Source organism: Dicentrarchus labrax, unplaced genomic scaffold (assembly GCF_905237075.1).
Source record: "Dicentrarchus labrax unplaced genomic scaffold, dlabrax2021, whole genome shotgun sequence".
NCBI classification, from domain to species: domain Eukaryota; kingdom Metazoa; phylum Chordata; class Actinopteri; family Moronidae; genus Dicentrarchus; species Dicentrarchus labrax.
The window spans coordinates 29,483,109-29,544,056 of record NW_026136714.1 but is presented as its reverse complement, the minus strand read 5'-3'; the positions used below and the strand labels follow the sequence as shown (position 1 = coordinate 29,544,056).

Below are 60,948 nucleotides of genomic sequence, written 5' to 3'. Positions count from 1 at the left end.
GAAAAAAACACACTGATGTTGAATTTTCTAAATGTCATTTTTCAATGGACTAATTAAATTACAGAATTAATTCTCATCCCAATAACTAACTTATTACAAGCTTGAAATGAATCTTGAAAATGTAAAAAAAAATGTATATGCGCTTTTATATGAGCATCTGTATTTTAGTTACAGATGTTGTTTCTATGTGTCCGTATTTTAATTCACTCAGTCTGACAAGCGCAGAAAAGTGGAGTGTAGGTCCCTGAGATTTGAGCTCCTGATGGCTGGGGGTTCATGTACACATGCAAGCAATCCAGATAATGTAGGTATGGTAGAGTAGCTGCCGTGTTTATTGTTCTTGATGTTTCTGCTTGCTGTCAACTGTTAGTAAATGGGCTTAAGTGTAGGCATTAACACTGAGAAAATGTCATATCCATCTATTCTATACCAACACACAGAAAAATCCAACAATAGCAGAGAGGTCAGAGTTCCGAAGATTAACAGAGTGGACTTTTAAAGGACCAGTGTGTAGGATTTAGTGGCATCTAGTACTGTTGTTGCAGACTGCAAATGTGAAAAAACTTGAAAAGCTGGTTTGTCTTCTGGGCTACTGTAGAAACATGGTGGTTCAACATGGAAAAATCTATGGAAGGCGACCCACCGCCTCTGTAGATAAAAACATCTAATTTTAATGTAACAAAAACACAATTCCTATTTATATTAACGAAAACATACATATGAATATTCTAGATATGTCTGCCTATAGATCCTGCTAAATGTTACACACTGGAACTTTAAATTGAAACACAAAATGCCTCCTAAAACTACAAACTTGAATTCCTACATGTCTATTTGTGTAAAAAGCAAACGAATGATATACAACATGTTAATTACTGAGCTATCAGGGTGTCAGAAGGTATATTTATGGAACTTAAGACACAGCCAAGCAAGTAGTTCGCCTTGCTGCCAGTCTTTATGTTAAGCTAAGCACACCCAGACTTATGCTTACACTTCCATCTGAACATCTCACTCTGATAGAAAGCAAATGAGCATATTTGCCTACATTTTGCATTATTCCTTTAAGTGTATTTCTCTTACAAGATGAAATCTCAAGTTTGCAATTTATTTAAGTCAATAAACTGACCATAAACAACAACTGTACATTTGATTTTGGAAGCAGAGTGGCAGAGTGGCATGGACCAGTTTAAATTATTTACTGAGTATCTACTACATTTACAACTTAATTTAACTTAACAGAAGTTAAATTATTATTGCTTGGACTAAATTACAAAGGAAAATCTTATGTTGGTATGACATGAAAGCTGCCCTGTAACAAACTTCATCAAAGTACTGATTAACAGCTGTTAGAACCAATGAAAACATTTGAATTACTGACCTGCCTTCCAGTTACCATTTGTGTGATTGAAAGGCAAAGCAGGGCTTTTCAAAGCCAGCACAGATACAATAAAAATGGACAGAAACAGCCCTGTTGTGGTGTGTGAGGAGGTCAGACACCTACACAGTCAACAGCCTGATCATCAGTCCACAAGTCTTTTACAGAGATGCTTCCTACTTCCAACGATGTATTCACTAGCACGGATGTTGTGTGAAACATCTAGCTGAGAGCAGTGAGTCCAAGCTGTTCTTCCATTTATCCTGGCTCTGTTCAATGCTAATTAGGCACATAGTTCAGCTCAATCGGGCCAGAATAGGCTGCAGTCACATTTACATGTATGTGCATTGTGCAAGCAAACAAACTGGTATAAATGAAGGTTGTCTAAATATTTCCAACAATGAAAAAACTGGAAAAAAGAATTACAGGCAATTATCTTTCTGCCGAGAAAAGAGACCAAACCAGGGATAAAACATCAGGGAGTATTGGACCAAAACAGGGCTAAAACATCATGGAATACTGGACTAGCCCATGGCTAAAAACATCAGGGGATATTAGACTATACAGAGCTAAATCAAAAGAGAATGTTTGCCAAATATTGAAGTAAAAAGAAATGACACACAATATTGCCCTTTGCAATTAAAAAAACCCAAGGGCAAAATAAACATGCCTGGATACAGTTTTTAACATTGTGGAAAATATTCAGGCCATGAAAGTGCTCATATATACCAATTTGTGTGCTTCTGTGTAAAACTCAACATGACATGTACATGTAGTCCTGACTAAAAAGGCCACAGAAAAGAGGCCAAAAAAGGTCCAGTGAGATGTGGCTCAATCTAGTGAAATGATATCTGATATGCTGCTGTCAGTCCCTCCTCCAGTGCCCCCTCCTCCTCCTGCGATGACCCGGGTCTCATGGATGGAGCTGCCAGCGTGGGTGCTGGTGTCATAGTGGCTGCTTGAGGAGGAGACCAAGGCTGAGCTGGTGCTGGCAGCAGCTGCACTTTGCATGGTGTTCGTCAGGTTGTCCAGGAACATCTGTGGCCGGTAATGCTAAGCAGGAAAAAACAAGTTGATCAGCATAATCAATGTTGATTGTTTGGTGTGGTTCTTTATTTATTTGTGTATATTTATTTGTCTCCCACTATAATCAGTAGTTCACTGTGAATTTGTTGTCTTGCAGGAATATGTTTTACATTTCCTTTTTAATCATGACATCTGGCATCCCTCAGTTGTTTGTTCTTTACTGTTAAAAACAGCAAAACTGCCTACTGAACCTAATGTAACACTAGATGGAAATATATGGTCCATTCTTGTTCTGTTTTGATAATTTTTTTTAAATACTTTTTTTACATTATTTTATTTTTTGTTCTCTCTCCTTTTTGGTTTGGCTCTTTTTATTTGGTTATCTATTCATTGTCATTTACCATATTTTTATATATATTTAATGTTGCTATTATTATTGCCCATTTATTTATTTTAATTGATTTATTATTATCTATTTTTAGGATATGGACCATCTCAATAGGCTACTCTGCTGTATCATCCCTGTGTTGATTAAACTTAAACTGACTGGAGTTACTTTTTGCACAGTATTTACTTGAAAGTTGACATAAGGTTAACACAGAAATATTAGGAAGGTTCCTTTTATATTGTGTTTACAGATACTATATTTGTGTCTTCCTTTTTTGTTTTGTTCTCTAATCTCCCTTATGGAGTCGTGCCATGTGTTGTATGTGTTTTAGCAGTGGCCAGCCATTATGGGGACCCATGTTCATGTTGGAGAGTGGTCATCTTTGATGAGAATTTTTTGTGTTGTAATGGAAACTATAACATCTTGCCAGGTTTTCTCTCTCTGATACAGGATAATGGTGTAACTCATGGTAGTGGACGGGGAGGCCTAACTTGAACCAACTGGAATGTGAAGGGATTGATCCATCCAGTAAAAAGGGGTAAAGTAACAGCCCACCTGAAATCCTTGTCCTCAGGTATCGTGTTCCTTCAAGAAACCCATTTAAAGAGCAACTCCCAGGCTAGGCTATGGAGTAGATGGGTTGGGCAAGCTTATCATTCATCTTCTTCTGTATCTATTCTAATTCGTAAGGGTGTCCAATCAATGAAAACTGATACGGAAGGACATTATCTTATTGTTACTGGGAAAAATCCACTGTGTTTGTCTGGTAGAATCTGAACTACTTCCTCATATTCACAACCCTAGATACCATGACATCTTAATCCCCGATCAAAGCCCTCTTACATTTGTACTCAATTTAAGCGGTCTGCACTTTTCTCGCACAATGTGGAAAATGGACTCTTAACTTATTAATGACCCCAAATTATCTGAATATCTTCACACCCCAGGCTTACTGTGGAAGACTCTAAAAGCATACCTGAGGGGCTCTATAATATTTGGGGCACAGAAATAAGTTAAACAAAGCTAAGCTTCTAGAGCTACAAGAACAAATCCATCAGTTAGATGAGAAGAATGCACGCCATTCCTCGCTAGACAAATATATATTTTTTTAGCTTGAATATAATCAGATTATTTCAGCAAAAATGTCAAAATAAACAGAAGTACTTCGAGTTTGGGGAGAAACCGCAGAGATTGCTTGCCAGATAATTGCACAAACAAGTAGAATATAGTAAAATATCAAGTCTAAACACAGTTTGTCTTACCTCAGTGAAAGATATCAAGAACCGCTTTAAAGAGTTCTATGAAACTCCTCCAAAACAAATTTAGGTCCCCACCTTCTCTCCTTTACACAGGTGGACTACGCCTTCCTAAACAAAGACCTAAATGAAACAAATTCTGAAAAAAACAACTTTGAAAGTAAGACCCCAGGCCTGCACAGGCTCCCTTGCGAACTGTACAAAGTATTTGCTGACACACTTGCACCTTATATGTTCAATATGTCCTCTCAAGCTCTTGAAAACGGGTCTCTGCCAGTAACTCTTACAGAGCCTGTCATAACCCTTATTCCAAAAAGGGGCAGGAACCTGGAAGAGGTCAGAGGATACAGGCCCATTTCTCTCCTTAATGTGGACCAGAAAATACTGGCTATTAGCAAATAGACTCAACCAATTTATGGGCAAACTGGTTTATCTGGATCAAACCAGTTTCATCCCTGGTAGAAACTCCTCCAACCTTAGACGCCTTTGATATAATTTATCATTCTAAATCCTGCCTGCGAGCTGATACCCATTGGGTTAAAAAGGACCTGTCCCTGATACAACATTTACCACTTAAAATTATTTTTCAGACCTTCACCTACCTTGGGATTCAGGTCACTGAAGAATTTTCCTCCCTTTTCAAACTTTACCCCCTCTTGTGGCCAAATTGTGAGCTAACATCCAGTTTTGGAGATCACTTCCTATCTCACTGAAGGATCGGGAACTGAAAATCAACACAGTTAAAATAATACTCCTTCCCCAGCTACTTTACCTCTTCCAGTGCCTCCCTGTGCTCCTGCCCTAACTACTCCCTTTTATGTGGGGCTATAAAAACCATAGAATTAAAAAAGATCACCTCTGCAAAACAAAACAAGCTGGTGGGCTTGCTCTTCCTGACTTTTGTCTTTACAACTGGGCTTCTAATATCAAAACAATCTTAGTGTGGTTGGACAACTTGGCCAAGCCCTCTCTGTGGCTGGGGCTGGAGCGAGCAATGCCGTCTTAACAGTTTGGGTGCAGTGATCCTGTCCCCAGTGGCCTTAGATCTGCTTATAGTGGAAGCGTCATTATAGAGTATGGTAAGAATCTGGACGCAATTTAGAAGCACTTTTGGATTGGTTCACTCTCTTTCCTGCTCCATCTAGGAACCATTCATTCCTACCATCCCAGCTTGATAATGGATTCTTATAGTTGAGAGACCAGGGTATTCACATAATCAATGACCTTTACGTGAGTGGAACCTTTGCCTCGTTTGCTCAGTTGCAAGAAAAAGTATAAACTCCCTAAGAGTAATGTTTTCAGGTTTCTGCAAATCACAAACTATGTGCGCACCCATGTACTTTATTTTCAAAGTGCTTCATGTCAAAAGCTGTAAATTAAGTAAACAAAAGGCAAACATGAATAATCTATAATGATTCTGAGGTCACTGAAACTGGGTTTTCTGACCATTGTAAGGCTAAGGTGCAGAACCCCAAGTTGAATGAATGTAAAATCAATGAGGAGGATCTAAACTAGCTAAATTATTTTTTCCAGATCTAATTGTAGTTGGTCCTAAGTAGACTACTTTTCCAGCTTTTGTACACAGATATGGTATTATTAATGGTCAAAAACTATTTAAAATGGCATATTTGGTGTGTTTGAGTTCTTGAGGGGATGACCCCCAAAACCCCCACCACATATATGCACCTTAGTCTTACACAAACTCGTACCATGGCTAAAGAAATTCTAGAGGAAACCCTGACTCAATACGATCATATTCTATTACAGAGACTTGAGCATCTAATTAGCATTAAAGGAACCCTCATGCTTCCTTTAGGGAACATTATTAGGAATCACTCCATTAACTTTCACTGTTATACAGATGATACCCAGTTATATCTAATCGATCAAGCCTGATCTTAGAAATTAGTCAGTTAGCTAAAATACAAGCATGCCTTAAGGACATAAAAACCTGGATGGAATTTTCTGATGTTAAACTCAGACATTACAAGATACAAATAACATTGAATTTAATTGATCCCTTTTTGTAGATGTTTTTTTAAAGAATAAACTTTTATTTTAAAGGTTAATTCAATGAAAAAAAAGTTTTCTAAGTTAGTGTCTCTATGGACAAATCACTTAAATCGCTGCTGTTTGTGAAATTAAGCAAATACTTTGACAGGGTTTTTGCAGGTTTCAGAATTTAAGACCACCATGAATTCAATTAAAGAAAATTTCACATCCATACTGGCAAAAAAAGTACTGAATAAAGTTGTAGTTATTACTGCATGATTTTTTTTTACTAAAAACACATTTACGAGAGATTGAAAAGTTAATCAACATGTTAATTTCATTAATTATCAAGACCTGTCAAAAATAATATTCAGATATTTTAAGGCCTGAAATTCAGATTATAGGATTTTAGACTTCTTAACACATTAAAGACACCCTGGTTGAGCCATTCAAGTAGCAAATGGAGGCCTCTCTCTGTTACTTCTATGATTCCTGGTTTAGACTCATGAGATAATCTAGAAACCATGCGTAGTGCAGCTTATAACAGTAGAAAACTGAAGAAACATACCTGAGGATCGGCTTGAATTAAAGAAAACAAATCCAGACCTATAGGTAAGAGAAAAACAGATTATTGACAGTACCACACAGTGGCAGTGATAGTGCTCACGCTCATTCTATCTAGCTGACTCACTCTGCATGTCTGTAGGGATGGTGGCCAGGGTTGATGGGTGGAAGGGGACTGCATAGTCAGCTAGCGTAGAGGTCAAATACGATGGGTCCAGAGCCTGGATGTTTGACACGCGCACAGTGGGCTGGTAGGTCAACACCCTGAGAAAAACAAACATACATTGAATACAAATCTAGTGCTCAGTGTCAAAACAGTGGATGGCAACAAATTTAAATCTAAAAAGATATGGATGCACAATAATTATCTGGATAATTATAAGATATCATATAATCAGATAAACTATTGGCTGATGATGGGAAATGTATATTATTATTATTATGAATTACTGAGATAAATAAATTAGACAATAAATTACATCGGCCCATAATAATAATTTATACTGAATTCTTTTGCAAAAACAATTATGAAAATAACGGTTATCGGTTGTTTTGTTGTTTTGAGAGCTGCTCAGTAATAGACATTCAGCAGTGCAGTATACACACTGAGCCAAACAATGAATGAGAAGAAAAACAGCTATAGAGCCAGTGTATTTTCACATCTAAATGTGGTGATTTCAACCAGTTTACGACAACTTATCCAGTACTGATTTTACAACCAGGTTGACATAGGAAATGTACAGCACTCATTATTTGTTTAACTCATCATCATTGCAATACTGAACAGTGTCATTGCACAACCATATCACACAGGCCTAGTTTTAAGATTGCTTAACAAGGTCTTAGTTCAGTATTAGATTGAATTAAGATTGAATTCAGAAGGTGTACGGTTGTATTTTTCTGCCTGATTCCTTTGTTAAAATTTGGTGAGTTTATTTTGTTTATTGAATCTATTACAACTTGTTGCACATAGTGAACTTGCTGCTCACCTCACACGCACACACTCACGAATATATCAGCAACTGCCAATTGTTGGACTGATGGTGGCCGTTGGGAATTTTAACATATCGCCCAACCCTAATAGGCTCTATATTCTATAAAATGGCCAAAGTATGTTTGTGAAGTTTTTTCAAGTTTCTATTCTGATGAGCCTTTGCCATCAGTTCATTCCCTAAAATTAAATATAGATATTGTTAATTACACACAATAATATTGTGCAAGTAGTCCAGTGCCTCTTAAAACATTTCCGTTTCTTTCATTCCCCCTTTGTGGTTCACCCTCCAACATAGTAGGTACTTCCCAGACCTTAATACTGGTGTCCTGTGTTCATTTTTATATTACGATAATGTTGCTATTGTGAATTATTTTGACCACAATAATCGTGTAGGGAAAATCTGAAATGGCAACAGAATTAATTGTTGATATTGTAAACCAAATTATTGTCGCCTAATACAATACAATACAATACAATACAATACAAGATAAAATTACAAACTAATGGTGTTTTGAAATTATTATTTGGTACACGTAGGTCTGTCTATGATTCAGGAAAACCACACAGAGGGGCTTGCTCACCCCTTTGCATGCATTTCCTCATTCTTGGAAATGTAAACACAGCGTTTCTTCAGTGGAGGGTCTGTGTCCTCTTCATCAGAAGAGGAGGAGGAGGAGGAGCTTTCCAGAGTCAGATCAATTACATCCGCCTTCTTGGTGGAGCTGGGCTCAGTAGAATGGAGGACCACTGAAGACTGCCGCAATGGAGCGGAGGCTGGAAGAAAAGGTTATAGTATAGGGCTGGTGTTATTCTAGATTTGTCTTATTGTAAACAAATACCATGAAAACCCCAAAGCACTTTCTGACTTTGTTATTCTGTCTGTGGTTCTCAGCCCCAAGTCCATTAGTTCGTACAGAAAACAAATCTTTTAAAACAACTCAGGTAAAGGGGATGACATGTAAGGGGCCACCGGTCGGATTCGAACCCTGAGCCGCAGCAACAAGGACTCAGCCTTGGTACATGGCCCCTTGAACTGCTATTTGTCAACATGTCACCCAGTTCAACAGCGTGGCTCATTGATGTGTTTTTTAGGCACAGAGGAAAAAGGTAAATGAGGCTTTGATAGACACCAGTTAGTGAGCTAGTTAATATGATCAATTCAAACCTTGTCCAGGCTTTGAGATGATGTACTTACTCTCAATTTTTGGAACTGACTGAGAAGGGACCTTGACGGCATCTTTCTTTGGTCTCATGGGACACCATGTTCCGTCCTCCTGGAACTTGATTTCATCCACATCTGAACAGTCATTGAGGATCTCCAAGAATAAACTGAACAAAGAATAAAAACACTTAAATCACTAATATACAATAATTGGACACTAACTGGTCAAACAAGCAGACTGATTTTGTTGGTGGGTTTCTCAGCTTCTACCTATTTTAGTTTCATGACCATGAGCCTTTTAAGACTTAAAAAATGAGGGTTGTCTTGATCAAATTTTGTTTAGATCCAGATCCTGATGCTTTAATATTGGGTAACTCTGACAGAGTCCTATCTGATACTTATATTTACCTAAATATTGATTAAATATGTCACATATTGAAATAACATAAGCAGCTTCCTAAATCTGACACCTTCATTTTCACATTCTGCTTGATCAAAATACTGAAGATCATGGTTCAAAACTATAAAGCTGTTAAACTTACTGTTTAGATATGAATGGAAATCTAACTGTAAGGATGCAAGAAAGATATCTCCCGAGCTGTTGTAACTTGAAAAAATACCTAATTTTACCAGGTGTCAGAAGAGTCAATCATCGGTGCGACCAATTAAGTTTTCACATTCATACACTAATTTTGGCACTGATATGTAGAGATACTGTATGCTCGCAGAGCATATTTAAGAGGTACTCCACACTCAAGTGTGTTTTTTTGTGACGAAACACATCAGTGCTGGTATCAAAATTGACATTCTCATCAATTTTTTAAAAAATCTTAAAGAATTTGGTGGGTTGAAAATGGCTCAACACACCATCTATTGTTTCACCCGGAAACTTGCAAGACCAAAGCTGACATACAGGTGCATCTCAGTAAATTCAAATATCATGGAAAAGCTGTAAGCCATAATCATCAAAATTAAAAGAAATGAAGGCTTGAAATATTTCACTCGGTGTGTAATGAATCTATATAAATATATGAATTTCACTTTTTGAACCGAACAACTGAAATAATTTAACTTTTCCACAATATTCAAATTTATTGAGATGCACCTGTAGAATCTACTGTTTGGGTTTACTCTATGTCATGATATTTATATATTAAGAGTGCTGACTCTCTCTAATCAAAGGAGGACAGCCCACTTCCCCCAGCTTCTGGTAAATGTACAACATAGGAGAGCAGCACTGGGACACTAGCAGACTGTGGACAAGACATGGTAGAGTTCAGTAAAGAAATCATCAAATTTTGATCAGTGTCATTTTTGCAGATGTCCATGCATTAAAATATACCTATATTGACCCTGATACCAATACTGAGGATCATTTTGTGACATCTAGCTAATATACAAAATGTGTGGAGTTCCAATTGCTACATTGAGAAACTGTAAATGTTACTGTAACTACATGTTAGTGGACAACTAACTGGGCAATCTACCAAAATCTGAATGTGCAGCTACTTCAGCAACAGCAAAAACAGGCTATTTTTTGTGTAAAGTGGATGAATTAGTTTAGCTAACCCATCAATGATGAGACTCTCGTATGCAGCCTTCTTGTCACACACAGGACAGATCCAGGTGGGTTTTTTCTCATTCATCTGCAGGTACAGGGCAGCATCAAAACACTGCAGGTGAGAGCAGGTCACCGCCCGGCATGGCACTGTAAGCCGCATCTTACCCAGCTGTTGGACAAAACACACTGAGGTCAGTTATTAATGAACATAGAAAATGGTTGGTTCCTTGCACAAGTGCTAAGCTGCTCCCCAACATTTCATACAAATTCAAGGTAACAATTACTACAATGTTCTTGGACTCCCGAAAGTCTTACAGACAGTAGTACTCACAATTTGTTGAATAGTCTGTCACCAGTAGATAAGCCACTTACCGGGCACATGAGTGAAACTCGAAGGCTTGTTGTAGCAATCTCACTGTCTGGATCTGCTGTCAGCTTCTCTTTAACTGGAACACAGAGAGCAGGGGAAAAGTACAGAGGAAAAGAAAAGACTAATTTAAAAAAGGTATAAAATACACCAAAACCAAATATACATATATGCTGTGATTCTAGTTTAATTCTGTTTAAAAAAGCAGTGACATCAATTGTACAACTTCCATGAACAATGTGTGTATGTATCACCATTGAGTTTAATTTGGATTGCTTTAAGAGAACTTGAGTTATGGCCAATTTCCTGACGGTGGCCATCCTTGTACAGCTATACAACGTGTATTCCATTCATAATATGTTGATGTATCACAGTCCTGCAAAGTTGTATACCAAAATTGGTGTTGATAGTATTGAAAACCAAAAATGTTAAAATTTTCAGCCTTGTCCAAGGGGATTTTTTTGTAGGGAAAATGGATTGGTGTGTATCAAATTTTAAGTGAACTGGACTTACAGTGTGGGGTGAAGACAAATAATAATGACAGATATCCAAAGGCAGCAATCTATGGGTTCACACCTTTCTGAGCTCAACAGATAGAAGCAGCTCAATCAGCCAAAATTAAAGCTGTGAGTAGTAGTATTGATAACATTTTATTGATACCAATGAAATTCTAAAATTCAGACACATATCAAGGGGTGGGGTGGGTGCACCGACAGGTGCTTTTCAGGTAAGGATATTTTTGGGGGGATTTGTGAAGCCCTATACCTTCTTGTGGGCAACATTGAAGAGTTTGTATACTGTGTAGTTACTTAGTGCCCTGGAGTGGTCTGGGTTTCTGATGCCCTTCATCCTCAGTCTCTGCAGGAGCAGTGGTGATGTCAGCTGCCTCACCAAGTACACAGACATAGAATAGGTCTGAAAGACAATATGATCATCAACCTTAAGAAAGAAGTTACTGTTACTTTACCCAAACATTATGTCCAACTCAGAAGAAACATAATGACTTTTTACGTTCTCACTTTTCCAATTTCAGGGGCCCATGTCACTGAAATCTGATTGGGTACCGCAGAGGAGAGTCGGACAAGGGAGGTTATATTTAGAGGTCTTCCTGGTCTCTTCTGTTCCACACCGTTTTTTGGTGGTGGTGCATAACCCTACAGAAACAAAATGCTTTATTAGTGTCTTTACAGTAGAAAACTTAAGTCGGATTGGCTTTTTATTGGAACTGTTTTGGAAAAAACAAGTACTTACTGGCAAAGGAAAAAGTTTCCCATTGACCTTTATACAAAGACTGTTTGGATAATTATCCTCTTGAGGGCAACTTGTCTCTGACAAGCAAAATCTGTACAACAAAAAGAAACACTTAAGAGCCTGAACATTTATTTAGAAAATACTTTTCACAAATATAAAATAAATATTAAAGTAATTGTTAATTACTCTTTAAGTAAAATTATTAAAAATTATCTTCAGCAAAACAGTAACTAAATGCTTGATGCTGTGTCTTTACCAGATCTGTGAGTGTGTGTGAATGTGTGTGAGTGTGCGGTGTAGGTCTTTTAAACAGAGTTCTCACTGTGTTTCTCAGTTGATTATTTTTTTCTTTCAGATTCAAAGTTAGGATTCTCTATCATTTACATGTCAGAAAAGATTCTAACCTCAGCTGAATTTGAACCATATAGTCCCTTCTGCCACCTGGAAGAAAGTCCCTGTAAACAAACAAGATTAAACATACTGTATTTATCATTTACATCACAGACACAGGCATATTTTCCTCAGTAACTGTGAAGTAATTAAGCTGTTAAATAGTCCCACCTGGATATGCATACTTCTCGAACTTGCTGTGGTGTCAAGGCAAAGATAAAATATTTTTCTTGGTGGTACCTCTGTGCAGTACTTGCTCCTGAAAACACAAATGATGACACACATACACAAAGTATTGTTTATGACCTTTATATAGAGCATACAGTTCACAGTTTGGCTTATTTTCAGATTCTAAAGCTGCATTAATTTATGTCTCAATAGATTCATCTGCAGTAATCCAAAACTGATTCATATATTCCTCACACCATTAACTCATAAATCATGTTTAGAATGCACTAAAACAGCTAGCTTTAATTTATTCATTTTGGTAATACATAGTCTTATTTTAACCAAAATCAAATTTTTATTTGCCCTTATTAAAAAATTGGTCAAGTAGAAGACTAAGGCAGTTGAGGAACATAAAACTTAATTGATAACATTCTGCACAATCAGCTATGGTTATGTCTCGCTATCAGCACTACAATACCAAAATAATTGTGTCTGCTTTTTAGAATGTATTTATTGAAATGTTTCGTTTATCATCTTTGATTCAATAGTTTAATTGCTTACATCATTGCATATTTATACATATAGACGCATAAATATTGTAAAGGCTTCTTTTTGTTGAACTTCCTGTGTGCCATTATTTTGGTAGCGCCTTTACTTTTCATGTCTTTTATTTTGACGCACTTTCGGTCGAGTACTGGATGCTGCATTTATAAGAAAGTTGTGCTACTGGGGTGTTTCAACTCTGCTCTACAAACAAAAGGGATAATTGTTGATATTTAAACGCCTGGCTGGAATGGAAACAAGGTACGGGTTTGTTATTTTGTTGCCTTTGGCTGTGGTTATTGTCAACGTGATTTGTTGCTTTAACAGTGTGTGAAAGAAATGTTTGTATTGTGATGATTATACTGACATTAGCCTTGTTTAAAATGTATGCATGAATGAATGACTTGTGAGTCCAGGCTTCCTGTTTGTTCACATCTTTAAGGCTGTACATTGGTGTGTGTTTTGTGTCAACACGTAGAAGGATTTAAGCATATGGTGCTGTGGCTGCTGTGGCTCAGAGGCAGAGCAGGTCGTTCCTTAATTGGAAGGTTGTGGGTTCGATCCCCGGGTTCACATGTCGAAGTATCCTTGAGCATATACATACTGAACCCCAAATTGCTCCCGATGCCGTGCATCGGTGTGTGAATGTGTATGAATGTTAGTTTCTGTTCGATGGACTTTGCCATCACTGAGTGAATGTGTGTGAAAGGGTGAATGTGGCACGTAGTGTAAAGCGCTTTGAGTGGTCAGAAGACTAGAAAGGCGCTATACAAGTACAGGTCCATTTACCATTTAGAAATGTTGGTATTTTTTTGTTTGTTGTTACAATGTGTCTGTAAGAGCTTAAAAATGTGTCCGTAAGAGCTAATTTATGGAATTTGTCTAATAGCTCTTACAGTGTTTTGAGGAAAACAAAAGGATTGGTGTTCAGCAAGACATATACATACGAACATACATACACACACACACACACACACAAAATACGTGTGTGTATCAGGAAGATCAGGAAGGCATCAGAAGCAGACAGAGTTTCACCATCCTACAGAGTTGTGTGAAGTTCCTTCCTGCTTCAAACGCTCCACAATCATCCCGGTTCCCAAAAAACCCTCCATCACAGGACTAAATGACTACAGGCCTTTCGCCCTGACATCTGTAGTCATAAAGTCCTTTGAAAGACTGGTGTTGGCCCACCTGAAGGACATTACAGGCTCCTTGCTGGACCCCCTGCAGTTTGCCTACCAAGCAAACAGGTCATTGGATGATGCAGTCAACATGGGACTGCACTACATCCTGCAAGACCTTGACTCTCCAGGGACATATGCAGGGATCCAGTTTGTGGACTTAAGTTCAGCGTTCAACACCATTATCCCGGACATCCTCCACACCAGACTCACCCAGCTCCCTGTGCAAACCCCCACCTGTCAGTGCACTACAAACTTCGTGACTGACAGGAGGCAGCTGGTGAGGCTGGGGAACATCACATCCAGCACCTGGACAGTTAGCACTGGCACCCCCCAGAGGTGTGTGCTCTCCCCACTGCTCTTCTCCCTCTACGCAAATGACTGCACCTCGAGAGACCAGTCTGTCAAACTCCTGAAGTTGACAGACGACACAGTCGTACAGTCTGCATACAGACGGGAGGTAAAACAGCTGGCCCTCTGGTGTAGTCAGAACAACCTGGAGCTTAACACACTCAAAACTGTGGAGATGACAGTGGACTGCCCCCCCATCACCATACTCAACAGCCCTGTGTCTGCTGTGGAAACTTTCAGGTTTTTGGGATACACAATCTCCCTGGCTTAAGTGGGAGTCCAACACCTGCACCATCATCAAGAGGGCTCGGCAGAGGTTATACTTCCTGCGCCCGCTCAGAGGGCTCAATCTGCCTAAGGAACTGCTGATCCAGTTTTATACTGCAATCATTCAGTCTGGTCTCTGTTCCATCCATCATTGTCTGGTGTGGATCGGCCACCAAACAGGACAGGAACAGGACTACAGTGGACAGTCAGGACAGCAGATCCAGAGAGGATCATTGGTGCCAACCTGCCATCAATTCAGGACCTTTACCTGTCCAGAGTCAGGAAACGAGCAGGTAACATGACTGCAGATCCAGCTCACTCTGGACACAACCTGTTCCAACTCCTCCCCTCTGTAGTGCTACAGAACACTGTACACCAAAAAAAAGAGACACAGGAACAGTTTCTACCCACAGGCCATCACTCTGACCAACAGTTAACTGCCCTGTACAATACTCTTAATGAAACCATTCATTACTTATTTTTCCATTGCTGAAAATTCAGTTTCTTTGCATACTGTATTTACAGTCATACCCACCTACCCCATGTACGTAAAATATTCATTTCAGCATCCTTTGCACTCTGCTCCATTGCACTGTTGTCTACTGTCTACAAAAGGAGGTCTAGGTCTTTTTTTTTGTTGTTGAACTTGTTTTGCTTATTTATACTGTTAATCTCTGTGTGTTTGTGTACATTGAGAGCAACGTAAAACCGGAGTCAAATTCCTTGTATGTGCATGTGTGTGTGTGTGTGTATAAAAACATCAACTTTGGAGACAAAATCTTCACTTGCTGCCTAATATATCTGACCCACTGACCGATACCATGATAACGAGATAATCAGTGTTATTCATGTCACCAATCAGTGGTCATAATGTTATGGCTGATCGATGTATATTAGGCAGCAAGCGAACATTCTGTCCAAGTTGATGTGTTAAGAAGCAGGAAGAATGGGCAAGCATAAGGATTTTGACGAGGGCCAAATTGTTATTGCTAGACAACTGGGTCAGAGCATCTCAAAAACTGCTTCTCTTGTGGTGGTCAGTACTTATCAAAAGTGGTACATGGAAGGAAAAGTGGTGAACTGGTGACAGGGTCTTGGGTGGCCAAGGCTAACTAATGAACGTGGCCATGTCGTCCGATCAAGGAGACAAGCTACTGTAGATAAAACTGTTGAAAAAGTTAATGCTGGTTCTGACAGAAAGGTGTCAGAACGCATCCCAGTTTGTTGCGGTGGCGTGGCTCTTTACCACCTCTCCTCTGGCAGCCCCTCCCACCGTGAAACTCCGCTGGGGCAGGGCTGCTCCTGCTCTCTCACACAGAGCAGAGTGAAGGAAAGAGACAGTTGCAGTTGACAATGGCTGCTGCGTGCCGATAAAACTTCATGAGTAAAAACAGCTGTGACATCTGATGGAAAACAAAAGATCAGATCGATCACTAAAGCTCATCCCTAAGCTCATCAGGGACATCCCTATTTGCAAGTAACTCAAATTTATTTATGTTTATGCTGAGTGTCAGCTTTAGATTTAGATGGCACAGGCACACCTGTGGCTATGCAGGTGGTTACATGGCTCAGAAGTGTTCTTCTTTTAAACTGAAAGAGAAAGATAAGACAACAGACCTAGACTTGAAGGCTTGATTAGGACATCCAGTACATCATAGAATGGCAAGGGCTTCATCTGCACATCAGGGTGGACGGGGGGGATGAGAGGGGCTGGCTGCTGGAGATTCATGCTGGTTTTGGTGTCGTGCCACACAGCTGTTTCACCAGTCGACAGGCTGAAGTCTGCGTTACAGGACCGACTCCTGCTAAACAGAGATGTCAGTGTTTACTACAGTTCCCTTCTCTCGGCAGAGGAAAACAGTGACTTTGGGGTGGCCAAACCAGGATGGAAGAATGGATGAAAAAGGTAGCAAGCAAGACATGATGCACAAGGTGACAACCACAAACCACAGTCGAACACTAACACTGACTTACTCTAATGAAGATCTGACAAGAAGCCACAACACAAGCAAACATCAAGGCCAAACAATACATAATACAAGTGAAAGACTCAATTACATTGTTTAAGTGCACTAGTATAGTATTTAGACAATGGCATAAGAATACAAAAGTGCTTTAAAATGACTAAATGTAGAAAATTGTAGAAATTGTGTTAAATACTGAGTGTTTTACAAAAGTAAAAATGGTTTATTTGATGATCAAAACACAGGATAGCATGGCTTTGGCCAATCAGTATAACAGAGGACATTGCGGTAATGAAAATGTTTTTTGTTGTATTGCATATTTTTGTTGTACTGAGAGAAGTGCAATGCTGCATGAATTTAGTTAAACACATAGCAGTTTAATCTCTTTACACATAAATGTATTTACATACAATAAAAGGTCCAATCATGCAAAGAAAATACTGTGATATACAATGAAACCACCATAATCTTGCAAGAATACAGTGCTTACAGTGCATTAGCTTACAAAATTAACAGAAAATCCCAGGAACATGTTTCGGGTGTTTTTATAAAGACTGGTGGATAAACTGAATGCAAACTGCTGGTGCAGCTAGCGAAGGGGGCAGGACTATTTATCTCATAGCATTTCATAGCACTTGTTATTCCTGTAGACCAACAATGTTTATAAAAGTGGCCACCTCTTTCCTACTTCCTCAAACTACCACGAGTTATGTAGTTCTTAAATAGGTAAGTAGGTAGGTTAAGAACCAGATTTTGGGTTAGAAGTTGCCACAAACAATGAGCAGCTAAGCTGTAGGCTCGTGTATGAGACTCACTTAAGCGACAAGTAGCCTAGTGCAGAAATGTTTTTCATACGTAAAACACTGAATTCTCTTATCACCAATGAAGAGGTTCCATCGTCCCTTAATCAGCTTTACTTACGATTAATTAATAACGTTATTACGGAGCAGCAGAAATTCACTCAACCTTTTTGATAAGATTCACGTTAAAAGGTAACGTTAGAGTTTAGACCCAACAATACAATATAAACAGTAGGTTTTAAAACCGAGTCAACAAATCGACCTTTGACGCTGTGTAGTACATACAATTTAAGATAGTACAAGTATCGTTAACTCCGGGCTAAATAAGATAAGATATACTTTATTGATCCCACACAGGGTGCATCTTTGTGAAATTAGCGGCATGTAATTTCGTACAGAAATAATTTACGTTAATATTAACTTCTCTGAAGATTACTTACCAGCTTTAAAGGCCCTCGTACTTAAAACAATGACAATGTAACGTTAACTAGACGCAGTACTGAAAAAAAACCTTTGTATGGTTTCACATAGCTGCAGCGAGCTAACAAGGGACCTGGCTAGTTAACGTTATAAATCGTTAGCATTAAGGCTAACTACGGAAAAGCAAACAATCTGGTCTGAAAATGCACCTTGCTTCCAGGCATCACCCTATGCTGTTAGCACATCAGCTTTGGCCATATATATATCAACCAGTTTATTCGTTACAGGTTAACGCTCCATGTTTTAATACTGACAGAAGTAAGACACAATCAGTGTTTTTCTTTTCCCCTACCCGAAACTCCTCATTCTCCGCCATTTTGTTGTTCCGGTCATCTCGCCCAGTGTGACTACTTCCAGGTGACGCCAGTGTTGGGCGTAAGTGGAGATCGGATCGTACGAACAATTTTTTATCCCAGGATGGCGACGTCATGACCCACCCTAATCTGCCTTTGATTGGCTAGTTCTCGTTTCCTTAATTTGTTTGGTTGGTTAGGTTTAGGTTCATATATATTATATCTTATGGCTCTGGGTTACGGTAAGAATGTCAGGGTAAGCCAATCAGAGGCAGAATAAGGCGGGTCATGACTTCGTCATCTTGGTTAAAAAATATGAAGTTCTTCTGCTTGTGGTTCTTCTTCTTCTTCTGTGGAGTTTTATGGCGGTTGGCACCCATGATTGTTTTATTTTGTTTTTCTTAAAAAAAGCTTAAAACTATGATATTTGGACTGAGTTTTTCTTTGCATACTACTGCCTACCACATACTTTAAGCAAATACAAAAAAACATATTGCAAAAGACCAAGCAAGATAAATTTAAGAACAGCATGATTAACAGAATCACAAGAATTACACCACATTACATACAACGAGCAGAAAACTAATCCTTCCTCCTATCCTGTAGGTTCTACCACGGTCCCTCTACACCACTAAATGTGAAGGCAAGGGGATCTAGTGTCTCATCTCTCCCTGAGGTCCAACATCACAAAAAACAGCTCAAATCCTGTGCTTAATTAAGTCCAACTGTGTTCAGTTCATAAATCCAAAATGCCTCCCTTAGGAACTGGGTAATCAAATGACCCCTCTTGGACTGGGTCGCACTCTTTCAATGCAGGGAATTTGATGGGAGTGGCATCGTTCCATATAGTGCCTAGCAATGGCATAATCTGTTTGAACAGCACATTGGATAACAAGTGGATCACTAAGAGTCAGTAGGAATTTATGAAAATAGAACATCTCATCACACCGATTTTCTAATTATTGCCAAAGATACATAAAAGTTTGGAAAATCCACATGGTAGACCAGTTGTAGCAAGCAGCAACTCCTTGTCTGAACCTCTGAGGCAACTTGTGGATTACTTCATTAAAGACATTGTTGAGACATTACCCTCATATGTGGCGGACACTAGAAATGTTTTGAAATTGTTGGCAGAGTTTGTGCACCAATATCCCATATGATGGTGGATTAGAAGCAATGGACTTTTATTTTGTACCCAGGAAAGATGCACTCTCAGTTGACCTGCTAATGTCACATACTAATTTCTTCATGTTTGATAACAGTATTACCGGCAATCTTAGGGTATGAGTACGGGTTCACCTTTCAACCATCCAGCTCTATTACAGTGCATCAATAGGTTAATGCAATAAAATAGTTTGACTTAAAGGCTTTATATTGATAAAGGATTTAGGTTTATTTAAGTTAGCAAGTCTAACCTAAAAGAATATGTAAACTCCTGACTTAATAAAATTATTATGAAGTAGCCTATGTAACGCCTATCTAGGCTATACACCCTGAGAGTAGCCTCATTCTGTTAAAAACCATAACGGTTTTTGACCGGGAACTTTCCCGTGAGCCCCACATTAAGTGTAATATTCGAGATTTCCCTTAAATGTCGAATTTAATAGATGTAGTTAACAGGCTGATAGCTAATCCTCAACCACAGACCTGACCACATCCACGGACAGACCCATATTCGCCGCGCTGTGTATTCTGGGAACACAGTAGTTTCAAGATGGCGGCGAGCAGGAGGCTGGCCAAGGTAAATCTCCCGATCCCGTTATTTCCATATAATTTGTAATATGTGTAATTTGAAAGCCGCATTGGAGGCGAGTGGACTCATTCGTTCTTCGATAAAGCGCTTATAGGATAATTCTGCGGCGTGAAGACACGTTTAGTGCTTTTTGTAAGCTGTAAACTTAATACAAGCGAGAGGTCACTGCTGGCCACCTAGCCGACCAAATATTACCGTTAGAGAGCAAAGCACCGGTAATTTAGGCCAGATAGGCGACAGTCAGCCTTCCGAAGACGACCAATGAGATCATTGTTTACTTGCCAACAGTGGCTTTCATGCACCTGTGGGTTGTATGACCAAGGGGAGTGAGTTTAGATGTAACCAACATTAGACCGTGAGCGAATTTCCACGGCATAAGGCGTTTGCTAATCAGCTAGCGTTGGCTACCTTGCTAGCCTTTACCGTAGCTGTGTTTCAGCTAGTCAGGCAGCGAGAGAAAAAGCCCCTCAATGCAGTGTGCACGGTAGTGCATAGTGTGGAGTCAACGCAGCTTCTCCCGTATTTTGTTTTGTTTTGTTCTTCTTTTTTTTTTTGGGGGGAGCTGCTGCTGCTGCTGCTGCTGCTGCTGCTGCTGCTATCTATGTTCACCTGAGGTTGATGTAACAAATGTAAACAAAAGCACATGTTGAATGTAAAGTTGCATCTTAATCTTAATCAAATACCCACTTGGATAGAAATATAACAGAAAGTGAAACCACGTGAGACTGTCTTTATGCACAATTTGCTTTGTAATATTCATTTTCGTCCAGTGCATTGGTATATTTTTATATATTTAACTGCAGCACTGATGTTAGCGTAGTTAAAGCTCTGGAAGTTTTATTTTGATTTTGATTTTTTATAAAAAAAAACAAGTCAGAGTCACCAGATTACTATCTATGTACTGTTGTCAGGACCTTTTTTCCGCAAATACTACTATGCTATTTTTTATGAACTTTACTTACTGCAACTTTAATCTGCCCCAAAGGTTTTGGAGTCGCTAAACGTATTTGAGCCTTTTAATGCTAATTTCTCACTGCAGATCTAGCATAGCAGTGAGCCAGCAGTGTTGGTGGAAAAGAGAAATGAATCTGTCCTTGCACTAGTCCACAGCTAGCCTAGCTAGGCAGACTCAAGACTACCAGCCACCACTTTTAAGGTTTTGCAAAATAGCCACAAGGAACCACTGGGGAGTTGCGGGTTGCCTACCACTGGTATAGGTCTACATGTACAGTTATCTAATTAATTTGACCTTTTGATTTTTTCCCCCCTCTTTAGTGTATGCTTTGATGTGTTTTCTGTCTCTGAATGTTGATGCCAATGACAGTTACCTACATATAGTGAGCCTATGCATAACTTACATGTTAAGAGGTTAATTGATACTTAGAAGGTCCTACTGTTAAGTTGTGCAAAGGCCGTATTGTATCTGTAGGAATTGGCTATTTTTCTGCCTCTTCAATGGCATTTTTGGAAGCCTGAACGTGCTCGAAAGTTCACAAAACTTTGCATAAAATTCAAACGTGGTAAAACCTTACGTTTTCCTTTGTACCCGTGCACGGGCGCCGCCAAATGGCTAAGCCTCGGTCCACCGAATCAGCCCCCAAGACACGAATGGCCGACATGTACGAAAATTGGTAGGCATGTGTATCATGATCACACAAGCAAAAAGCCTCTTGGAGCTATACCCCAAACCCAACAGGAAGTCGGCCATTTTGGATTTAACTCCTCCAAGGGAATTGATCAGAATGACTCAGAATTTGGTGGGCACATTCTAAAGACTTCCAGGATTTAAGGTTGTGCTTCTCATAAATATTCACTGAACGGCGTGACCGTGGCGTGCTGTCAAAGTCTGCCATTTTGAATCGAATGTCAAACTGATGCCATTTTCAGCAATTCCAGGGCTTCTATTTTAACAGACTCCTCCTAGTGAATTGAATAGAACGACTTAAAATTGGAGAGCACAATCCACAGAAGTTCTGTTAAGAGCCCTGGCCTAAACGCATCTAAGGGCCTATTGTCGCGGTCTGCACATTACACTTGCACGTGCTGCGGCCACAGCACACCCCGAGTTGCATGGAGTGTGGCGTCCTGTTCATCGCTACTTGCAGCTTTAATTAGGGACAGAGTCAGCGACAGCTGGAAGGTCCCTATTGTTATTGGTCCGTTTCTTCTTCTTCTTCTTCTTCTTCTTCTTCTTCTTCTTCTTCTTATTCTTATTCTTATTATTATTATTATTATTATTATTATTATTCAAAACCTTGACTGCGTTTTTGACCCCCTGAACGTATACTTCGAGTGAATTTTATTTGGCAAATTTGTCAGGCCTGGTGAAAACGTTGAAATGCTATGTGTCGCTTTGGGGTAGACCACTAGGTGGCGCTATTATTAAGAAAAGTATGTTTAGGCTAATAACTCCCGCATCGTTTGTCTCACATTCAAAAACCTTATATCCACGCGTTCGGTGAATGGAGCTGAATCTCCCTATATAGGCCACGCCCACTTCTGCCTAGATTTTTCCCCCCGCTAGAGCGCAAAATGTCCAAAAGCTACGTTTTCGTGTTCCATCCATGCACTTTTGTCCAATTCGCATGAAACTTTGCACGTAGCATCTGGAGACCGTCCTGGCAAAAAAAGTAATTTAAAGTATTTTGATATTTAAAAAAATAAGCACGTTATAAAATTAGCACTTCCTGTTGATTTTTCGTCAAAAGGAAGTGGACCATTTCTCCACAATGGTATGTCCGATTGACACCAAGCTTGGGTTCATAGTTCCCCATGTCTTCATTAGGCATCGTGCACAATCTTGAACAATTTGAGGCCCCGGCACCACGTTTCACCGATATCTATGAAAGTTGGTGGGCATGTGTAACGTGCAGAGACGTACAAAAAAGCCTCTTGGACCCATGCCCCAAAACCCACAGGAAGTCTGCAATTTCGATTTTAATTTTCACCATTTTGTGGTCATTTTCACTTTTTGGGCTTGTATTTGAACGAACTCCTAGGGAATTTCTGGGATCTGCTTCAAAATTGGTCAGTACAGTCAAAAAATGGTGCTGAATGAACGCTATTCAATTTGTGACTGTACCGTCAAAGTTGGCCATTTTGAAGTCCGTGGTCTTGTATTTGAACAAACAAACACCTAGGGAATTTATCAGAGCTGCTTCAACACTGGACAGTACTCTTGAATAATGTTGCTGATTACAAGTTGTGCTATTTATGACTGTACGTTGAAGGGCATGTCCGTTGCGTGCCGTCAAAGTTGGCCATAAACTTTAAAATGAATCCCCTCGAACCCATGGCCAGGAAACCGAAAAGACCGTGAGCGTCGTCATCTTGTTGACTATAGCACTGCCGAGTTTCAGTGGTTAAAGTTAAAAAATGTGACCTGGGGAGATTGAGAGAGAAGAGGTTCAACAAGCTCCTTTAAACATTTCTCCTCTACATTTAACATGGGAGTAGATGGTGCATCAGTGCGTCTCCCGCCAAAACCATTTGTCTGACAGCTTCGGCAGTGGTATCACTGCGACCCCAACGAATTTACCTACGTTTCTATCTACAAATTATTTCTGTAGAGTGACATTTGCCTTGCTCTGGCCCGTATGTTAATACCATGTCTTGCTCTCTAGCACGCTAGCGCTAGCATATTAATCCTCCATATAGCATATTGATAACCTGTCATCCTCCTTAGCTAGCGCTAGCATATTAATACCATGTCATTCTCTATAGCTAGCGCTAGCATATTAATACCATGTCATTCTCTATAGCTGGCTAGAGCTAGCACACAAACACATTAACCAAAGGTAGCGCTTAGCTATGCGCTAATCGCTAGCTAAGCGCTAATCGCTAGCTAAGTGCTAGCTTTGGTTAATGTGTTTAATTTTTGCTCCTGAAGGAGTGCTAATGTAAAATAAGGAACAGCTCATAGCAGGGTAAAATATTTAAGGTGTATTGTACTTATTTTGTGTTAATATTAAAATCATTCAGCTTTAAATTGTTTGCTTGTTAGCCACCTTCTAAGTATCTTTAGCTAGCCAGCCAGCTAGCGCTAGCTTATTAATGCCTTGTCAGCCTCTGTAGCTAGCTGTGTGTGTGAGGGTGTTGCTGGCGCATCAGTGCGTCTCCCGCCAAGAGTATTTCTCTGACAGCTTCAGCAGTGGTATCACTGCGACCCCAACGGATTTACCTACGTTTCTATCTATAAATTATTTCTGTAGAGTGACATTTGTGGTCTTGAGAGCAGTTTACACATTGATTTTTCGACAAATTTTTCTCTCTCCCCACACTCTAGCGATGATGTCACACACTCTGGCGGTTGAACATTCTCGCAATACACACCCATTCATTTTTTGGACCGGTTTTTGGCGATTTACCGGCAAACCATTTGGCGAAACGCTTAGAAAAGTCATAGCACTAATGTCCTCACCGAGCCGCACGTTTTGATACCTTTTTTGTGTACGTGCGACCAAAACTGCGGGAGGAGTAGCGCGCCGAAAAACGTACGGAAGAAGAATAATAAGCCCGAGGGATAGTAGTATTGTGCTTGCTTATGCAAGGCACAATAATAACTAGAAAATTCCTAAAGAAATTTTGATTGTGCCTTGCTCTGGCCCATATGTTAATACCATGTCTTGCTCTCTAGCACGCTAGCGCTAGCATATTAATGCCATTTCATTCTCTTTAGCTAGCTAGCTAGAGCTAGCACACATAAACACATTAACCAAAGCTAGCGCTTAGCTACGCGCTAATCGCCAGCTAACCGCTAATCGCTAGCTACAAGCTAAGCACTAGCTTTGGTTAATGTGTTTAATTGTATTATGCTCCTGAAGGAGTGCTAATGTAAATTAAGGAACAGCTCATTGTAGGGTAAAATATTTAAGGTGTATTGTTCTTATTTTGTGTTAATATTAAAATCATTCAGCTTTAAATTGTTTGCTTGTTAGCCACCTTCTAATTATCTTTAGCTAGCCACCTAGCTAACACTAGCTTATTAATGCCTTGTCAGCCTCTGTAGCTAGCTATGTGTGTGTGTGTGTGTGTGTGTGTGTGAGGCAGGCTTTGGTTGTCGTGGCAATCAGGGGAGACCACATCTGTCTCTTACTCCTCAGAGAGACAGAAACATTTAAATTGAATCCCCTCGAACCCATAAATGATTTCTGTAGTGACATTTGTGGCCTTGAGAGCAGTTTACAAAATAATTTTTAGACCAATTTCTCTCTCTCCCTACACTCTAGTGATGTTTGGCGAAACGCTACGAAAGTCATAGCACTAATGTCCTCACCGAGCTGCACGTTTTGATACCTTTTTTGTGTATGTGAGACCAAAACTGCGGGAGGAGTAGCACGCCGAAAAACGTACGGAAGAATAATAATTTTATTAAGCCCGAGGAATTGTGCTTTTCAAGGCACAATAATAATAAGCCCGAGGGATAGTAGTATTGTGCTTGCTTTGCAAGGCACAATAATAATGTTGCTGATTACAAGTTGTGCTATTTATGACTGTACGTTGAAGGGCATGTCTGTGGCGTGCTGTCAAAGTCGGCCACTGTGATGCCATTTCCGGCATTTCAGGGCTTCCATTTTAACTAACTCCAACAGATTTTATCATATTGACTTCATATTCTATCTCTGCATTCTAGACACATTGGTGATCATAAGTTAATCAAATATTTGCTGTGCATCGAACTGTGTGTCCGTGGCGTGGTGCTGAATTTCCACCTTTCGCAGTGAAGAGTCTGACTATGAAAGTGTAAGTCATTTGCAGTGTCTGAAACGTGTGACAATGTAGAGTGGTCTCCCTCAGCTTCAGGCGATGAGGGCTTGGGAGTGGGGTGACGTGAAAATTTCATGTTGTTGTCCAAACGTGTTACGACGGCATGTGACGCAGCTTCACCACTCCCCGAGTTGCGTGGAGTGCGAGTTCCCGCCCTACGCTGCTTGCAGCTTTAATTATTTATTTGCAATTATAAAATTCATTCAATTTAACTCAGCTCACAGGGCAATTTGGAATTACATCTTTATTTCTTAATATGCAGGTAGTGCTTATATTCCAAATGTATTGATGTAGTATGTTTATCTAGCCTGCAATGTTCATAACTTAGTACGTTATGTGCTACATGGCTTCTGCCATCAAGTGGTGTCTTTGAGCAAGTCTAATAAGTTTTGAAGCAGAAGTAGTAGAGCAGCAGCACTTCCTTTTCTGTGGTTCTTCATTGTAGTTTGTGGTCGTGAGATAGTAGTTTTTCATTAGGAGAGAAAACAGTCAATTTGCTGGAATCCACAACCAGAACAGTCTGCTTTGGTGAGAAAATTCAAGAGCGAGCAAGCTGACCACCTACCTGTAATGAACCTCAAACAAATCATGAAGTAGGAATAAAATTAGGGTTAAAAGTGTGAATACTAGCCCTACTGGTAAATTATGACTGTTTATGAGCAAGTGCTGCCCTGTATTATCAAGAAAACTCCTGGAAAAAACACAGAAAGGTCCTGGAAAATTATTTCTTAAAAAAATTAGGAACCCTGATTTAACATTTCTTACAGTCTTCAAAAGTAACTGTTCCAACTGTGATCAATGTGTGCTCTTCTCATTTTGCCATCACCAAAATGGAAAAAACAGGAAGGGAGCTGCTTAGTGTGAGTTAAATGTTTGTCTCACTGACAATTTCAGAGTTCATCTTTAGAGGATTTTCAATGCTGTTACATGAAAGTGAGCTTCATGGTATCACTTTATTTGTTTTGGGGTTTTTTGTTTTCATGACAGGGTTTTTATATAGGCTTATAGTGTGTTAATCTATAAAAACATTTTCATTGTAGTCATGCATTCACCGAGGACTTTTCTTCCACACAAAATTATACAATATGTGAAGGAATCAGACAGTAAACAATTTCTATTTTGTAAACTTTTGTAATTGTAGTAAAAACAGATCATAAAAAACATATGCCAGCAACTCCATTTCAAACTATACTATACTACTACTATAAACTGACATGAAATTCTCAAAGTATTTAAGTATTCAAAGCTGTATTGGCTCATGTTTTCAGTGTATCAATTTTACACAACAGTTACTAGAAGGAAGCTTTTATGTGAAAGTAAAATTAAAATGTCCCATCTGCTAACATGGAGGCAGCAGACTTTATGACACATACTGCAGTCAACATGATGTTTTGGTTTCACTTTTGGAGAGCTGTCATGTTGTCCATCTTTATGTATTTGGGTTGTTGAGACTTCAAACCATAAAAAATTGTTTGCCAACCCTTCAATGCATATAAATGTGATGAACTAGGATTGGACCCAAATATTCGAACTTTTCTGATATTGGTTTGTTGAGTCAGGCGATAATATGGTTTCACAAGCAAATTTCATTTCACACACACAGATATTAGCTGCCACAAATTCCACAGCCCAGAGCTATACAGGCAGCTGCAAGTGACAAACGGGCAAAAGGCAAGCAAGCGCATAAAGCAGGCACCGTGCATGAAAGACTTTCTGCTCTTTTTCACTAGATAGTATACACTCTCACAAGTAACTATGCTCTCAAAGTTTTGCTCACATGAATCAACCTGACTTTTGACAAGTTGAAGGCGGAAACCAACAGAGGCACTGGGCTTCTTCTGATAGACATCTTTGTACCTTGATTGACAGCTTCTTTTAACCTTTTTGTAAAGCAGCTTTATTTATAACACATAGAAGGCTACAGTTACAAACTCTACAATTCAGAATCAAACCTCAGTTTATACATATGGTACAGTGTTTTCTTTTACTAGTATTTATTTGTGCGTGTGCGTGCTGTAGCGGAAGCCAGTAGGTATGCAAGAAGCTTAAAGACTAAACTTGCTAGAGTTGCCCACTGAGGACCAACTACAACTATTAGATCTGGGAAATGTCATTCATTTCGTTTTCATGCGCTCCACGTTGATTTTACATTCATTCGGCTTGGGTTGTGCACCTAAGCCTTATAATGGTAGGAAAACCCTTTTTAAATGGCGTCAGAATCATTATTGATCATTCAAGACTGTTTTTTTTGTCTTAACTGACTTAATTTGCACCTTTGAGTTGTATCTGTTGACATTGATATCAAAAAAATGAAATGCCAGCACAAAAAAATATATAAATCATGTATTTAAAAGAACCAAACAGTATCTGATTAGGGCCCGAGCACCCACCATGCGGCCCTATTGTATTTGTAGGATTTCTTTTCCTATTATTCCTCCCAAACGAACGCGTATTTGGATATGACGAAGTATTAGGGCCAGACTAAGAGAAAAAATAATTAAAATCTTTTGGGGAAATTACGAGAATAAAGTCATAATATTGCAAAAATAAAGTCATAATGTTAGGTCTACGGGAATAATGTCATATTACCAGAATAAAGTCGTAATAATACGAGAACAAAGTCGTAATATTACGAGAATAATGTAATAATACAAGAAAATTAAACGCAAGCAGCATTGGGCGGGACCTCGCACCCACGCAACTTGGGCGTGCGCGGCCCGTCACGTGCCATCGTAACATGTGTGGACCACAACAAGAAAATTTCACGTAAATCAGCTCAAAATCGTCACTCAGCGCTTACTTCCTGTTGCCAGTAAGTGGCGCTATCACTATATCTGAATATTGTCATGTAGACGTGTTCAGGGTGGGACTGTTATCAAACACGTAAAGTTTCATTGAAATTGGATCATGTACGCTGAAGTTATGAGGATGTGTTCAGGGTGGGACTGTACACTGAAGATATAAGTACTATCTGTTTGATGGCCAATCGGTGGAATTCGACACGTCGTCACGGTCACACGGTTAAACATACAGTCACAAATAGCAAAACTTTTGAAAACCAATGTGTGTAGATTGAAGTGATCAAATTTGAAGTCAATCTGATAAAATCTGTAGGAGGAGTTAGTTAAAACAGAAGCCCTTAAATGCCGGAAGTAGCATCACAGTTTGACATTCGATTCAACCTGGCCAACTTTGAGGGAAAGCCACGGACACGCCCTTTAACGTACAGTCACAGATAGCACGACTTTTAATCAGAACCATTTTTTGACTATACTGACTAATTTTGAAGCAGATCCGATAAATTCTCTAGGAGGAGTTCGTTCAAATACAACGCAAAAAAACGCTGAAAATGAGCAAAAAAATCAAAATGGCTGACTTTGATGCCACGCCACAGGACACGCCCTTTAATGTACATGCACAAATAGCACAACTTTTAATCAGAACCATTTTTTGACTGTACTCACAAATTTTGAAGCAGATCCGATAAATTCCCTAGGAGGAGTTCGTTCAAATACAACGCCAAAATTTTGCCAAAGTTCGCCAAAAGTGAAAATGAAAATAAAAATGGCCGACTTCCTGTAGGGTTTCAGGTATGGGTCCAAGAGGCTTTTTTGTACGTCCCGACATGTTACACGTGCTTACCGAGTTTCGTACATATCGGTGAAACGTGGTGCCGGGGCTGCTGTTTTTTTATCCTGTAGGGGGCTCTACAAACACGATTTTTGGTATGTGAGCTTCAAGCACCACTCTACACGTGCCCTGTGAATTTCATATTCATAACTATTACGGTCACCGCACAGTGATTTATCATGCCAAAAGAGGCGTATTTTTTTTGTCCTTTTTAGGTGAGGGTGAGCCATGGGGAAGCATCGTACCAAGTTTCATCTTAATCGAACAAACCGTTGTAGAGATATAAACTTCTTCATTTTAAAGAGCGCCACCAAGTGGCGGTGGGCTCAAATTGTTCAGGCTCACTTAAAAAGGACAAAAAAAATACGCCACTAGGTGGCGCTCTTTTGGCATGATAAATCACTGTGCGGAGACCGTAATAGTTGTAAATATGAAATTCACAGGGCACGTGTAGAGTTGTGCCTGTAGCTCACGTACCAAAATTCCTGTATGTCGTGGTTGTAGCGCCCCCTACAGGATTTTTTAAAAAGCAGCCCCGGCACCATGTTCACCGATATCTATGATACTTGGTGGGCATGTGTAATGTGCAGAGACGTATAAAAAAGCCTCTTGGACACATGCCCCCAAATCCACAGGAAGTCTGCAATTTCGGGTCCGCACGTGTTACGACGGCACATGACGCGGCCGCAGCACGCCCCAAGTTGCATGGAGTTCGCACTCCATGCCCCGCCCAACGCTGCTTGCAGCTTTAATTGATTATAGTTTTCGTCACATGACCACCATTTAAGTTGCGTCTCGTCTGGTTTCCATCACGTGATAAAGGTTTGTTGACGACGATATTTAGTCATCATTTTTCATTGTCGAAAGCAACACTACTCTGAAATGCCACACCACGGGGACGCCGTTTGACGCACAGTCACAAATAGCACAAATTTTAATCGTAATGGTGTTTACATCATACTGAGTTTGTTCAAATACAACGTGTGCAAATTGCCCAAAATAGCAGCTAAATCAAAAATGGCCGACTTCCTGTTGGGTTTGGGATATGGCGCCCACTGGATTTTTTGTTCGTCTGGTTAAGATCTATGCATGTGCCGATTTTTATGCATATCGGTGAAAGGGGCCCCAGATGGTACAATTTATGGGCCCCTGAGGGCCCATTATGCCATGCTTATAGTGGACCCCTAGAAAATACAAAATTTTTCACCACAACTGACATGTGCACTGCATTTCATGAGTTTTCGAGCACGGGAAAGCCTCAAAATATGCGATCGTTTGAGAGGAAAAAAAAAAGAATTCTTTCAATTACAATAGGGCCTTCGCACAGTCAGTGTTCGGGCCCTAATAATAATAATACAGCAATATAGCACAGTGTTTCCTATAGGATTTTTTTTAGCAGTGGGGGCAGGCCCGTCCGAACGCCCCCGTCCCGTCCCGTCACGCCGGCAAACTTTTTACGTATGAAACAGAAGTGAGACTTTGCTGCGACACAATTAAATATATTTACCGTTTTAATGTTCCCAGATGTTTGATATCAAGAATTTGAGCTGAGAACTGACAACTTGAACGTTGTCCAATTACAACGGACCCACCGCGGTGACGTTTTTGGTGGAGCTGTTAGTTTAATAGTCGACTTGGAAGAAAGCGAACGTTTTGACAATAAGCTACATCAACACAACAGTATGTGGAGTTAAACTGGACAGCCCCAATAACCTCTGAATAGTTCTACTTGTGGTTAAATTGCAATGTGATCGTCACCCAACGGAGGTGCATTATGTCGGCAGGATCATTTAAAAGGCAACCATGACTACATTGTGCGTCTGCCCCATTTCTAATACCGTGGCGGCAGAAATTTAACAGCGGCGGGCCACCGCTCCAAAATCAACATAGAGAAAACACTTTAGCAGCACTTACTAGTACAGTACTGTTCTTGATTAGATATTGTTTATTCTGTTTCACTTTGATCCTCCCTGTCTTGAGATTTGACACTTCTGTAATCTGTATTCTTACAGGAACTTGATGAGATTCGCAGATCTGGAATGAAAAATTTCAGAAACATTCAAGTTGAGGAATCAAACCTATTGTCATGGCAAGGGCTCATTGTTCCTGTAAGTAGGTGTTTGACTGCTCTGACATTTCTTGGCCCACAGTTTCCTTTACTAACCTCCTTTGCTCACTTGCAGGACAACCCTCCTTATGACAAAGGCGCATTCAGGATCGAAATTATTTTCCCCACTGAGTACCCTTTCAAGCCTCCCAAGATCACATTCAAGACAAAAATCTATCACCCCAACATCGATGAAAAGGGCCAGGTGTGCTTGCCTGTGATCAGCGCAGAGAACTGGAAGCCTGCCACCAAAACTGACCAAGGTGGGTGTGTTAAGCAGGATTTACTTACTATAATTTATACTGTGTATAGGTCTACTAGGATTCGTGTCACGTAAATTTGTAATCACAGGTTGTACATGTAGGCTCAATGGACATCAGTGTACTGCAAAACTTTTTGTGACTTCACAGCCTCTGCACATGACTACACTTTATGAAACATGTCATCCAAGCATCGTCAAGACAGTAGCATAAATAGAACTGTTACACAGCCGTGGTGTCTGCCGCTGTCCATGTCCATCCAGTTGTCACGCACACATTTATAGCCAGGACACAGCACACGGACACATAAGAGTCAGTGTCTCTCCGTCGCATCTCGCACCATGTAAATGAGTTACTAGGACATAGGAAGTGTACCGCTAATATTCACTCTTCAATACTTGTTTACTTATTGAAAGTTATATCATCATCACAATATTGAACAGTGTCATTGCAGATTTCCCTCATATTGTGCAGGCTTAAATTAGCAATTTCTCTTGGGCCCAGCCCACTTAAATTTAAGCACCTCAGTTCTGCTTTACATCCTGCCCATTCCAAGTACAGATACAAATACAGATCATTTTGTTGATGCAGATACAGATAATGGTGTACTTGCTCATGCCTAGTATTACCAATGGAGGAGTTTCTCCCTTTTTGAAAGTATTGATTTCTCTCAAGGATACACCGCCATGTTATCACTGGGGTTACATATTTATATTTCTGCACCTCTGGTTGGAGCAGACTGGGTCAAAAATACATCATGCTGTCTAAGTACAGCAACCGCTTGGACTTTATGGCCTCACCCACTCCACGGCTCAAAACTAACTTCTCTGCAACCCACAGACAAACAGGAAGCACATGGCTCATAATATTTTAAATAAATTTTAAAGCAATTTATTTTCTGTATTTTAAGTATTCTTATTGTTTGGTATTTCTTGTCAGTTTCCTAATTGTCTAAGCATCTGCGTTCATAATTTTCTATTCACGTGGTTTTTTGCTTCCTGGGAAACTAATGAAAATGATACTCCAACTGTCCAGTGTCATCAAATCTGTTGTTCTGCATTTGAATTATATAGCACAGAATAATAACAATAATCATAATCATTTAGGGGTGTTAAGATTTCCCAATAAGTCAATTTTAACGTTATAGATGCAACTACATGGGTACGTGGACCACTGCATTGATCTAAATGTACCTCACACCGTATTGTTTGATATTAAAATGCATCGTCCCTGAATCTTATTGTAGCCCATGTATCTAGATACGTATCAGATTGTCTTAGAAGGGAAATGATTTATTAAGAAACACACTTAAATGCTTTATTTCAAGAAGAATCCATCACTTAATTCTTGTAAACCAATTTTTTGCCATTATGCAATAATACTAAGATGGCATTATAGTTGCATTGAACTGCATCTTTCTGTTCCACGTACATTGCATTGCGTCTGTCTTCAATGCACTCCATTATGAACACTAGTGGAGGCCAAAGGACCATGATTTTGAGATCGTCTTATGTACTACTGTCAGGATATAGTGAACGTTTCAGCAAATATGACACTGGCTATTTTTATAAAAGTTACCTACTGCAGCTTTAACTCATACCTGTGAAACTAGAGGCCATAGTCTTGTTAGGTAAAGAACTGTCCATGTCTAACATGATATTTTTGGCTGTGTGTGTCTTGCAGTAATTCAGTCCCTCATTGCGCTGGTGAATGACCCCCAACCGGAGCATCCCCTGAGGGCAGATCTAGCAGAAGAATACTCAAAGGACCGTAAAAAATTCTTGAAGAACGCTGAAGAGTTTACAAAGAAACATGGCGAAAAGCGGCCAATGGACTGATCACCTGACTAGCGTGTAGCCCTCTCTGTCTCTTTCTCCCCCTCTCCTCCTATCTCACCTGCCCAAATACCAATCTTCCTCTCGCCTCCCCGCTCGCCCTCCCTTACACCTCACCACCTTCCTTGCTCACCCTCCTCCCCTGTCCCCCACACCAGTCCTCCTGCAGCCCAGGAGCTGCCCAGCTGAAGCCAGGCAGAGGTAGCCTTAGCTTCCCTTCCCATCCAGGACTCTCTGTGGATCAGACAGCTTCCTCTTCCTCCTATTCTTCCTCCTCCTCCATGGCCATAAATCTCCAGACCATTTCTAACTTTCTACTCTTTTCTTAATGTGAAAAATGGAAAAAGAAATGCTAAGGGAACATGATGTTCAGATGAAATGTAAGATGGAAATACTCAGTAATGTGTTCATTTCGGTTGGCTCTTCCTCTATATAAGATCTCCCTTTTTGTTTTCCAAAGTATATTTTTTGCAGTTTTTTCTTTTTTTTTGGGCCCCATCATCAATCTTTTTAAAGCTGAATAAAGAAAGGTGATAGAAATAAGAGAAGTTGTAGATAGGACCTGGAGGTGTGTGCTGACTGAAATGTTTTCGGTCCTCACCTCCACTGCTTCTAGACTTGCATTGTACTCTGTGGGACAATCCCCCTCACATCTTCTTCCCCACAGTTGGTAACCCACTGAGCAGGAACAAACAATGGTAGGCCATGCTTGAGTTTAATTGTTATTGCTGAATATGCTAAAGAACATATAAAACAAGTAAAACAATGTGGTTTCCAAACATGTATCTATCATCAGCAGGCCCTTTTAAAGACAAATTGAACAGCACCATCACCACATTTTCTCAGTTGTACATTTTTGGGTTTTTGCAGATGAGTTGCACTCTTAAGACCATGCTCTTAAAACAGTTTCCTGCATGACAAATAGCTATTGTGATTCTATTTTCCTGATTAATGATCATTTCTCCACTTCAAATTGATTTGATTGGCACTTGATATAGAAAATTGTCAATGTGGGAAGAACCTGTTCGGTTAATTTGAATCTTTCACGCACGTTTCCTTTCCCACTATTGGGCATCCCAGTATAACCACCTATCATACTAGAAACTGAGTCCTTCACCACACTAAGACATATTCCAGTGGCAGACCGACTATCAGCTGCCCAGCTTAAGGGGACCTAACTTGTCGGGAGGGAGGAAGGAGAAGCTGGAGAAGGATGCACTCAGCTGGAATGAAGCTCAGCTCCTGGAAGCGTTCCTAGAAACAGGCACCATGAAGGCAGCTGGGAGAGGGCTGGCTGTCTGGGGATGTGTCAGGACATGGAAAGGGACTGCAGTGGCCAAAAAACCACCATGTAACAACTGTTTGATCTGGTCCCAATATTGTTTCATATTAAAGATGGTTAACCATGTGGCCTCACTGTCTGCCTGATAGTCAAGTGGATGTTGCATGCGTTTAGCTTTTGATGACTGAACGGAAGGGTAGAACTAATCCAAACCCATCAAGATGTGTTGATAGTAGGGGTGGTGGATCTCACATCTGATTTACCTTAGAAATTAAAGATTTTTCTTAAAAACAAACACCATAAATAGACCATATCTTTGGTGATATGTAACACCACCACATCTGTAATGTCTTCTCATTGGGGCCAAATGGGATCCTATCGGAAAATGATACTCTACACATTTTGTGTAAATGAGTGATTTGAGTGGATTGGGGTTTATTTTACAGTCCTTAGCTGCTGTATATCGCTGTATTGTAACATCTATGGTTTAAATCTTGATTTTACACCATATTAAAATTCAAATTAGAATTAGGCAATTTATCGCCCAGCTCCATTTGTTAGAAATCAACTTGAAGTGAACTGGAAGGACCAGTGTGTAGGATTTAGTGGCATACAGCGGTGAAGTTGCAGATATCAACTAACTGAACAAGAATCCACTGCGGCTGAATAAACACAGCCACTAAGGCAAGAAAGATATTTGATTGTTGCATTGTCAAATGTCTACACAGGGAATGAAACTTGATAATCAACTATCCTTTATCATTTGGACAAATATCTTGTCAATTTTATTGTTTTTTGGAGAAAATTGTTGATTGTGCTCACCACAACTTCCAAAACCCCCAGAAAAACCAAGGCAGAATACCTCAACATTAGTTAAGGTTCTTTGTCTTTCTTCCCTCAAACACTCAAAAGGCATAACACTGTAAATCCAGCAAGGTAAACAGTAACTTCACTTTGATGCACAACAAAACAGGCAGAGTACCTTTAGAGTGTTAAAGCTCTAGAGTTAGTGTTATGTCTGCAGGGCAGTAATCATTAATATCTGTCATCAAAATAACACACACACACACACACAGTAACTTTAATAAGAATTTAAGCAAATTGTGTTGCAGCTAGCTGTGAAGAAGCTCATTACTCTCAAGGTAAAATGTAGGTGCTTTTGGAATGCAAACACTAAGATCAAGGTAAGAAAGATTTAGTTAGGCTACGAGAAAGATATAAATAGGCAAAAATGACTTGTTTGCTAGCTTATGCTAACTACTACAAACAAAACAAAACTGCTAGCTTAATTGTGTTACGATCACTAGATTGTATGTAGATGTCATTATTAGGGACCAAGCCAGCGACTGCTGGAAGGTCCCTATTGTATCTCTAGGAATTATTATTATTAATATTTGGTGCCTGTTGGACTGCATATTTGCTCGGAAGCCCGAGGAAATTTCCACAAAATTCAATCGTTTGAGAGCCCAAAGTATGCAATTGTCCCTGTGCGCCCCCCCGAATCAGCCCCCAAGACGCGTAAGGTTGACGTACGAAAATCGGTACGCATGTGTATCTTGATAAAAGAAGCAGAAAAGCCTCTTGGACCCATAACCTAAACCAAACAGGAAGTCGACCATTTTGGATTTTGTGGTCATTTCTGGCGATTTTCGCCGTTGCATTGCATGCAGGGAATTACCGGATCATCTCCACATTTGGACACAGTCATCTAAAGACATTCACAATTAAAAGTATTAACGACATTCCGTCCAACAGCGTGGGCGTGGCGTTCCGTGGCATCCAATTTCGAACCTTTGCCACGAAAACAGAAAGTTGTCATAACTTCTGCGTACATGATCCGACACCTAGTGGCAACAGTCTTATACTTTCACACCCCGGGTTGCGTGTAGTACGAAGTCCCGCCCAATGCTGCTTGCAGCTTTAATTGTTATTATGCATTTTGCTTTGGCAGGACCGCTTATTTTATGCAGACAAAAAAAAAAAATAAAGTACAGAAGCATTCTTTTAGCATACAGTATCTGTAAGATAACTTAAAAGAGTATTCAGTTCCTTAAGTAAAAGTAGCAAGGTAAAAATATATTTAAGGTAAAAGTCCTGTATTAAAAATGTTAGTTAAAAGTACAGTATTTTGAGCAAAATGTGTTTTATACATTTTAAAGGTACATAATACAGACAGAATTGTATAAAAAGTTCCTACAAATATCTGGAAAACTCATCTCTGATCAATATTCACAGGAAATAATTTGCTAAAAATTCCTTGTTTTACACAAATGTCCTGCAATTATTGTGTTCACTGTTTTGGTTCGTTGTACAGTTCAGTTGTTCTCTACTATTATTGTAATACATTGAATATAATACAATAAATGTAAACGATAAACATTTTTATTCTGTATAATAAACAAATTTTGCATTTTCAAAAAAAAGATGATGAAATATATATTCACAGTTTAGTACAGAACATATTGTATACTGTAAGTACTGCAAGTACTGAAAGCATAATAATTATTTGGGCAGCTCAATTATGGGCTGATAATGAGAAATGTGTATTATTATAAATGATCTCAATAATTAAATTACAGCCGATAAATTATCGGTCCATAATAATGATAATTTATTTTATGTTATGTTATGCAAAACAATTTATTGTTTTTGTTCTATTTAAAGTAAGTTTGAGTTTTCATTGTCCATGGCATTGAATTTCAGTGTTTCGCTATGAAATGGTAAATGGTAAATGGACCTGTACTTGTGTAGCGCCTTTCTAGTCTTCCGACCACTCAAAACCGCTTTTCAGAAATCTGAATCAGAAGTCAAAAAACGGACTCAGAAGCCGGAGTGACGTACAGCAAGCAGCTTTCGCGCATGCGCACTCAATAATTTTACACTACATGCCACATTTACCCTTTCACACACATTCACACAGCGATGGCAAAGCCCATCGAACAGAAACTAACTTATTCATACACATTCACACACTGATGCACAGCATCAGGAGCAATTTGGGGTTCAGTATCTTCTTGGACAACCCACTCTGCCTCTGAGCCACAGCCGCCCTCAGTTTACATTTGATAAGAGTCCCAATTTGAACACATCTACAGCTAATATGTAGTCAAAGTCATAGCGCCTCCTACTGGCAACAGGAAGTAAGCCTAAATCATCAATTTACAAGAAATGTTCATGCGCTTGTGTGGTCTACACTTGATATTCTGGAACATAATGTAGAATTAAAATAGGGCCTTTGCATGGTTAGGGCTTGGGCCCTAATTAGTGTGTATTCCTTAGTCCCACATATTGGACACAGGAAGTGACACTGAACTCCATCGTGCAGTATCCGAAATACATGACAATTCAGAGCCATGTTGATGGACATCCAGTAACAATGCTGTAGGTTTCTTGGTCCTTGGACTGTACATCCTCTACTAAAGGGTACTGTGCTTTGACTTTTTTGGACTTTTCCCACTCTTTGAGTCAGATGATAAAGATAAAGAAGACACTGGATGTGACATCGGTGATAAGGGCTCACTGAAAATTCAGAGTAGACAGAAAGAGAAACATCAGACTGTTAGTTTGACTTGATTTATTAGCTCACATTGTTGGATTTGCAATCTGTTCATTTATGATCTTTGTAACAATTAAAATATAGCAATGCATAAAAAAGTTTCAACAGAAACTTTATCAAAATATAAGATTTCAAATACCCAATAAACAACTATAAATATTACAAACATACTGTACTGTTACAGGTGATTTAAAATGTGAATGTTAAAATAACATTCTAGGTGATTTGATATTAAGTGCTACTGGTGCTACACAGACCTGAGATCAATGAAAAGCATCCCTCCACCTTACATAACAATGACACTCATATACTACTGCAGGATATAGTATGAAGAGAGTTTCAGCAAATTTGCCAGAAAATGATCTTTACACACATGGACAAAATTGTTGGTACCCTTACATTAAAGAAAGAAAAACCCACAATGGTCACTGACATAACTTGAAACTGAAGTAAAAATAAATAACAATTCCTTCTCCAGACTGCATGTTTCAGCTCCTTCCACAGATGTTCAATAGGATTTAGATCAGGGCCCATAGAAGGCCACTTCAGAATAGTCCAATGTTTTGCTCTTAGCCATTCTTGTTTTCACTCCAGAATGCCTTGAAAGTCTTGAGATTTCATTGTACCCTGCACAGATTCAAGACAACCTGTGCCAGATACGGCAAAGCAGCCCCAGAACATAACCAAGCCTCCTCCATGTTTCACAGTAGGTACAGTGTTCTTTTCTTTGTATCCTTCATTTTTGTGTCTGTGAACATAGGGCTCATGTGCCAAAAAGCTCCAGTTTTGTCTCATCTGTCCAAAGGATATTCTCCCAGAAGCTTTGGCTTGTCAATATGCATTTTGCTCGCTTTTTTATGATTTGCTTTCAACAGTGGTGTCCTCCTCGGTCGTCTTCCATTCAGTCCACTTTGGCTTAAACAGCGATGGATAGTGCGATCTGACACTGATGTACCTTGACCTTGGAGTTCACCTCTAATCTCTTTGGAAGTTGTTTCGTATTATCTGTCTCTTCAATTTGTCATCAGTTGTCCTCTTGCGGCCACGTCCAGGGAGGTTGGCTACAGTCCCGTAGACCTTAAACTTCTGAATAATATGTGCAACTGTAGTCACAGGAACATCAAGCTGCTTGGAGATGGTCTTATAGTCTTTACCTTTAACATGCTTGTCTATCATTTTCTTTCTAATCTCCTGAGACAACTCTCTCCTCCCTTTCTGTGGTCTATGTTCAGTGTGGTACACACCATGATACCAATCAGCACAGTGACTACATTTCACCCTTTAAATAGGCAGACTGACTGATTACAAGACACCTATGATGCTAATTACAGGACACACCTTAGTTTAACATGTCCCTATGGTCAAATTATTTTCAATCTTTTCTAGGGGTACCATAATTTTTGTCCAGGCCAGTTTCATTAGTTTGTTTTTTAAAATGATTCTGTTGAACCACAATTCAAAAGAAATGTCTGATTGTCATTAGGTAATTTTCAGTAAGTGTTTATTTATTATTACTTTTGTCAGTTATTTCAGTGACCATTGTGGGTTTTTCTTTCTTTCTTTAATGGAAGGGTACCAACAATTTTGTCCACGTATGTATCTAAAAGTTACCATACTTAAAATGTTCTTAATAATCATTCATTGCACGGGACAACTGTGTGTGCTTTACTACAGTAAGTTAAAGTTGAAGCAGGAAATGGGCCCTTACAACAAACAACGGACTGTTAAATGGGAGATGTATAGCTTTTCTTGTCATACAGTGGGTACGGAAAGTATTCAGACCCCTTTAAATTTTTCACTCTTTGTTTCATTGCAGCCATTTGCTAAAATCAAAAAAGTTCATTTTATTTCTCATTAATGTACACTCAGCACCCCATCTTGACAGAAAAAAACAGAAATGTAGAAATTTTTGCAAATGTATTAAAAAAGAAAACCTGAAATATCACATGGTCATAAGTATTCAGACCCTTTGCTGTGACACTCATATATAACTCACATGCTGTCCATTTCTTCTGATCTGAGATGGTTCTGCTCCTTCATTGGAGTCCAGCTGTGTTTAATTAAACTGATTGGACTTGATTAGGAAAGGCACACACCTGTCTATATAAGACCTTACAGCTCACAGTGCATGTCAGAGCAAATGAGAATCATGAGGTCGAAGGAACTGCCCAAGGAGCTCAGAGACAGAATTGTGGCAAGGCACAGATCTGGCCAAGGTTACAAAAGAATTTCTGCAGCACTCAAGGTTCCTAAGAGCACAGTGGCCTCCATAATCCTTAAATGGAAGAAGTTTGGGACGACCAGAACTCTTCCTAGACCTGGCCGTCCAGCCAAACTGAGCAATCGTGGGAGAAGAGCCTTGGTGAGAGAGGTAAAGAAGAACCCAAAGATCACTGTGGCTGAGCTCCAGAGATGCAGTAGGGAGATGGGAGAAAGTTCCACAAAGTCAACTATCACTGCAGCCCTCCACCAGTCGGGGCTTTATGGCAGAGTGGCCCGACGGAAGCCTCTCCTCAGTGCAAGACATATGAAAGCCTGCATAGAGTTTGCCAAAAAACACATGAAGGACTCCCAGACTATGAGAAATAAGATTCTCTGGTCTGATGAGACCAAGATTTAACTTTTTGGTGTTAATTCTAAGCGGTATGTGTGGAGAAAACCAGGCACTGCTCATCACCTGCCCAATACAATCCCAACAGTGAAACATGGTGGTGGCAGCATCAGGCTTTGGGGATGTTTTTCAGCTGCAGGGACAGGACGACTGGTTGCAATTGAAGGAAAGATGAATGCGGCCAAGTACAGACATATCCTGGAAGAAAACCTCTTCCAGAGTGCTCAGGACCTCAGACTGGGCCGAAGGTTTACCTTCCAACAAGACAATAACCCTAAGCACACAGCTAAAATAACAAAGGAGTGGCTTCGGAACAACTCTGTGACCATTCTTGACTGGCCCAGCCAGAGGCCTGACCTAAACCCAATTGAGCATCTCTGGAGAGACCTGAAAATGGCTGTCCACCAACGTTCACCATCCAACCTAACAGAACTGGAGAGGATCTGCAAGGAAGAATGGCAGAGGATCCCCAAATCCAGGTGTGGAAAAAAAAAGGGTGTTTCATCATTCCCAAGAAGACTCATGGCTGTACTAGCTCAAAAGGGTGCTTCTACTCAATACTGAGCAAAGGGTCTGAATACTTATGACCATGTGATATTTCAGTGTACATTAATGAGAAATAAAATGAACTTTTTTGATTTTAGCAAATGGCTGCAATAAAACGGAGTGAAAAATTTAAAGGGGTCTGAATACTTTCCGTACCCACTGTATATAATGTTCCAATGTGGGATGTTGATCTCTCCCATATATAATTTTTTTATATATATATATATATATTTTTTTTTTTATGCAGCCCCATATGCAACAAACTGTGACATACATTGTGTTCTGACATCTTTCTATCAGAACCAACTTTAACCTTTTCAGCAATTTGAGCTTTTGATAGGTACTGACCACTACAGACCAGGAACACCCCACAAGAGCTGCAATTTTGGAGATGCTTTGACCCAGTCGTCATCATCACAATTTGACCCTTGTCAAAGACACTCAAATTCTTATGCTGCCCATTTCATTTTCATATACATGCATACACGCACACACACACACACACACAGATGTTTTCAGCAGAAAAGAGTGGTTTTAGGGTTTAGTTACTATTTTCTAAACACACAGTGCCCTGGTGCTAACAACAAGTAGCTATGGCTATGTTTCCATCAGGGAACTTAAGTCACTTAAAGTTAAAGCAGAGCAGCCAGAGTACTGGAGGACCAGAAAATATTTTCTCCATAAAATATGATTCAGTTAGTACCCTGTACTTGGTGGATGCAGTGTATGATTATAAATAAAACTACCTCATAAAAACCCAAGTTGTAATAATTATGTGCAATGAAGGGCATGTGGATAGTGCAATATATTGATCTGTATGTATGGCTTACATAAAGAACAACCTTCCCACAATTCTCGAACCCACAACCTTCTGATTAAGGAACGACCCGCTCTGCCTTTGAGACAGCCGCTCCCATCCCTTTCTAGACATATACACTATTCACAAAAAGTTAGGGATATTCCACTTTCGGGTGAAATTTATGGAAAATGTAAAAAGTTGATGCTACAGTGATATTATATCATGAAAGTAGGGCATTTAAGTAGAAGGTCAAATTAAGATCACCTGGAAAGGTTATAGTGCATTTTATGTACATTCTGAAATTTCATCCGAAAGCCGAATATCCCTAACTTTTTGTGAGTAGTGTAGAGTGACCCAGTAACATACTGTTACTTAGAGTTATGTTATTGGGTGGATCTAAAGTAATTTGTGTTATTACATGTCAGTGTGACTCTGAATTCTGGTTTGTTTGGTTTTTACCTCTGGAACAGATTCTATGAAATTGGGTTTCACTTTGGCTCTCTACAGTTTGTCCTCTTTGGACAGCAGGACTCAGAGGTCTTTGAAGGCACACAGTTGCACTCTCTTCTGGCTGTAGAAGGCCAACAGGGACGGGTCACTGAGCATGCTCAGTTCATGCTGTCTGTCAGCTGACTGGGAGAAGTCATCAGGGCCCTCTCCACAGCCTCCTTCCTGGGGGTGACTAGGGTAACCTGGGTGGACCATGAGCTCTGCTGTGACCACAGGCCGATTAGAGCTTGATGCATTGCTGGAGGTAGTGCCTGATGAGCCTAAAGCCAAGGCCTGGTTGAGAGCCCTCTGCAGGTTGGGGACAGACATGTTCTGGCCCATGGTGGTCAGTCCCAGGTACATGTCTGGCCACCTGTGGACATGGAAAAGGTTTAGACCCTGATTAGTGTTTGTCAGCCATAGACTATGAAGAACTATTCAGACAATCACTCCATCCCTTAAGTACAACACTTGAATGACAAACATAGTCATAGATGAACATTAAATAACACATACCAACATTACAAGAAGGTTTTTTCAAAGTAAAGTAATCTAACTTAAAATAATATTTAATGGTGAGGAGCAGACCTAGACAGAATCTAGACAGATTTGTCAGCTGGTGTTGTGTTATTTACTCTGAGCTTTTTAAAAAAGACCAGGTGGTGACCTGGTATATGCTGGACTATGTATGTCAGAGGTTATGTCTATAATCAGTGTCAGTAATATTTTTTCTTCTGGTGTATTAAAACATGACATGATGATGTTTAAGCTACATTTAAGTCAACAACAGAAATTCCCACTGATTTGAAAGCAAGCAACAACTTCAAAAGATCTATTATTTCTTTTATTTTTTTTATTAAGTTTATATTACATCAAGGCTTAAAGTCCTTTTTTAACTGATGTGTTGATCTATATTGGACCCAATCCGATCCATTGTTTTCACGTCAGTTACAATTGGGCTGTTCAGAAAGAGTGTGGCTGGCTCCAGATCTGCAGCGACTCTGCATCTGTTTTGTTTTTCCCTTGAGCAAATTTGGCAGCAAAACACACTTATTAATCTTCCGGGCGTTTTTTTTGACAAATTCAGTGTTTTCCTGTCCCTGGCGTTTGGCCATTGGTCTATCAGATGAGGCATTGGCAACCCCTAGTGGGACCAATGAATTCATGTCATGTAATATATTGCACTGAGGGAAAGCTTGTCATCCAACCAAATACCTAAATACTTATATGATGTCACTTTTTCAATTGAGCCCCTATTTAGTGTGTTGATAGTTGTGTTACCTGGGGATTGGGAGCAAGCCCTTGAAAACGTCATGAATTTGGTTTTCTTAGCATTTAGAATTTTATCACACTCAGCTTGCTCTCGAAAAGTATGTGTACGCTGCTCTAAAGTACTGGATGTGTGATATACGCACAGTCTCACTGCACATTCTGGGGCAAATTCACAAAAGGATTGCATAGCATTTCAGGTCTCTGTGCTGGTGAATATATGTGTACCTCAATATAAATACTAAAATTATTATTTTCTTCAGAATGCTGAATTAATTTTTTTTACTCAAATGTAGCTTAACCTTGTCATGTAACAGTATATCAGTATACCTTAAGAACAAATATTACTGCAACCACTACAGAAAACTGCAGAATAAACATTGGATATCCAGGAATTGACATTATAGACACTATAGCTGACAATACACAGTCCAGCCATATACCTCTCAGCCATTGTCCTGCCTACTGTGTCAGTTTTGCCACATGGATAACTGCAATCAGATGCAAAACAAGGGCACATTACATTCAGCTGCAAAACTATCTGGCCGTGTTTGTGGTGTAATATCATTAGCACAATCTTTTGTGACTCAGACATTGAGACAGGGCAGACAGGTTGCAAGTGATGTGCAATTCATGGTGCTATTAGCAACCAAAATCTATTCTCAGCGAAATCACCTCTTTATTAATACCAGTTTATGTAATGAAAATGGTGTTTGCATGATTTTTGTGCATATGCATTTTTTATCTTCTGGCAGCAGGACTAGATTAACACAGACAGCCTCCTCCTCCAATCCTTCAGATTAGTGAAAACTCTTGTGGAAAAATGTAAAAGATTAATTGAACTGTTTTTTTTTTTTGTTCACACACACACACACACACACACACACACACACACACACACACACACACACACACACACACACACACACACACACACACACACACACACACACACACACACACACACACACACACACACACACCTGATTCCATATCGTGTGAAGACAGGAATGGAGTCCTGAGCGTCCTTCTCCACCTGTGTGTAGAATCTTTGGAAGTGTGAAGGTAACCAGGGGCAGCTGCGTAAACCTGACTCCATTGGAACACGGGTATATGGAATCCTGAGATCAGACAGGACCTGTGCAAACACCTCACGCACCTCTGCAACACACAGTACATACGCTGTGGTTAAAAGACATTATTTCACCTACTTAATGAAGTCATTCTCATAGCCAAAAATTAATGTAAAGCTAGTAATGTTAAACTCAGACAACACTGAAATTCTTTTCATTTACGTAATATTACAAAAATTAGACACATCCTGTCACAGACAGAAAAACTAATCCATGCATTTGTTACTTCTAGGCTGGATTACTGCAACTCCTTATTATCAGGTTGCCCCAATAAATCCATTAAGACGCCAATTAATCTCCAATTAATTCAGAACGCTGCAGCACGAGTACTGACAGGAACTAGAAAAAGAGATCACATCTCTCCTGTACTAGCTTCTCTGCATTGGCTCCCTGTAAAATGTAGAATAGAATTTAAAATCCTCCTCCTCACCTATAAAGCTCTTCATGGTCAGGCCCCTTCATATCTTAAAGAGCTCATAGTACCCTATTACCCCTCTAGAACACTACATTCTCTGAATGCTGGGCTACTTGTGGTTCCTATAGTCTCTAAAAGTAGAACAGGAGCCAGAGCCTTCAGTTACCAAGCTCCTCTCTTATGGAACCAGCTTCCAGTTGTGGTTCGGGAGGCAGACACCCTCACCATATTCAAGAGTAAGCTTAAGACATTCCTCTTTGATAAAGCTTATAGTTAGGGCTGGATCAGGTGAGTCCTGAACCATCCCTTAGTAATGCTGCTATAGGCCTAGACTATCGGGGGATTTCCCATGGTGCACTGAGCTCCTCCCTTCCTCTCTCTTTCTGCACTCATTCATGTCCCATTAATGCATGTTACTAACTTCACTTCTTCCCCGGAGTTCTTGTGCTTTCTCGTCTCGCAGGTTCTTGTCGATCCTGGTGGAGCCTCCTGTCATGGTCCTGCTTGATTGCCATTGCCAATACTGTTGTTGCTGTGCATCTCTCTCTCTCTCTCTCTCTCTCTCTCTCTCTCTCTCTCTCTCTCTCTCTCTCTCACCCCAACTGGTCGAGACAGACGACCACCCACCTAGAGCCGGAGGATCTGTCCTAGGTTTCTGCCTTTTAACAGGCAGTTTTTCCTTGCCCTTGTCGCCAAGTGCTTGCTCATGGTGGAACTGTTGGGTCTCTGTAATTAATGTTTTAAAGAGTTCGGTCTAGACCTGCTCTATTTGAAAAGTGTCCTGAGATAACTTCTGTTATGAATTGGCGCTATACAAATAAAATTGAATTGAATACAGCAATATGCCTGTGGATTGCTTCCACGTGCCATCCCACACCCCTCATCTTGTTTTTTTGTTTTTTGTACGACCAGGCCTGAAAAAAATACTAGTGGAAACACTGTATTACAAACATTACCTGGCAGTACATGAACGTGTTGGTGTCCATCCATGTGGTGGGGCAGGTGACCTGTCAGTTCTCTGAACAGCCTGACCTGGGCTCTCAACTCTTGCTCCACCTGGGGAGCAAAAACACAGCTGGAGGTTACTGTAGTGGAGAAACATGACTTTGTCTTCTTCTCTTGGTAGCTATTGACTTCAACTTGCAGAAGTAAAGTATGCATGCAGAATTACTCAACATAAACATGACTATGAGTCACTATATATGTTGGGACAGTTTGATAAGGTATTGTTTATGGACAGTAAAGCAAGTGACTTTTACTATTATGACTGTATGACTCTTAGGGCCTCTCCTCTTTATCGTATCGGCCTCGTGTCCAGATGGATACGGGGTTTTCGGGGTGTGAAATCGGTATTTTTTGGAAACGGGTCCCAGAGTGGGAAAATCCGAAAAACGCCGTATTGCCTGGAGTCGTCAGGACGGCAAAACAGATTTTTTCCGAAACGATGACGTATTAGCTCCCGCCTCTCTCGCCTTTAACCCTCAGCCGCCGCCGCTAGACGCGTCATAACAACAACAACAATGGCGGACTACTACTACTTGTTTGTAAACAGCGCATGCTCCATGGCTTCTTTTCCGGTTTTAGTGTATTGGTGTGGTGGCGTCACAGTGTACTACAGCGTTTTGGGTCGTTGTCAGTGAATCCGTGTGGACGCAGATATTTCTGGAAACGACGCCGTGTTTACGGAGATTTTTTTCGAAACGACATCGTATTGGGTGAGGCCACGTATTAGTGAGGACAGGCCCTAAAGCAGACAGAAAGTACAGACAGTGTCGCCGCAGCAGAGCATGCGTCATAGCCCTTACTTAAACCAGTGTATAGCCAGACCAGGACCAGAACCAGAACTATCAATTATTATTCTTGGCGTATCTGAAGAATTACAAAGATTCAACAATTCCTGTCTTATTGCCTCATCACTGCAAAAAAAAAAATACTACTTATGTTATGGAAAGAAACAACGGTTACTCCCTCCAAAATGTGGCTATGTGATCTTACCGGTATATTACATTTGTAAAGGATACAATATGTTTAAAGACTCCCACAATTCAATAAGATTCGGCAACACCTCACACACAGAAGCCTATACTTATACACTGTTTAATTTTATTTAATGAGTCAATGATTGAGAGAAGCATAGAGGACATGGAAACAGGAGTAGTTTAGGAAAATAAGGAAGATATAGGAAAGAGACCAGTAGAAAATGAATGCTCTTTGACTGCCTTATCTGAGTTATGTTCCTATTCTGTTTATTTTATCTTTGTCAATTTTACATTGATTTAATTAATAGTTTCCTCCTGATTTTCGACACTGTTCCAATCTTAAAATACAAACGTCTGGCTTGTATATCGTTTGTTAAATATCTGTGTAATGGTAATGGTAAATGGTAAATGGACCTGTACTTGTATAGCGCCTTTCTAGTCTTCCCACCACTCAAAGCGCTTTTACATGACCATAGATGTCGGTAGTCATTAGCCCCTTTTTACGCAACCTGTTCAAGGCATGATTGTCGCACCATTATTCTGCCTCTTATTTTTTTTTTATATAGATAGCTAGGTAGGTGTGCTGTCGGTGAGTATTGTTTCTCTCTGTATTGACTGCTCTCTGTATTGTACCACAAAAACCAATACATCCTCCCATTAGAATGCTACATAGGATAGGATACTCCGCAGCCAACACATACAATAATAACACATAAAAGATCGGATTTGCATGCACCCCTTGAGTAATTTGTTTCAGTTTTGCATATTTCAAGCTATTCAAACTTTGCTGCACCTCAACTGGTCCTGTATTGCCTTTTAAATTATGTCAGCATTAACAGCATGAGCTTTACAGGTGATGTTTTATTGTGTGTTGTATTGATGAGTTTTCTTTAAAGATTTACTTTAATGATTAGAGCAGCACCAGTAAAAACTGTATATATATATATATATATATATATATATATATAGACACACACACATACAGCCGCCCCCATGTCATCATATTGTAATAATACAACTAGCAGAAAAATATGGCATTGATAAATCAGAGAATTTGGAACCGGTTCTCAACTGGAATGAATTTAACCACCTAATTTATGAAGGTACACAGGTAAACATTTTAATGTCAGTGTTTTGTCATACAGTACTGTTGCTGAGTACCTTTCCATTGTGGACTGCCTATTTATGTTTTTTTGAGATGTCACCTTTTCAATCTCATGTTATTCTATGGTATCAGACAACTATCATGTATCAAGCCGGTATTTGTGTTGAGAAGCTGAATATAAACACAAAATTGCGTGTCTTTTAATGTGTGAAGTTTTAACTGATAACTTCATCAACAATCAGCCTCTTTGTTTACAGTTCTAACTATTCAATTAATGAGTCAGTGTGATTGTTTTTCTATAAATGAGTGGGCATGATCTCTCAGTCTTACAGTTTTTCTTACAGACATTTTTGCACGTTGTTTATTCCTCTTTCTTCCTTCTAACAGACTAAGAAAGTTTGGTTAACACACTACAGAAGAGTTTAATTAGTACATCATTGAACAGTTTGTGATATATTTGCAGACTTTTGTATTTGTATTAATTCTGTTGCATTTCTTTACGAATATGAGCAGAAACACATTTTCCAAATCTGGATGAATCAGGTGCAGGTCTGTGGGCTCATTGATGCAAGCATGAAACCTGAGTCGGGTTTTGGAGCAGTATACCTGTTCCATGCTGAGCTGACCTCTCTCCAGGAACTGACGGAAGCCTATCTTTCCATGGAAGAAGCCACGCTGGTTTATGAGAGTGGAGGCCTGCTGGAGGCTCTGACACACTGGAATGCCCTCTGACAAGTTGGCATGGAGACCAATGGGTATGTTGTGCCTGACAAGAAAAGAGATAGGTCACATCGTTCGTTGAGGAGTAACAGAATACAAGTAACGGTGTTACATATTCAAATTAGGGAACTTAAAGGGATTACTTTATTTGTTTTTGCTTTTTTCGCTCTAAAATGCATTACCCATAAACAGATTTTGCACCTGCCACTTACAATGGCAGAAGATATGCATAGCTGGGACACTGTCAGTAATGTGTATTTAGCATGGAAATGTTTAAAGAACATTTTACCTACACACATGGTCAAGAAAGTTGCAACATTGCAAGCTCTGCTTACAATTAACCAAGCTGCTTTGCATATCAAAAGTCTAATCTTGAGGTATGGTAAAGTAAGCTAAGTTATGTGAGGGAGTAAGAAAAATACATTACCAAACAACCAATGGACACAAGATCTGTTAAAACAGCAAGTGATGTACCAGGCCCTGTGTCAAGTGTGTTAGGATTCTACATACAGTACAACAGCAGTTTGTCAGCACCTATTACCTTTTAGCCAGATCTGCTGCCTCTTTGGCAGCAGATGCGTTAACCAGCAGTGACACATTGGAAATGCCTCCAGCCTGGAAGCAATCCACAATCCCCTGGTTCCTCCTGGGACAGTAGCCGAAATCATCTCCTGTCACCACCAGCATCATTCTGGGCTGTGGCATTATTGCTGTTCCCTATGGAGGACACACAGGAGACAGGGTAACATTCATAATAAGGGCAGCTATGGCTCAGCAGGCACAGCTTGTTATTCATTAATTAATTAATTAATAAGTGGTTCAAGGACATTCCCAGCTCCTATTCAAATGTCAAATGAAAGATATACAGACATTACAAAAATGAGGAATGAAATCATGAAAACCATAAAACTATGATTTATAATGCATAGAATGTAACAGTGCCTCCTTATGAGAGCATTGAGCTGGTTGTTTGTTGATTAGTATTACAGAAGTTGGTAGGAAAGAAAGCTTTAAAGGTCAACTGTGTAACATTGAGGAATATATATTATAATCACCAGATTATATACATATAATCACCAAATAAGAATTGTTATTGCCATATTGAACTGCCATGTGTCTACAATGACCCTCAACAAACAAACCAAAAACTGGCTCTAGATAACGCCATTTGCATTTTTTCACAGCGTAGCTTAGTTTCTCCCTCGCATTTGGAAAGGGGGAAGTAAGTGAGCTGCCGTCTGCAACTACACCGATAGATGCCTCTAATCGTACACACTAGACCGGTTGTTTGTACATTTACTGGCTCATCCGATGGTAATAATTCATATTGATATATTCCATGTGTGAAGGTGTTTTCATCATGTTTTCAATTCTCGAGTTTAATTGGACTGTAAAGGTGCAATACCATGATGCCATAGCATATCTAATGATGCTTACCAGCACAGCATTGTAAAATGTTCACATGATCCCGGTCCTCACACCAAACAGACTGTGGAAAAAGTGAGGTCACCAATGACAGTCAAGTATAATTTTGTTGGCGTTAAAAACAAGGTGGTGGCTATGCACCTTGTGATGCACTGAAAGGCCTATTCCATCAACAAGGAACCAGCTCAGTTCCGGATTTTGAACCCTTTGGAACATTTCGATAAAAAATACATTGGTTCAGAACAAAAAATAACATGTTTTCCTTGGAAACTTGTGCGGGCGTGTGATATTCTACAGTTAGTTAAGCATCCTTCTGTTGATGACACATCCTTGATTAGAATGGTTCTGCTCAAAACTGGTGGAAATGTGGGCTGGTTTGATAGAGAGCATCAAGGTTCCAGGAATCTTGAATTGAACCAGTTCAAGACCCAAAGCTAACTTGGTGGAAAAATTACCTAAGGGCAGTTATCACGCCTAAAATAAAATTAGATTTTATAATTATTTGCAACACTTCCTTAGTTTTTTTTTATACACTACTCACAAAAAGTTAGGGATATTCGGCTTTCGGATGAAATTTCAGAATGTACATAAAATGCACTATAACCTTTCCAGGTGATCTTAATTTGACCTTCTACTTAAATGCCCTACTTTGATGATATATCACTGTAGCATCAACTTTTTACATTTTCCATAAATTTCACCCGAAAGTGGAATATCCCTAACTTTTTGAGAGTATACACACTAAAAAAATTCAAGTATAAGTCGAATACCCAAAGATGGTTTCTGGCATTTTAGGTAGTTCTTATCACACTGATTTATGTTCACGTGTTGATTTTTCTGATAAGTTTGGTTTTAATAAGTTATTTGAAGTTATAAAAAGGGGTTTCCTGTCATGAATGACAGTCGAGGTCTGTGTGCGATTAAGTTGGGCGGATAGGCAGGACTTTGATGCAGCATCGCCAACCCCGAACACTACTGCTTAGACCCTGACTCCAAGTGGAGAAAGATTGCAGCAGCCTTATCCGGGATATTTTGGCTTAATTTTTGTTTAGTGCGAAAAAGTGGAGACGTGACATCCATCTTATGGATGGTTAAAATTGGTTGGTTCATAGGATATAGGATTTTTCCTTCCTTTATAGGATTTCGATATAAAAATAAAAATAAACAGATTGTAAATGTTTTTGCATACATTGTTACAGGCATGTAACAGGAGTACAATATGACTGGTCATGTGATCATAAAGGGTTAAAAGGCATTTTTTAAATACCATCGGGCCTATAAGGCTCCATTCCATTCTAGTCAAGCACAGTCAGTGTTATTGTTGGGTCACTGACTTTGCTACACTAAATAGAACGGAACCAGTTGGTAACACTACGGTGGTTTACCCTACTATTTCCTGTCAAAATGGCTGCTGTGAAAATGTTTTATTGAAACACAAATGTCTGTTTTTCATGTAATTTTATATAAAATAATCTAAACTCGTCACAGCAGTGAGTGGGAAATCAACAGCCGTTACCTGTGTCCAACATAATGCTCTTTTTAAAACTGAGGTTGTTAATAAAGCACTACAGCGATGGTGTCGTTTGTGGTGCTGTATAGCAGTGCGGATTGGCACTTAATTTTGGTCAATTTTATATACAGTATATGGGGGGGCAATATATTTAAAACACCTAACTTACCAACAAACCACCAGAAAACTATGTTGTCAGTAGTGACCACAGCGTTGAATTAACTCCTCTCTCATAGTTAAACAAAACTGAGCATTATAATGCTATCTTTCTTTGCCAGGGTACACCGGCTAAATCTCCTTCAGTGTCACTTTGGGGCGACCCACTGGAACACCACTGACACGCTGGTGACTCAGACGAGAAGAACATTATCGAACACTATCAAATAAAACTTAATCTTACCCATTGTATTACACGAGTCTGTCCATATATCCAAAGCCACACAGGCACGGTAGAAATAATCTCTACTTCCGACTAGCTAACCGCATTAGTGTAGGTTGGAGTTGATTTGACTAGAATAAGGCGCCCTCTGCTGGCGTGTAGTGATGCACCCAGCTAGCCAAGAAAAACTTCAAAATAAGACGTCCGCAGTTCGTCCAAAGTTGTATCCGAAATTAATGAAACTACAGAATATATACTTAAATTTACTCGTCTCATTAAATGAACGTATTTCGTAACTTCTAATTATTGTCCCCTTGGTGATCATACAGATATGTTCCAAGCACAGCTATTAAAAACGCTGTTAGTAATGCTATTTATCAACACAGCGATGAAACAAATCATTTAATCTGAACATTATAAAAATGAAACACATTATTTTAGGTGAATAGTACATTTGATAAAGCTTTTGGCTCTTTTATTGTGAAAATATCGGAACGGAAGGTTTGAATTTTCCACATGTGGCACGTCATATTCTTTAAACATGTTTTAATCTCGAAAGGTTTCTTTCAAGGATGACTAGGAAGACGTTTAACGTTAGCCACCACACATGGTCTTTGTACAGAAGTGTTCAGGGTGACTACACTTACCGGAAGTTCTCCAGTAACATATACGTAAATATAAACATGTCAGAAAGCATATTTCACCACCACCACCATCATTGTGCAGTGTCTGTCACTTTTTCTGAACATACCTTCCACAGTTACCCAGCCTCACTGAATGCTGACCTCAGTACACATAATGCGTAAGTTACTTAAATACTGCGTGGCATTACATGTGTACAGGTATCGCTCCCCTCGTGCTCTCACGTCATGCCTGAGAGATTGTTTAAATTAGATCCAGGACCTGATACCACTGTGTGCCACTAAGCGATCAGATCTGTTTACACACACAACATATATACAATACCAGTCAAAAGTTTGGACAGACCTTCTCATTTAATGCTTTTTCTTTATTTTCATGACTATTTACATTTTAGATTCTCACTGAAGGCATCAAAACTATGAATGAACACATATGGAATTATGTAGTAAACACAAAAGTGTGAAATAACTCTAAATATGTTTCATATTTTAGATTCCTCAAAGTAGCCACCCTTTGCTTTGTTGACAGCGCTGCAAACCCTTGGCCTTCTCTCAATGAGCTTCATGATGTATTCAATTCAATTCAATTCAATTCAATTTTATTTGTATAGCGCCAATTCATAACAGAAGTTATCTCAGGACACTTTTCAAATAGAGCAGGTCTAGACCAAACTCTTTTTATACATTATTTACAGAGACCCAACAGTACTACCACGAGCAAGCACTTGGCGACAAGGGCAAGGAAAAACTGCCTGTTAAAAGGCAGAAACCTAGGACAGATCCTTTGGCTCTAGGTGGGTGGTCGTCTGTCTCGACCAGTTGGGGTGTGAGAGAGAGAGAGACAGAGAGACAGACAGACAGGTGCACAGCAACAACAGTATTGGTAATGGCAATCTAGCAGGACCATGGCAGGAGGCTCCACCAGGATCGATAAGAACCTGCGAGACGAGAAAGCACAAGAACTCCGGGGAAGAAGTGAAGTTAGTAACATGCATAAATGGGACATGAATGAGTGCAGAAAGAGAGATGAAGAGAGGAGCTCAGTGCACCATGGGAAATCCCCCGATAGTCTAGGCCTATAGCAGCATAACTAAGGGATGGTTCAGGACTCACCTGATCCAGCCCTAACTATAAGCTTTATCAAAGAAGAATGTCTTAAGCCTACTCTTAAATGTGGTGAGGGTGTCTGCCTCCCGAACCACAACTGGAAGCTGGTTCCATAGGAGAGGAGCTTGGTAACTGAAGGCTCTGGCTCCTGTTCTACTTTTAGAGACTATAGGAACCACAAGTAGCCCAGCATTCAGAGAACGTAGTGTTCTAGAGGGGTAATAGGGTACTATGAGCTCTTTAAGATATGAAGGGGCCTGACCTGATAGGTGAGGAGGAGGATTTTAAATTCTATTCTACATTTTACAGGGAGCCAGTGCAGAGAAGCTAGTACAGGAGAGATGTGATCTCTTTTTCTATTTCCTGTCAGTACTCGTGCTGCAGCGTTCTGAATTAATTGGAGCGTTTTAATGGACTTATTGGGGCAACCTGATAATAAAGAGTTGCAGTAATCCAGCCTTGAAGTAACAAATGCATGGATTAGTTTTTCTGCATCTGTCTGTGATAGGATGTGTCTAATCTTTGTAATATAACATAAATGAAAGAAGGCAGTCCTGGAGGTCTGCTTTATGTGGGAGTTCAATGACAAATCCTGATCAAAGATAACTCCAAGATTCCTGACAGTGGTGCTAGAGGCCAAGGTAATGCCATCTAGAGTAACTATATCTTTAGACAGTGAGTCTCTAAGGTTTTTGGGGTCACCTGAAATGGTTTTCACTTCACAGGTGTGCCTTGTCAGGGTTCATTTGTGGAATTTCTTGCCTTCTTAATGGGGTTGGGACCATCAGATGTGTTGTGCAGAAGTCAGGTTGGTACACAGTTGACAGCCCTATTTGACAACTGTTAGAATTCATATTATGGCAAGATCCAATCAGCTAAGTAAAGAGAAACGACATTCCATCAATACTTTAAGAACTGAAGGTCAGTCAGTCCGGAAAATTGCAAAAACTTTGAATGTGTCCCCAAGTGCAGTCGCAAAAACCATCAAGCGCTACGACGAAACTGGCTCACATGAGGACCGACCCAGGAAAAGAAGACCAAGAGTCACCTCTGCTGCTGAGGATAAGTTCATCTGAGTCACCAGCCTCAGAAAGCGCAAGTTAACAGCACCTCAGATTAGAGCCCAGATGAATGCCACACAGAGTTCTATTAGCAGACACATCTCTACATCAACTGTTCAGAGGAGACTGCGCGAAGCAGGCCTTTATGGTCAAATAGCTGCTAAAAAACCACTACTAAGGAAAAGCAACAAGCAGAAGAGATTTGTTTGGGCCAAGAAACACAAGGAATGGACATTAGACCAGAAGGAAATCTGTGCTTTGGTCTGATGAGTCCAAATTTGAGATCTTCCACCCGCCGTGTCTTTGTGCGATGCAGAAAAGGTCAACGGAAGGTCTCTACATGCATGGTTCCCACCGTGAAGCATGGAGGAGGAGGTGTGATGGTGTGGGGGTGCTTTGCTGGTGACACTGTTGTTTATTCAAAATTGAAGGCACACTGAACCAGCATGGCTACCACAGCATCCTACAGCATCATGCCATCCCATCCGGTTTGCGTTTAGTTGGACCATCATTTATTTTTCAACAGGACAATGACCCCAACACACCTCCAGGCTGTGTAAGGGCTATTTGACCAAGAAAGAGAGTGATGGAGTGCTGCGCCAGATGATCTGGCCTCCACAGTCACCTGACCTAAACCCAATCGAGATGGTTTGGGATGAGATGGACCGCAGAGTGAAGGCAAAAGGGTCAACAAGTGCTCAGCATCTCTGGGAACTCCTTCAAGACTGTTGGAAAACCATTTCAGGTGACTACCTCATGAAGCTCATCGAGAGAATGCCAAGAGTGTGCAAAGCAGTAATCAAAGCAAAGGGTGGCTATTTTGAAGAATCTAAAATATAAAACATGTTTTGAGTTATTGCACACTTTTTTGTTTACTACATAATTCCATATGTGTTCCTTCATAGTTTTGATGCCTTCAGTGAGAATCTACAATGTAAATAGTCATGAAAATAAAGAAAAAGCATTAAATGAGAAGGTCTGTCCAAACTTTTGACTGGTAGTGTAGTGTGTCAGAATGTACAGTGCCTACACTGTGTTCCAAATTATTATGCATTTTTGTTCTTTTTGCTCTAAATGGTCGATATAATTGCCAGTCAATAGGATGTTTTATTCCTCAACAATTACATCGTAATCTGCATTCTATTAAACACAATTACCAATGATGACAATGGCATTTTTTGCTAAATAACTCAAAATACAGTGTTCCAAATTATTATGCAAAACAGAGTTTCAAAACACTTAATAGTTTCTAAAGTTTCTGGCCATCCAGAACTCCATCCATCTGGACCATCCAGTGTAGCACGGCATACATCAGTGAATAAAACTGTTAGACAATTAGTCTTCATGTATTTCTGAGCCCACTGCAATCATGTCTCTTTGTGGGCATTGTTTAAGGGTGGCCGAAATACAGCTTTATGCACATCAGCAAGCCTCTGGAGGATCCTGCGTCGAGAGGATCTTGGGACTCCAGAGGCACCACCAGCTTCAAATACCTTTTTTACTACTCATCAGTGGCTTTTTCACAGCTGCTCACTTAATACGATGAATTAGCCTTACAGAAACTTTCCTTAACACGCCTTTATCAGAACGAACCCATTTGCGCTCTGAATCAGACACAAATCTTTTCACAGGATGATGATCTCTCTTAATATTTCGTAAAAAATATCCAGTGGTTTCACACCTATTGAAAGATACTGCACTATTTCACGCTTTTCATCTGCAGAAAGATATTTTTTCCCCCTATATTGCATGAAACCTGTGACTTGCTTAATAATGTGGAACAACATCCTTAAGTAGTTTCCCATTAATTAGGCTCACCTGGCAAACTAATAAAGACAAACCTGTCTGAGATTGATGTCAGTGATCTAAACAGACATGGGAAGCAGCACAATTGAAAACTGTCATTGAAAAACAAAAAGCTAATGTTTTTTTAAATTGAAATCATATTTGCATAATAATTTGGAACACAGTGTATATATGTGTGTGTATGCACTGTTCATTCTGACTGACTACAATTTCAGTTGATGGTGCTTTGCTAGTGGTGCATGTTCCCAAAATGTGAAATTAATTATAATAATTATTATTCAAACTGGGTCTGGAACAGTTGTTTGTTTTACCCAGTTGGTTCTTCATGGAAAATGACTGAAGAACAAACTGCCACAAATGTGTGTCATGATAAGTTAAAGCCATTTAATCAGCTTTTTTTTAAATAACTATGAGAAGAGGTCATCGAGAGGAGTGGCTAAAAAATGCCTGGCTACCCCAGCTGCCAGCCCAGTTTGGTGTAAAATGCTGTCAAATTTTATACATTAAATTATCTTCTATGTATATATATCTTATACTATCTTATATAGATTATATTATACCTGTACTGTATATTCATAGCTTATATTACCTTTGAATTACACTGCTATAAATATTTATTTCTACACCGTGCCACTACCTCCTGCTGTGACCTGTGCAATGTTCCATATCAATCACATGTGTACCGGTATATAAAAAGCTATATATAGTGTACATATAACTGTCATTTTTATATTTCTATTATGTCTTGTATTTTTTCTATTCTATTTGTATTATATTGTATATTTGTATTCAAACTGATTTTCCCCACTTAAACCAACTCTGGTTATTGGCAGCTCAATAGTCAGAAATGGAATTTAGCAAAGCCAGTGACCACAGTTAAATGTATCCCTGGGGCCAGAGCGGGCGATATTGAATCGTTTTAAAACTGCTGGCTAAAGATAAACTTAAATATAATAAGATAGTTATTCACGTCGGCGGTAATGACACCCAATTACGCCAATCAGAGGTCACAAAAATGAATGTGGACTTGTGGTGTGTAAATATGCTAAAGATTTCTCTGGACCCCTGCCCAATCTGACCAGTGATGACATGTATCTCCTGATCCTGGACTGTCCTTTGGACTCCATAGAGGAAGTGGGTGAGAGGAGGATGTTAGTGAAGCTGACATCCATCATGGACAACACCTCTCACCCCCTACATGACACTGTGGGGTCCCTGAGTAGCTCCTTCAGCAGCAGACTGTTATACCCACGGTGTAAGAAGGAGAGGTTCCGCAGGTCTTTCATCCCTGCCTCTGTCAGACTCTACAACATCTGATCAATGTTGTAGTTTCTGTTTATTTCTATATTTATTTATTTTACGTAAAATGATGCTGTGACAAGGAAATTTCCCCATTGTGGGATTAATAAAGTAATACAATACAATACAATGTCGTCATTTCACCACTGGCTGTTGAGGTGATGTCCATACATAGCTGGCGGACCTTCTGGGGGAAAACCTGGTCAGATTAGGAGAGACGGCATCCATCCCACTTTGGACGGAGCGGCTCACTTATCTAGAACTATGACAAAGTTTATTTCTAAAACCTGACAATCTAGAGTTGGGAACAGGAAGCAGAGCTGCTGTCTTACACGCTTCTCTGCGCTTCCATTAGAGCAATTACCCACCGAAAACCCCATAGAGACTGTGTCTGGCCCCCGACCACCTAAACTATTAAAAGAAGTAAAATCAACAGGAATTGAAAAAAAACAAACTCCACTGTAGCAAAAAAAATAAAAGAATTAAATGTGAACTATTAAACATCAGGGCTCTGTCTTTTAAAACTGTTCTAGTTAATGAATTAATATCAGATTATGACATTGATTTACTCTGTCTTACTGAGACCTGGCTGTGCCATGAAGAATATGTTAGCCTAAATGAATCCACCACCCCACCCACCCAGTCATATTAATACTCACATTCCTCGAGGCACCGGCCGATGAGGTAGAACAGCAGCCATATATAATTTAAGCCTTTTAATTGATCCTAAAACTAAAGTAAATTATAATTCATTTGAAAGCCTTGTTCTTAGTCTTTCTCAACCATCCTGGAAAACATTGCAACCAGATCTGTTTGTTATAGTGTACCGCGCTCCTGGACCATACTCTGATTTTATATCTGAATTCTCAGTGTTTTTATCAAGTTTAGTCCTTGAAACAGATAAAGTAATTATTGTAGGTGATTTTAATATTCATGTGGATGTTGACAATGACAGCCTTAGTAATGCATTTATCTCATTATTAGACTCAATTGGCTTCTGTCAGAGTGTAAATAAACCCACCGCTTGTTTTAATCATACTCTTGACCTTGTTCTATCATATGGCATTGATATTGAACATTTAATAGTCTTTCCACATAATCCTTTTTTATCTGACCATTATTTAATAAATTCCTATTACTAGATTATAAGGCATTAGGCAAAACTTCCTACAGCAGATGCCTATCTGACAGTGCTGTAGCTAAATTTAAGGAGGAGATTACATCAGTCTTTAATTCAATGCCATGTCTGAATCTGAGTCCTAAAATAACCTTAGTCGCTCCCAAATTGATCATCTTGTCAATAGTGCTACAGGCTCACTACGAACCACACTAGATTCTATTGCCCCTATAAAAAGGAAAAATATTAAAACATCGGAGTGTAGGACCGTGGTACAACCACCAAACCCGCAAATTAAAACAAAAAGCGCGGAAATCAGAAAGGAAATGGTGCTCTTCCAAATTATTAGAATATGCTCAATTTGGCAAGATAGCCTTAAAACTTATAGAAAGGCCCTCCGTAATGCCAGAGGAGCCTATTATTCAACAATAATAGAAGAAAATAAGAACAACACCAGGTTCCTCTTTAGCCCTGTAGCCAGGCTGACAGAGAGTCACAACTCTATTGAGTCACGTATCCCCATAACCCTCAGTAGTAACGACTTTGAGCTTATTTTATGATAAATGTATTACTTTTAGAGACAAAATATTCACCAACTGCTCTCCAAATACAGGAATTTTAACAAATGTAAAATCAGATATACTCTTAGACTGTTTTTCGGCTATTGATCTGCATCAGTTCAATAGCCGCATCACCACATTCAAGAGTAGGCTTAAGACATTCCTCTTTGATAAAGCTTATAGTTAGGGTTGGCTCAGGTGAGTCTTGAACCATCTCTTAGTTATGCTGCTATAGGCCTAGACTATCGGGGGATTTCCCATGGTGCACTGAGCTCCTCTCTTCCTCTCTCTTTCTGCACTCATTCAGGTCCCATTTATGCATGTTACTAACTTCACTTCTTCCCTGGAGTTCTTGTGCTTTCTCGTCTCGCAGGTTCTTATTGATCCTGGTGGAGCCTCCTGCCATGGTCCTGCT

General features: G+C 39.7%; 3 protein-coding genes across 8 annotated transcripts; 1 reads left to right on the top strand and 2 right to left on the bottom strand.

Moving 5' to 3' along the window:
- Positions 1–309: 309 nt before the first annotated feature.
- Positions 310–18,559, bottom strand: pias2 (protein inhibitor of activated STAT, 2). 5 transcript variants are annotated; one of them, XM_051422322.1, is made up of 14 exons: positions 18,373–18,559; positions 16,454–16,641; positions 12,498–12,585; positions 12,341–12,391; positions 11,937–12,027; positions 11,705–11,839; positions 11,495–11,600; positions 10,691–10,764; positions 10,327–10,487; positions 8,791–8,924; positions 8,177–8,369; positions 6,729–6,865; positions 6,606–6,643; positions 310–2,428 (listed from the first exon to the last, which is right to left on the bottom strand). In XM_051422322.1, exons 1-14 carry the CDS (start codon positions 18,411–18,413, stop codon positions 2,207–2,209), a joined length of 1,659 nt encoding a protein of 552 aa, XP_051278282.1. In that variant the 5' UTR covers positions 18,414–18,559; the 3' UTR covers positions 310–2,206. The 5 variants fall into 5 exon arrangements, with proteins under 5 accessions (XP_051278282.1, XP_051278283.1, XP_051278287.1 ...); XM_051422323.1 differs by having other exon boundaries at positions 16,454–16,638; XM_051422327.1 differs by lacking the exon at positions 18,373–18,559 and adding an exon at positions 18,230–18,366 and having other exon boundaries at positions 16,454–16,638.
- Positions 18,560–20,006: 1,447 nt separating this feature from the next.
- Positions 20,007–35,141, top strand: ube2l3b (ubiquitin-conjugating enzyme E2L 3b). The gene is made up of 4 exons (XM_051422402.1): positions 20,007–20,114; positions 31,535–31,630; positions 31,706–31,892; positions 33,573–35,141. The coding sequence occupies exons 1-4, from the start codon at positions 20,088–20,090 to the stop codon at positions 33,725–33,727; spliced, it is 465 nt and encodes a 154-aa protein (XP_051278362.1). The 5' UTR covers positions 20,007–20,087; the 3' UTR covers positions 33,728–35,141.
- Positions 35,142–38,565: 3,424 nt separating this feature from the next.
- Positions 38,566–53,083, bottom strand: ydjc (YdjC chitooligosaccharide deacetylase homolog). Of its 2 annotated transcripts, none has more exons than XM_051422374.1 (6): positions 52,964–53,083; positions 50,170–50,345; positions 49,515–49,674; positions 46,781–46,880; positions 45,260–45,437; positions 38,566–43,380 (listed from the first exon to the last, which is right to left on the bottom strand). In XM_051422374.1, exons 2-6 carry the CDS (start codon positions 50,331–50,333, stop codon positions 43,050–43,052), a joined length of 933 nt encoding a protein of 310 aa, XP_051278334.1. In that variant the 5' UTR covers positions 50,334–50,345; positions 52,964–53,083; the 3' UTR covers positions 38,566–43,049. The 2 variants fall into 2 exon arrangements, with proteins under 2 accessions (XP_051278334.1, XP_051278335.1); XM_051422375.1 differs by lacking the exon at positions 52,964–53,083 and adding an exon at positions 51,066–51,089.
- Between the last annotated feature and the right edge of the window lie 7,865 nt (positions 53,084–60,948).

What these genes read in the sequence shown, in the direction of transcription:
- ube2l3b (XM_051422402.1), top strand. Translation starts at nt 20,088, where the DNA reads ATGGCGGCGAGCAGGAGGCTGGCCAAG. An exon ending in GGCAAGGGCTCATTGTTCCT is followed by an intron (nt 31,631 to 31,705) that starts GTAAGTAGGTGT and finishes GCTCACTTGCAG; the next exon opens with GACAACCCTCCTTATGACAA. An exon ending in TGCCACCAAAACTGACCAAG is followed by an intron (nt 31,893 to 33,572) that starts GTGGGTGTGTTA and finishes TGTGTCTTGCAG; the next exon opens with TAATTCAGTCCCTCATTGCG.
- pias2 (XM_051422322.1), bottom strand. Translation starts at nt 18,413, where the DNA reads ATGACCGGAACAACAAAATGGCGGAGAATGAGGAGTTTCGG. An exon ending in AATCAAGCCTTCAAGTCTAG is followed by an intron (nt 12,586 to 16,453) that starts GTCTGTTGTCTT and finishes TTGTGTTTTCAG; the next exon opens with GAGCAAGTACTGCACAGAGG. An exon ending in CGAGAAGTATGCATATCCAG is followed by an intron (nt 12,392 to 12,497) that starts GTGGGACTATTT and finishes GTTTGTTTACAG; the next exon opens with GGACTTTCTTCCAGGTGGCA.
- ydjc (XM_051422374.1), bottom strand. Translation starts at nt 50,333, where the DNA reads ATGCCACAGCCCAGAATGATGCTGGTGGTGACAGGAGATGATTTCGGC. An exon ending in GTCAGCTCAGCATGGAACAG is followed by an intron (nt 46,881 to 49,514) that starts GTATACTGCTCC and finishes TTTGCTCCCCAG; the next exon opens with GTGGAGCAAGAGTTGAGAGC. An exon ending in ACACGTTCATGTACTGCCAG is followed by an intron (nt 45,438 to 46,780) that starts GTAATGTTTGTA and finishes TGTGTGTTGCAG; the next exon opens with AGGTGCGTGAGGTGTTTGCA.